At 39.2% G+C, this 50880-nt stretch overlaps 1 protein-coding gene and 2 non-coding genes across 4 annotated transcripts; all 3 read left to right on the plus strand.

Annotated features, from left to right (window-relative positions):
* The first annotated feature begins 20388 nt into the window (after window positions 1-20388).
* LOC123791104 (U6 spliceosomal RNA) lies at window positions 20389-20495 on the plus strand. Its single transcript, XR_006779287.2, has one exon. It is a non-coding gene; the product is annotated as a U6 spliceosomal RNA (small nuclear RNA).
* A 253-nt stretch (window positions 20496-20748) lies between these two features.
* On the plus strand, window positions 20749-20900 carry LOC123791105 (small nucleolar RNA SNORA62/SNORA6 family). Its single transcript, XR_006779288.2, has one exon. It is a non-coding gene; the product is annotated as a small nucleolar RNA SNORA62/SNORA6 family (small nucleolar RNA).
* A 2362-nt stretch (window positions 20901-23262) lies between these two features.
* On the plus strand, window positions 23263-26507 carry LOC148106918 (SH3 domain-binding glutamic acid-rich-like protein 3). Of its 2 annotated transcripts, none has more exons than XM_087859662.1 (3): window positions 23263-23310; window positions 25596-25769; window positions 26442-26507. In XM_087859662.1, exons 1-3 carry the CDS (start codon window positions 23263-23265, stop codon window positions 26505-26507), a joined length of 288 nt encoding a protein of 95 aa, XP_087715788.1. The 2 variants fall into 2 exon arrangements, with proteins under 2 accessions (XP_087715788.1, XP_087715789.1); XM_087859663.1 differs by having other exon boundaries at window positions 25596-25763.
* Window positions 26508-50880: the final 24373 nt, after the last annotated feature.

A 50880-nucleotide genomic window follows, 5' to 3' on the forward strand; every position in this document is an offset into this window, starting at 1 on the left:
ATTCCCCTGGAGATTCGGGGTCTTTTCTGGTTCCATACAAATTTTAGGATAGTTTGTTCCAACTCTGTGAAAAACGTTGATGGTACTTTGACAGGGGTTGCATTGAAAGTGTAGATTGCTCTGGGCCACGTAGATATTTTCACAATGTTTCTTCTTCTAATCCATGAGCATGGAATGTTTTTCCATCTCTTTGTGCCTTCCTTAATTTCTTTCATAAGTGATCTGTAGTTTCTATAGTATAGAATGTTTACCTATTTGGTTAGGTTTATTCCTAGGTATCTTATGTTTTTTGGTGCTATTGTAAATGGAATTGATTCCTTAATTTTTTCTTTCTATAATTACATTGTTTGTGTATAGAAATGCAACTGATTTCTGTGCATTGATTTTGCATCCTGCCACCCTGCTGAATTGCTCTATGAGTTCTAGTCACTTGGGGGGGTGGAGTCTTTTGGCTTTTCCACATAAAGTATCATGTCATCTGAGAAGAGGGAGCGTTTGACTTCTTTTTTGTTAACTTGAAGGCCATTTATTTCTTTTTGTTGTCTGATTGCTGAAGCTAGGACTTCTAGTACTATGTTGAAAAATAGTGGTTAGAGTGAGCATCCCTGTCCTGTTCCTGAACTTAAGGGAAAAACTCTCAGTTTTTCCCCATTGAGAATGATATTTGCTGTGGGCTTTTCATAGATGGCTTTTATGATATTGAGGAATGTTCCCTGTATCCCTACAATCTGGAGAGTTTTAATCAGGGAAGTCTGCTGTATTTTGCCAAATGTTTCTTCTGCATCAATTGAGAGGATCATATGATTTTTGTCTCCTCTTTTGTTAATGTGATTTATCTGTTGATTGATTTATGAATGTTGAATCACCCTTGTATCCCAGCAATAAATCCTACTTGATCATGGTGAATAATCATTTTAATGTACTACCGGATTCTATAGGCTTGGATGTTGTTGAGTATTTTGGCATTCATGTTCATCATGGATGTTGGACTGTAATTGTTTTTGGTGGGGTCTTTGTCTGGTTTTGGGATCAGGGTAATGCTGGCCTCATACAACAAGATTAGAAGTTTTCCTTTCATTTCTTTTTCTTTTTTTTGGGGGGGGGAACACCTTCAGTATAATAGGTATGATTTCTTCATTAAATGTTTGGTAAGATTTCCCTGGGAAGCTATCTGGCCCTGGACTCTTGTTTTTTGGGAGATTTTTGATTACTGTTTCAATTTCCTTGTTGGTTATCAATCTGTTCAGATTGTCTATTTCTTCCTTTTGTAGTCTTGGTAGTTTATAAGTATCCAGGAATGCATCCATTTCTTTCAGATTAGCTAGTTTGTTGGCATAAAGCTGCTGGTAAAACGTTTTAACAAGTGTCTCTATTTCCTTGTTATTAGTCGTGATCTATCCCCATTCATTTATGATTTTAATTTGGGTCATTCCTCTTTTCTTTTGGATAAGTCTGGCCAGAGTTTTATTGATCTTATTAATTCTTTCAAAGAACCAGCCCCTCGTTTTGTTGATCTGTTCTATTGTTCTTCTAGTTTCTATTTCATTGATATCTGCCCTAATCTTTATTATTTGTCTTCTCCTGCTTGTTTTATGTTTTATTTGCTGTTCTTTCTCCAGGTCTTTTAGGTGTAAGGTTAGCGTGTGCATTTGGGATTTTTCCAAATTTTTGAGAGAGGCTTACATGGCTATGTACTTTCCTCTTAGGACCACCTTTGCAGTATCCCGTAGGTTTTGAACTGATGTGTTTTCATTTTCATTGGTTTCAATGAATTGTTTAAGTTCTTTAATTTCCTCGTTGACCTATTCATTCTTTAACACGATTCTTTTTAACCTCCAAGTGTTTCAATTCTTTCTGAATTTTCCCCTGTGGTTGAGTTCCAGTTTCAAACCATTGTGGTTTGAAAATATGCACGGAATAATTTCAATCTTTTGATACTGCTTAAGACCTGATTTATGACCCAGTATGTGATCTATTCTGGAGAAAGTTCCATATGCACTCGAGAAGAAAGAGCATTGTGTTGTTTTAGGAGGGAATGTTCTGTATATATCTATGAAGTCCATCTGGTCCACTGTGTCATTCAAAGTCCATGCTTCTTTGTTGATGTTCTGCTTGGATGATCTGTCTATTGCTGTGAGAGAAGTGTTGACATCTCCTATTATTAATGTAGTACAAATATGTTTCTTTATTTTGGTTATTAGTTGGTTTATGTAATTGGCTGCTCCTATGTTGGGGGCATAGATATTATAATTTAGATTTTCTTATTGGATAGATGCTTCAAGTATGATATAGTGTCCTTCTACATATCTTATTACCATCTTTGGTTCAAAATATAATTTGTCTGATATAAGGATTGATACTCCAGCTGATTTTGAGGTTCTTTGACATGGTAAATGGTTCTCCACCCCCTCAGTTTAAATCTGGAGGTGTTTTTAGGTTCAAAATGAGTCCCTTATAGAGAACCATATGGATGGGTCCTGTTTTTTTTATCTAATCTGAAACCCTGTTTTATTTGATGGGGGCATTTATCCCATTCATATTGTTAGTAACTTTTGAAAGATATGAATTTAGTGTCATTGCATTGTCTGTAAAGTCCCCATTTCAGTAGATTGTTAATTTCTGGTCTATATGACTCTCTGGTTCTTTCTTCTTTTATAAAAGACCCCTGAGATTGGAAGGAGTTAAAATGGCGGAGGAGTAGGGGTCCCGCTTTTCAGCTGGTCCCCTGAGGTGAGCTGGATAGGTACCAGACTATCCTGAACACCCACAGAATCAGCCTGAGATGCAGGAGGATACATCTGGATCTCTACAAATGAACATCTTCAGCAAAGAGTATTGAGGTATGAAGTGGGGAGCCATTAAGCCACGCACAGATATCGGAAATTAAACAGAAGGGGAAGGGAGACACTGCGTCCAGGTGCCGGGAAGAGGTAGCCACCTGCACTGGGGAGCGGAATGACTCACGGACTGGCACCCGCGAGAGAGGAGACTGAGACCATGAGCCATGGGAACGGGCGTGACCGGTCAGAAAACCGGAGCTCCAGAGTGCACGAACCACACTGAAACAGAGCTCCGGAGTGTGTGGGGGCGGATGGCAGCTGGTGGTGTTAGAAACACAAAGGACAGACATGTGCCAGCACTGGAAGTGAGGGCTGGGACGCCAGCTGTGGGGCGCACATCACTGGACACTGCAGGTTTAGCAGCACCAACATGAACAGAGATAAAGTGGCCAGAGGGGCGCAGTGGAGAACGGTCTGCAATCCCTCTGTTCGGAGACAGAGGCTGGGATTCAGCTACTGTTGCTCAGACTCTCAGAAGAGGCACAGCAAACCACCAGGGAAAGATGCCAGAGAACAAAAGCCTGGAAATACCAGCTCACAGTGTGCCCACCCCCATTCCCCCTCACAAGGGACAGGGAGACTCTACCCAAACAGGGTTGCCTGAGTATCAGAACGGCAGGACCCTCCCCCAGAAGGCAGGCTGAAAAATCAAGAAGCCTACATCCCTAAGTTCCCTATAAAACAAGTGCGCACTGCCTGGGTCCTGGTCAATAATTTGGGCTCTGGGCAACCCCACAACCTCTCCTCATTAGAATGACGAGAAGGAGAAATCCCCCCCAGCAAAGACAAGACAATGAGTCTGTTGCTTCTGCCACAGAACTAATGGATATGGATATAACCAAATTAACAGAAATGGAGTTAGAGTAACAATGGTCAAGATGATGTGTAGACTTGAAAAAAATATTAACAGAAATATTAATGAAAATATAGAATCTCTAAGGGCGGAAATGAGAGAGAATCTGGCAGAAATTAAAAATGCAATGAATCAAATGCAGTCAAAACCTGATGCTCTGACGGCCAGGGTGAACAAGGCAGAAGAACGTATCGGCGAATTGGAGGATGGGTTAGTAGAAGAGAAAGCTAAAATAGAAACTTGGCTCAAAAAAATCCAATCTCAAGAATGTAGGTTATGGGAGATTACTGACTCAACAAAACATTCCAATGTCAGAATCATCGGCATCCCCGAGGGGGTGGAGAAAAACAGAGGTCTAGAAGACATATTTGAACAAATTATAGCTGAAAACTTCCCTAGTCTAGCACAGGAAGCAAGCATTCGTGTACAAGAAGCAAGGAGGACCCCTCCCAAGCTCAACCACGACAAACCTACGCCATGTCAGGTCATAGTGCAATTCAAAAATATTAGATCCAAGGAGAAAGTATTGAAAGCGGCCAGGGCAAAGAAATTTCTCACGTACCAAGACAAAGGTATCAGAATTACATCAGACCTGTCTACACAGACCTGGAATGAGAGAAAGGGTTGGGGGGGCATTTTTAAAGCTCTTGCAGAGAAAAACATGCAGCCAAGGATCCCTTATCCAGCAACGCTGTCATTCAGAATTAATGGAGAGATAAAGACCTTCCAGAATTGCCAGTCACTCACCAATTTCGTAACCATGAAACCAGCCCTACAGGAGATATTAAGGGTTTTCTATAAAAGTTAAAAGGCCCCAAGAGTGATACAGAATAGAAAGTCAAAATCTGTAGAAACAAAGACTTTACAGGCAACATGGCATCATTAAAATCATATCTCTCAATAATCAGTCTCAATGTGAATGGTCTAAATGCTCCCATAAAATTCCACAGGGTTGCAGATTGGATAAAAAGACATGACCCATCCATTTGCTGTCTATAAGAGACTCATTTTGAACCTAAAGATACATCCAGACTGAATGTAAAGGGATGGAATACCATCTTTCATGCCAATGGACCTCAAAAGAAAGCTGGGGTAGCAATTTTCATATCAGACAGATTGGATTTTAAACTAAAGACTATAGTTAGAGATACAGAAGGGCACTATATTATTCGTAAGGGAAGTATCCAACAAGTGTATATGAAAATTAAAAATATCTATGCCCCCAACAGTGGAGCAGCCAAGTACATAAACCAACTGCTAATTAGAATAAAGAAACATATAGATAATAATACGTTAATAGTAGGGGACCTCAATACTCCACTCTCAGCAATAGACAGATCACCTAAGCAGAAAATCAACAAACAAGAGCTTTGAATGCCATACTCGACGAGTTGGACCTCATAGATACATATAGAACACTACACCCAAGAAGCAAAGAATACTCATTCTATTCTAATGCCCATGGAACATTCTCAAGAATAGACCATGTTCTGGGTCACAAAACAGGTCTCATCCAATACCAAAAGCCTGAAATTATTCCCTGCATTTTCTCAGACCACAATGCTTTGAAATTGGAACTCAACTACAAGGAAAAATTTGGAAGAAACTCAAACACTTGGAGACTAAGAACCATCCTGCTCAAGAATGATTCGATAAACCAGGAAATCAAAAATCAATTTAAACAATTTATGGAGACCAACGAGAATGAAAACACAACAGTCCAAAACCTATGGGATACTGCAAAGGCAGTCCTAAGGGGAAAATACATAGCCATCCAAGCCTCACTCAAAACAACAGAAAACTCTAAACTTCAGTTTTTATATTCTCACCTCAAGAAGCTGGAACAGCAACAGAGGAACAGACCTAATCCATGCATGAGAAAGCAGTTGATCGAGATTAGAGCAGAGATCAATGAATCAGAAACCAGGAGCACAGTAGAGCAGATCAACAGAACTGGAAGCAGTTTCCTTGGAAGAATAATTAAAATAGATAAGCCACTGGCAAGACTTATCCAAAAGAATAGAGAAAGGACCCAAATTAATACAATTACGAATGAAAAGGGAGAGGTCACAACCAACACCAATGAAATAAGAAGGGTTATTAGAAACTTTTATCAACATCTTTATGCCAATAAATTAAGCAATTGGAAGAAATGGAGGCCCTCCTGGAAAACTATAAACTACCAAGAGTGAAAAAGGAGAAATTGATTTTTTTAAACAGACCAATTTATTATGAAGAGATTGAAACAGTGATTAAAAACCTTCCAAAAAACAAAACGCTGGGGCCTTATGGATTTCCCAGGGAATTCTACCAAACATTCAAAGAAGAAATAATACCTATTCTACTAAAGCTATTTCAAAAAATGGAAACAGAAGGAAAGCTACAAAACTCATTCTATGAGGCCAATATTACCTTGATCCCCAAATGAGGCAAAGACCCCATCAAAAAGGAGAATTACAGACCGATTTCCCTGATGAATATGGATGCCAAATTCTCAACAAGATCCTTGCTAATAGAATCCAACAGTACAGTAAAAGGATTATCCATCATGACCATGTGGGATTCATCCCTGGGATACAAGGGTGGTTCAACATTCGCAAATCTATCAGTGTGATAGATTTTATCAACAAGAAAAAAGCAAAAAATCATATGATCCTCTCAATAGATGTAGAAAAAGCATTTGACAAAATACAGCATCCTTTCCTGATTAAACTGTTCAGAGTGTAGGGATAGAGGGTCCATTCCTCAATCTCATAAAAACCATCTATGAAAAGCCTACAGCACATATTATTCTCAATGGGGAAAAGCTGGAAGCCTTTCCCTGAAGATCAGGAACACGACAAGGATGCCCACTCTCGCCATTATTATTCAACATAGTACTAGAAGTTCTTGCAACAGCAATCAGACAACAAAAAGGGATAAAAGGTATCCAAATTGGGAAAGAAGAAGTCAAACTATCTCTCTTCGCAGATGACATGATACTCTATATGGAAAACCCAAAAGAATCCACTCCCAAACCGGTAGAAGTTATAGAGCAATTCAGTAATGTGGCAGGATACAAAATCAATGCTCAGAAATCAGTTGCATTTCTATACACGAAAAATGAAACTGAAGAATGAGAAATTAGCAAATCCATCCCATTTACAATAGCATGAAAAATCATATGTTATCTTGGAATTAACTTAACCAGAGATGTAAAGGAGCTATATTCTAGAAACTACAAATCACTCTTGAAAGACATTAAAGAAGACACAAAAAGATGGAAAAATATTCCATGCTCATGGATCAGAAGAATTAACATAGTTAAAATGTCCATGCTACCCAGAGCAATCTACACTTTCAATGTTATCGCGATCAAAATACCAATGACATTTTTCAAAGAACTGGAACAAATAGCCCTTAAATTTCTGTGGAACCAGAAGAGACCCTGAATCACTAAGGAATTGTTGAAAAGTAAAAACAAAGCTGGGGGCATCACAATGCCAGATTTCAAGCTGTACTACAAAGCTGTGATAAAAAAGACAGCATGGTACTGGCACAAAAACAGACACAGAGACCAATGGAACAGAATAGAGAACCCAGAAACGGACCCTTGGCTCTTTGGGTAACTAATCTCTGATAAAGCAGGAAAAAACATCTGGTGGAAAAAAGACAGTCTCTTCAATAAATGGTGCTGGGAAAATTGGACAGCTACATGCAAGAGAATGAAACTTGACCACTCTCTCACACCATACACAAAGATAAACTCTAAATGCATGAAAGACCTTGATGTGAGACAGGAATCCATCACAATCCTAGAGGAGAACATAGGCAGCAACCTCTACGACATCAGCCACAGCAACCTTTTTCATGACACATCTCCAGAGGCAAGAGAAACAAAAGATAAAATGAACCTGTGGGACTTCATCAAGATCAAAAGTTTCTGCACAGCCAAAGAAACAGTCAAAAAAACTAAGAGGCAGCCCACGGAATGGGAGAATATATTTGCAAATGATACTACAAATAAAAGACTGGTATCCAAGATCTACAAAGAACTTGTCAAACTCAATACATGAGAAACAAATAAACAAATCATAAAATGGGCAGAAATATGAACACACAGTTTTCCAATGAAGACATACAAATGGCTAACAGACACATGCAACTATGTTCAAAATCATTAGCCATCAGGGAAATTCAAATCAAAACACACTGAGATACCACCTTATGCCAGTTAGAATGGCAAAAATGGACAAGGCAAGAAACAATAGTTTTTGGAGAGGATGTGGAGAAAGGGGATCCCTCCTACCTTGTTGGTGGGAATGCAAGTTCGTACAGCCACTCTGGAAAACAGTGTGGAGGTCCCATTAAAAAGTTAAAAATGGAGCTACCCTATGATCCAGCCATTGCACTACTGGCTATTTACCCCAAAGATACAGACATAGTGAAGAAAAAGGCCATATGCACCCCAATGTTCATAGCAGCACTTTCCACAATAGCTAAATCATGGAAGACGCTGAGATGCCCTTAAACAGATGACTGGATTAAGGTGTGGCCCATATATACAATGGAAAATTACTCAGCTATCAAAAAGAACGATTTCTCAATATTTGCTGCAACCTGGACGGCACTGGAGGAGATAATGCTATGTGAAATAAGTCAGGCAGAGAAAGACAATTATCATATGGTTTCTCTTATCTATGGAGCATAAGAACTAGGAAGATCAGTAGGAGAAGGAAGGGATAAAGAAAGGGGGGTAATAAGAAGGGGGAATGAAGCATGAGAGGCTATGGACTCTGAAAAACAAATTGAGGGCTCCAGATGGGAGGGGGTGGGGGAATGGGATAGGTGGCTGATGGGTAGTAAGGAGGGCACGTATTACATGGTGCACTGGGTATTATACGCAGCTAATGAATCATCGAACTTTACATCAAAAACCAGGGATGTAATGTATGGTGAGTAACATAATATAATAAAAATATTATTATGGGAAAAAAAATGAAATCCCTCTTAATATTTCTTGCAGGCTGGCTTGGTGATCACGTATTCTTTCAATTTCTGCTGCTCCTGAAAGCTCTTTATCTCCCCGTCCATTCTCAATTACAGCCTTGATGGGTAAAGTATTCTTGGCTGCCTGTTCTTCTCATTTAGTACCATGAATGTGTCTTTCTAGCCCTTTCTGGCTTGCCAGGTCTTTGTTCATAGGTCTGATGTTATTCTGATGTTTCTCCCTCTATAATTAAGAATTCTCTTCCCCCTAGCTGCTCTTAGGATAGCTTCCTTGGCTCCAAGATTTTCAAGCTTCACTATTATATGTTGGGGTGTTGATCTATTTTTATTGATCTTGGGAGAGGTCCTCTCTGCCTCTTGGACACGAATGCTTGTTTCCTTCCCAATTTAGGGAAGTTCTCAGCTATGATTTGCTCAAATATATCTTCTAGTCCTTTCTCCCCACCCCTTTGGGGATCCCAATAATTCTGACATTGGAGCTTTCCATGGCATCATTGATCGATCTTTCTAAGTCCATTTTCATGGGTTACTAGCTGCCTATACCTATTCTCCTCAGCTTCCTTCCTTTCTATCACTTATCTTCTAGATCTCTGATTTGTTTTTATGCCTCATTTACCCTGGCTGTTAGAGTATCCAGTTTAGACTGCATCTCATTCATGGCATTTTTAAGTAGGGCCTGACTCGATCACTTTTCTGCTCATAGAGATTCTATATTGTCACTAATGCTTTTTTCAAGCCTAGCTATTGACTTCATTATTGCTATCCTGAATTCTTTCTCTGACATAGTGCTTATATCCATATCCATTAGTTCTCTGTCAGGGAACATTGTCTCTGGTTCCTTTCTTTGTTGAGAGTTCCTCCTCCTAGTCATTCTATGGAGGGATGGTTGAGCGAATGAACAGATTCCAAAATATCACAACCCAAGCAAAATGCGCCCTAGAAAAAATCCGAAGTGGTCAAAAGCTATCACAGCTACACAACCAAAGCAAAGATGATCCAAAACAATAAAAAAGGGGGGGCACCTGGGTATTATATGTATTATTCTGGCTTCCTTGAAGCCCCCATCCTACCCAGGGAATAATGAGAGCATTTCAGATCCCCTGGTATCAGTGTCAGCTCCTACCGTATATATGAAGTTTTTCTTTAAGATCTTTTTTGTCTGATATTAATGTTGCTGCATATATTTTCATTTTTGAATAAACATTTCCTGTTTATTTTTTTCTATATTTTGAAACTTTTATTTGGAGTTTATCTCTTGTTAATAAACATATAGCTGGATTTAACAATTCCACTTTGAGGGGCTCCTGGGTGGCTCAGTTGGTTGGGCATCTGCCTTCAGCTCAGGTCATGACCCTGGAGTACCGGGATTGAGGCCTCCCCAATCAGGCTCTCTGTTCAGTGGGGAGTCTGCTTCTCCCTCTGCCCCTCACCCCACTCTTGTGCTCTTTCTCACTCTCTGTCTCTAATAAATAAATATAATCTTTAAAAAATAGAATTCCACGTGGAGAGCCTTTGTCATTTAATAATGGCATTTACATTGGCTATCATTGTGATTATATTTAGACATTCCTATATCTTTTTTTTTAGATTTTTATTTATTTATTTGACAGAGATAGAGACAGCCAGCGAGAGAGGGAACACGAGCAGGGGGAGTGGGAGAGGAAGAAGCAGGCTCATAGCGGAGGAGCCTGATGTGGGGCTCGATCCCATAACACCGGGATCACGCCCTGAGCCGAAGGCAGACGCTTAACCACTGTGCCACCCAGGTGCCCCATAGACATTCCTATATCTTATTTTGTGTTTTCTGATTTACCAGTTTCTAGGTCCCCCCCCCACTTTTCTTGATCTTTGTTAGGTTGACTATCTTTGTTAGATTGAGTGAGTTTTCTTTGAGCTACATTTTTTCTCTGCATTTTATTCCCATTACTACTTCTTACCTGAGCTCTGTAGAACGTCCATTTTCTGCTTATGGATTATATCTTAAGCAGATCTCATTGCTTTTATTGTCACTTTAAGGAATTAATAAACAGTCTAATTTTAGTTATTAAAAAGATCAACCAAGTCTATTATTATGTTTTTAATCTTTCATCACTCCAACCCATAATTAGAACCCTGGACTAAGAAGTGGTAATAAAGAGAAGGGTATGTGTGGATGGCTTCTTTCCTATTTCTTTACATTCTTCTTGCTACCTTACTTCCCTGATTATATGACTGCCTCTACCTCATGCAGGATGGTTCAAGCTTGGAGGGGAGGGGGAAGAAAGAAAAACATATCTTTACTTGACTGCTCCATTGTAATTTGGCACTTAATTCCCTCATGATGTGTAATGTCCCCAAATTCAAACTTTTCCCACATGGTTATTGACCTTTGTAAATTATTGGGAAAGCCCATAATGTTTACGATATTTCCATGCCTATCCACTTCCATGTCTGGGATATGCCCTTCTAGCTCACCACTTATCACTTCCTTTTCCTTTTCTGTTTCTGGCAGTGATGCCCCATCCCATTTTCTTTCCTGGAAGGAAAATCTCTTGGTATATCAAAAGGGCTCTGCAAAAGTACAGACAGGGGTTTTCTGATACTGATCTCTTCAATAAGGGAAATGTTATCAATAAAAAGGTGAAATATTGACCTCATACTCTAAACTCTAGAATAGTGATTCTGAGGTATGTGTGTGTGTGTGTGTGTGTGTAGGAGCATGCATCCAAACTGGATACTTAGTTCAAACTACAAATACCCTCTGAAATACCTGATATGTCCACCTCTACCCCTCTTTTTTTCAAATCATTGTTGTGGTAAGCCACACATTTTGACGGCATGTGTCATTTTCTTGACTGATTGGGTGCAGAAAGATTTCAGTGTATGTGTGGGTACACTCAAGCCTCTTCTATTCTGAAAAATGAAGAAATTGAAAACTCTCACTTCTTCCTTACATGTTCCTTCTTTTTTGGATGTCTTCTCTTTCCTTCTCTCTTTTCCCCTGTACTTCTCTTACATGCAGCTAAGGTAGTAATACAGTATTAGGACTGTGTGCCAGTCTTGGACCTATTTACTGTTGGATTCATTCCTTCTAAATTTTCTTGCTTTGCTGTGTTTGCAGAGGAGTTGACTCCATTGTGCTGTATTTCTCAGGCTCCTCTGTCAGCTGGCTTCCTGGTGGACTCATCCAATTGTAGGTACCAATAGGAGTTTGGATAGTGAGAATAAGGGAGAAGCCAGAGTATTTCTCTGCCTCTTATCTTCTTTGGTGGTATCTCTGGCAGTAGTTCTTCATGATGCTGGCTCCCACTGAAAGTGCCTGTTAATGTTCCAGTTTCTGCCTGGTGATCCTGACCACTGAGATAAGTCTCTAGTTACTCCTTTTTGTCCTCAGCCTAAGAGTAGTAGCAGTTTTTGTTTCTAATCTTTCTAATTTTTCTACTTTATGTTTCCATTTTAGTGTCTCTGTTTCAGGTTACCAACATATCCTAACGCGTCTCTTTGTCTCTATTCATGTCTCTCATTTACAATGCAGTCACACTTTTTTTTTTTAAGAATGGGAAAGGGGGAGAGGCAGAGGGAGAGACTATTAAGCAGACTCAACGCCCAGTGTGGAGCCTGAAGAGAAGCCAGATCACACAACCCTGAGATCATGATCTGAGCAACATCAAGAGTCAGATGGTTAACCAACTGAGTCATGCAGGCATCCCTCCTTTTCTTCACACTTTTTTTTAAATTCCTGGAATATCTTATGATCTTTCCCTAGTTGTTTATGTCTCTATTTTGCTTTGCCATTGACACTCATTACTTTTCATCAAACTATCTTCAAATTTTCTTCCTTTAGTTCTCAGCTCAGATTTTTTTTTCTAGGAAGTTTTCTTTCTCTTCTTTCTTTTCTTAGTCTGGTTTAAGTACCTTGATTCTGTGCTCCCTGGTGTCATGTACTTCCTCAATCACTAATCACAATACATTAGAATTGAGTTTTTCAAATTTGTATGTCCCGTTAGTTTGTACCACAAAGGCCAACCATATATTGGATGTGCCTAGCAGGAAACACAAAATAGACACTCAATAGTTAAATGTGCATTCTATACCTATTGTTGAATGAAACTCACTTATTATATTCTAAAGACGTTACTTGCCTGTATGATTGTTTTTCCCACTAAAGCACAAGCTCTGTGATAATAAGGAATCAGTATTACTCCTTACAACTGCAGCATCTAGTTCTATACTTGTATAGTATAACAAGTGTATATATACATGAATTTAACCTGAGATGCAAGAAGATTTATCTGGATCTCTACAAGTAGAAAAACAACTACTTATTGCAAGGTAGGAGGTGTGGAACCTTGAATCTTTGGGGGAAATATCAGAAGATAAAGGGAGCAGGGAGGGAGTCTCCATAAGCCATCCACCAGAAAGTGATATAGCACTGGAGGAAAAAATCAGGATCCTTGGAAATCTGCTCTAGTGAGAGACACCCCTTTCTGAAAAGGACACACGGAATGAATAGGGCAGAATTCTAGGTAGATCATTGCAGTCTCAGGATCTAGGAGACTCAGAAAGAATGAGAGAGCCAGAACCGATAGAGTGCCCAAGCAGTGGAGCAGGAAGACTGGTTATGGTGAGCCAGCACAGAAGGGATTCTCAGTTCCAGTCAACATAAAGCATGAGCCAAGCTGGTAGGGAGAACACTCTCTGCCTGACCACCCAGAAAAGGACTGGAAGGTGCAGGCTGTTTAACATCCTATGGGAGATATAAAATGGCTTACACCCACAACAGGACAACTCTCAGGGTGGTGTGGCCCATGAAAGGACACAGGGGCAGCACCCAGAGTGACCTGGGAGCTGAGGAAGAGGGTGCACACATGAGACTACGGCTGCTAGCAATTGCAAAGGCACAAAGTGCAGAGACTCTCTTGGTTCCCTGTTACTCCCCCCGGGAGAGGTGCAGTGGGTGGGACCCCCTGGGTTCAGCTGCTTGGTACACAGAGAGGCCACACCGATGACTAGGCAACTGCTCTCAGGGTGCTGTGACCACCAAAGGGACACTGGGACAGCACCCAGCCATGAACTGGGAGCTGCAGAAAAGGTTGCATGTGTGAGCCCATAGCTGCTAGCAATTGCAAAGTCAAAAAGCACAGAGATACTTGTGGGTCCCCATAACTCCCCTGGGAGAGGTTCAGCAGGCATGAATAGTGCAAGTCTGTGGAGTTTGGTACACACAGAAGTGGAGATGGTTTGACCCGGAGGATTTATTGAAGAAAGGGAGCTGTGAACTTTAAGCTCTGGGCCAGAGATTCTCTCATAGCCATATTTGCTCTGACCCTCTAAAGAGAAGCAGTAAGCCACCAGGGAACAAAAGCCACACAGCTCACCAGCTCATATAAAACCCATTCCCCTGACAAGGGGTTTGGCAACTCCACCCAGGCAAAGGCGCCTGAGAAGCCAAGCAGCAGGCCCCTCCCCCAGAAGGCAGGAAGAACAGGTGAATGACAAGCTTATTTCCCACAGGACTGTAAAACTGCAGCACCAGAGGAAAATAATATAGGGAGCTCCAGGTGTTCTCTTGCAACTCGTTTATACTTCAGCCTAAAATTTTACATTTCTTTTTTGTTTCTTTTCTTATTTTTTCTTTTTTTTTTTCTTATCTGGTTCCCATTTCAAATAGATTCTTATTTCCCAACTTAAGTTTTTAAGTCGTTTTTTTACTTTTATTTTTTTCACATCTACATTTTATAGATTTATGCCCCATACTCACCCATTTTTCATTGTATTCAATTTGTCTTGCTATATATACATAAGTTCTGATTTCTTTGCAATTTTGGGATATACTGTCTTCTAAGAGCAAAAATCAGTCAGGAAGACACATATCACCCTGCTTTGTCCACCATGAGAGATTATAATTTCTCTCCCTGCACCCCCTTTTTTATTGTTTTTTTTTTAAGATTTTACTTATTTATTTGACACAGAGAGAGAGACAACAATAGAGGGAACACAAGCAGGGGGAGTGGGAGAGGAAGCAGCAGTCCTTGGGTAAAAATTGGGTTGGAATACTCAACATCTGACAGAAACCTTATATTGTATCCCATTTCAATAAAAATGCAATACAGGAATTGGTGGTCTTTTTGAATATTGGAGGCCATACTGTCTTTACCCATTTATAAAGAGATTCAAAAGGCACAGTTTTTTAAAAAGCTTTATTTTAATTACAGTTAGTTAACATACCATGTTATATTCGTTCCAGGTGTAAAATATAGTGATTCAATACTTCCATATACCACCTGTTGCTCATCACAAGTGTGCTCCTTAATCCCCATCACCTGTTTAACCCATATCCCCACCCAATTCTGGTAACTATCAGTTTGTTCTCTATAGTCAAGAGTCTGTTTCTTGGTTTGCCTCTCTCTCTCCTTCTCTCTCTCTCTCTTTTTTTTTTGTCCTTTTGCTCATTTGGTTTCTTACATTCCACATATGAGTGAAATATATGCTGTTTGTCTTTCTCTGACTGACTTATTTCACTTAGCATAATACTGTCTTAGCTCCATCCATGTCATTACAAATGGCAAGATTTAATTCTTTTTTATGACTGAGTATATATACATGCCACATCTTCTTTATCCATTTATCTGTCAATGGACACTTGGGCTATTTGTATGATTTGGCTCTTGTAGATAATGCTGCTATAAACATCCAGGTGCATGTACCCCTTTGAACTAGTATTTCTGTGTTTTGGGGGTAAATAACTAGTAGTACGATTGTTGCACTATAAGGTAGTTCTACTTTTAACTTTTTGAGGGACCTCCATTCTGTTTTCCAGAGTGGCTGCACCAGTTTGCACTCCCCCCAACAGTGCAAGAGGGGTTCCCCTTTCTCCACAACCTCGTTAACATCTGCCGTTTCATGTGTTGTTGATTTTAGCCATTCTGACAGGCATGAGGTGATAGATATCTCATAGTAGTTTTGATTTGCATTTCCCTGGTGATCAGTGATGTTGAGCATCTATTCCTGTGCCAGCTGTCTGCATGTCTTCTTTGGAAAAAATGTATATTCATGTCTCCTGCCCATATTTTAATTGGATCATTCACTTTTGGGGGTGTTGAGTTTTATAAGCTCTTTATATATTTTGAATACTAATCCTTTATTGGAGATGTCATTTGCAAATATCTTCTCCCATTCAGTAGGTTACCCTTTAGTTTTGATGATCATTTCCTTCTCTCTGCAGATTCTTTTTATTTATTTGTTTGTTAATTTGTTTATTTATTTATATCATTTTTTAGAGAAGGGAGAGAGAAAGATGGGGGAAGGGGAGAGGGAGAGAGAGAATCTTAAGGAGGGCTCAATCTCATAACCCTGAGATCATGACCTGAGCTAAAATCAACAGAACACTTAACCCATGGAGCCCCCCAGCCACCCCAAAGATTTTATTTTGATGCGGTCTTAATAGTTAATTTTTAAATTTTGTTTCCCTTGTCTCAGGATACACATCTAGAAAGAAGTTGCTACAGCCAATGTCAAAGAGGTTGCTGCATGTATTCTCTTCTAGGATTTTTATGTTTTAGGTTTCATATTAGGTCTTTCATCCATTTTGAATTTCATTTTGTGTATGATGTAAGAAAGTGGTCCAGTTACATTCTTTTGCATGTAGCTGTCCAGTTTTTCCAACACCATTTGTAGAACAGACTGTTATTTTCCCACTGCATATTTTCCCCTGCTTTGTTGAAGATTAATTGACCTTATAGATGTGGGTTTGTTTCTAGGTGTTCTATTGTGTTCCTTTGATCCATGTGTCCATTTTTGTGCCAGTACTACACTGTTTTGGTCACTTTGTAATATAACTTGAAACCCAGAATTGTGATGCTTCCAGCTTTGCTTTTCTTTTTCAAGATTGCTTTGCCTATTTGCGGTCTTTTGTGGTTCCACACAAATTTTAGGATTGTTTGTTCTAACTCTGTGAAAAATGCTGGTGGTATTTTGATACGGAATGCATTACATGTATAGATTGCTTTAAGTATTATAGGCATTTTAACAGTATTTGTTCTCCAAGCCAATGTCTTTCTATTTCTTTGTGTCATCTTCAATTTCTTTTACAAGTGTTTTATAGTTTTTAGAGTAGAGGTCTTTCATCTCTTTGATTAGGTTTATTCTTAGGTAACTTATGGGTTTTGGTGCGATTGTAAATGGGGTTGTGTCCTTGATTTCTCTTTTTTTAAAATTAAATTAAATTTAATTTTTTTGATGTAAAGTTCAATGATCCATTAGTTGCGTATAACACCCAGTGCACCATGCAATACGTGCCCTCCTTACTATCCATCACCAGCCTATCCCATTCCCCCAGCACCCTCCCCTCAGAAGCTCTCAGTTTGTTTGAGTCCATAGTCTCTCATGCTTCATTCCCCCTTCTGATTACCCCCTTTCTTTATCCCTTTCTTCTCCTACTGATCCTCCTAGTTCTTATGTTCCATTGATGAGAGAAACCATATGATAATTGTTTTTCTCTGCTTGACTTATTTCACCTAGCATTATCACCTCCAGTGCCGTCCATGTTGCAGCAAAAGTTGAGAAATCGTTCTTTTTGATAGCTGAGTAATATTCCATTGTATATATGGACCACAGCTTCTTAATCCAGTCATCTGTTGAAGGGCATCTCGGCTCCTTCCACAATTTAGTTATTGTGGACAGTGCTGCTATGAACATTGGGGTTCATATGGCCCTTCTCTTCACTCCGTCTGTATCTTTGGGGTAAATACCCAGTAGTGCAATGGCTGGGTCATAGGGTAGCTCAATTTTTAACTGTTTAAGGGACCTCCACACTGTTTTCCAGAGTGGATGTACCAACTTGCATTCCCACCAACAATGTAGGAGGGATCCCCTTTCTCCACATCCTCTCCAACAACTATTGTTTCTTGCCTTCTCAATTTTTGCCATTCTAACTGCCATGAGGTGGTATCTCAGTGTGTTTTGATTTGAATTTCCCTGATGGCTAATGATTTTGAACATATTTGCATGTGTCTGTTAGCCATTTGTATGTCTTCATTGGGAAAGTGTGTGTTCATATCTTCTGCCCATTTTATGATTTGTTTATTTGTTTCTCATGTATTGAGTTTGACAAGTTCTTTGTAGATCTTGGATACCAGTCTTTTATTTGTAGTATCATTTGCAAATATATTCTCCCATTCCGTGGGCTGCCTCTTAGTTTTTCTGTTTCCTTGGCTGTGCAGAAACTTTTGATCTTGATGAAGTCCCACAGGTTCATTTTATCTTTTGTTTCTCTTGCCTTTGGAGATGTGTCATGAAAAAGGTTGCTGTGGCTGATGTCGTAGAGGTTGCTGCCTATGCTTTCCTCTAGGATTTTGATGGATTCCTGTCTCACATCAAGGTCTTTCATGCATTTAGAGTTTATCTTTGTGTATGGTGTGAGAGAGTGGTCAAGTTTCATTCTTTTGCATGTAGCTGTCCAATTTTCCCTGCACCATTTATTGAAGAGACTGTCTTTTTTCCACTGGATGTTTTTTCCTGCTTTATCAAAGTTTAGTTGCCCAAAGAGCCGAGGGTCCATTTCTGGGTTAGCTGTACTACAAAGCTGTGATCACAAAGGCAGCATGGTACTGGCACAAAAACAGACACATAGACCAATGGAACAGAATAGAGAACCCAGAAATGATTTCTCTTTCTGCTGCTTCATTATTGGTGTATAGAAATGCAATAGATTTCTGTATGTCGATTTTGTATCCTGTGATTTTACTGAATTCCTGTATTAGTTGTAGCAGTTTTTTGGTGGAATCTTTCAGGTTTTCTCTATATAGTATCATGTCATCTGCAAATAGTGAACGTTTGACTTCTTCCTTGCTGATTTGGATGTATTTTATTTCTTTTTGTTGTCTGATTGCTGAGGTTAGGACTTCCAGTACTATTTTAAATAATAATGATGAGAGTGGACATCCCTGTCTTTTTCCTGACCATAGAGGAGAAGCTCAGTTTTTCCCATTGAGGATGATGTTAGCTGTGGGTTTTTCATATATGGCATTTATGATGTTGAGGTATATTCGTTCTTAACCATTTTGTTGAGTTTTATTTATTTATTTATTTATTTTTATTCATGAGTGGATGTTGTACTTTGTGAAATGCTTTTTCTGCATCTATTGGAATGATCATATGGTTCTTATTCTTTCTTTAATTAATGTGGTGCATCACATTGATTGATTTGTGAATTTTGAACCACCCTTGCAACCCAGGAATATATCCCACTTGGTCATGGTGAACTACTTTTTAAAAATGTATTATTGGATTCATTTTGCTAGGATTTTATTGAGAATTTTTGCATCTGTGTTTCTCAGGGATATTGGTCTTTAGTTGTCTTTTTTTAGTGGTGTTTTAATTTGGTTTTGGGATCAGGATAATGCTTGCCTCATAGAATGATTTCGGAAGTTTTCCTTCCTTTTCTATTTCTTGGAATAGGTTGAGAAGAATAGGTATCGATTCTTCTTAACTACCATACTATCTAGCAATTGCACTGCTAGATATTTACCCCAAAGAATACAAAAATACTATTTCAATGGGATATGTACACACCAATGTTTATAGTAGCGTTATTTACAATAGCCAAATCATGAAAACAGCCCTAGTGTCCATGTACTGATGAATGTATAAAGAAGATATGATATCTAGGGACACCTGGGTGGCTCAGTCAGTTAAACATCTGCCTTCAGCTTAGGTCATGATCCCCAGGGTCCTGGGGTTGAGTCCCACATTGGGCTCCTTGCTCAGCGGGGAGCCTGCTTCTCCCTCTGCCTGCTGCTCCCTCTGCTTGTGCCCTTTCTCTGACAAATGAATAAATAAAATCTTTTTTTTAAAAAAACAGAAGATGTATTATCTATTTGTATATGTATGTGTATATGCAGACATAATGGAATGTTACTGAGCCATAAAAAAGAATTAAATCTTTCCTTTTGGAACAACATGGATGAAGTTAGAGAGTATTGTGCTAAGTGAAGTAAGTCAGAGAAAGACAAATACCATATGATTTCACAAATATGTGGAATTCAAGAAAAAAAAGAAGCAAAGGGATAAGAAAAGAGAGGCAAACCAAGAAACAGACACTTAACTATAGAGAACAAACTGATGGTTACCAGAATACAGGTGGAGGGAAGAATGTGTTAAATAGGTGATGGAGTTTAAGGAGTGCAGTTGTCATGAGCGCTGGATGTTGTATGGATGTTTTATTGTATATTGTACACCTGAAACTAATATTACACTGTATATTAACTAACTGGAATTCAAATAAAAACTTAAAAATATACATAAGCTATTATTTTCACTTTACAAAGGAAACAGAGACAGAAAAATATATACTTGTTGAAGTTCACAATTCTAGTAAATGGTGAAACTAGGATTTGCACCAGGCAATAGGATTTAGAACCCATGCTCTTAATCAGTACACTGTATTTCCTTTATCTATGCTAATGGAATGCAAGTTGCAGAACAATATATGCAGTATGATTCCATCATGTATTCACTGTATACTATGTGCCAGGCAATTTTCTAATACTTCACATACACTAATTTAACCAACATAGCATCTCTATAAAACAGATACTGTAGTTTCCGGTTCACCTATGATAAAACAGAGGCACAGAGAAGTTAGGTAGGATGCCCTATATTACACAGTTGTAAGTAGCGTCATCTGGGTTTGAACCCAAACAGTCTCGCTTCAAAGCATGTTTACTTGTGCTCACTTCAGCAACACATACACTAAAATTGAAATAATACAGAGAAGATTACCATGGCCCCTGTGCAAGGATGATATGCAAATTCATGAAGCATTCCATATTTTTTTTAAAAAGCAGCCATTGTACTTAACTTCCTATTACAAGTGACTTTTTCTCTTATAACTGACTTAATAAATGTCATCATGTTTGTGAAAAAATGATACAGGTCAAACTGTTAATAGCTGTTTCCTCTGGGAGGAGGGTTGCAGAGAGAAATTAAAGATGTAATTTTACTTTTTACTCTATATTTCTATATGGTTTGACTTCTATGATGTGCATGAATTAATGTATTATTTGCATGATCAAAAAATAAATAAGTCATGCACATTGTTAGAGTTTGGAGCTGAGGCCACTAGCTGGTTGATGAACTCACAAGTGTACATAGTGTGCTACATGAGGGGCAAGTCTTCACTAACACCACAAGGTCTCCGGCCCAATGAGTGGAGTTTGATAGTAATTCTTGCTACAAGTAAAAAGATAAAAATAAAATTAAATAAATAAAAAAATAAATTAGTCACATACATAGATTGCTACCTTCTTTAAAATATATTTTTCCCCAATCTTTTAAGTGTCTGGTCCATTTTTTAGAATGATTTTGAACTCAGATACAAACTGCCAAAGTAGACTTGGACGAGTAAACAAAAATCTACATAGTTGATACTTTCAGCTGTGATTATCAATAGAGTTGTTGTTGTTGTTTTACAAATAATTACTTCAAAATAATTATCACAAACATCCCATATAATAGGTTAATTCAAATTTTGTATGTCATTCCAACCAATTTCTTTTAGGTTGTCAAAGATATCCTCTTGTAAGAAATAGTGCTTGGCACCAAGGTAACAGCTCACAGCAAAATGAGGAAATAAGTCACAATCTCACACCAGAAAGATAATGAAAATAATTGTAAAAATTAGGTTTTCTACCACTGCTACAACAAACAAATATTAAAAGAAAATGGAAATTTTGAATTGTTTATAACCTAGACTTCTTCATTGGTTATATCCCATCTCCTTTGCTTCTCTCACTCTTATATACAAATTCTAGCAGTATCCTATCCTAAATATCTTCACCTTTCACTACTTCATTTCATTTTTGTATTGCTGCAGCTGCTTCCAATCTCGCCCCCTTTCAAATCCACTTGACATGCTTGATTGATCTACCTTTCACACCAATAGCTAAATCCTTCAGTGGTATTTAATCATCCATGGATTAATAATAAAAGATATAATTTATTGAGTGTCTCATAGATGAAAGATGCTCTTAGGCAACATCTGCACTCATTTAATCTTCACAGTAAATCTCCAATTTGTGATTTTCTACATTTTTATAAAACAAAAAAACAGCCTTGAAAAGACTAAAAGTCAAAATCTGACATGAAACCTGAAGGTCTATGTGTTTTCTTTCCTGTTTATTTCCTCAGTTTCTATTCCTCCAACTTGCTCCCAAAGCTCCAGTTACTACATTGCTTCATGACTGTTCCTTCCACCTAAAACTTCTTCATTCTTATAATTTCTTTGCATACTATTCACCTTTCAGGTTTCTGATTAGCTCTCACTTCTTCGGGGATACCTGCCTTGACCCATCCAGCCTGGTTTAGATTTCTCTACATTGCATTTACCTCACTTTATCAGTTATCACTCTGTGAGTAACTTGAAGGTAAATGCTCCGTCTTATCCATATTAATGTGCTTGTTCCCAAACATCATGCAAGCAGTTTGACACTTATTATCAATAATAATTATTATTTTCTAAACTACTGACATAGCAGATCATGTGCCAAATACTGTTACATACTCAGTTCATTTAGTCCTTACCATGACGCTGTCAGATAACCATCACCATTCACACTGTACTGATTGACAAAATGACATTCAGAAGGAAGTAACTTGCCAAAGATCCACAATTATTAAGTTGTAAAGCCATGGAATCCAAATTTGCCTAGCACAAAATCTGGTGCTGAGGTTCTTCAGTCCTTCACTCTCGATTTCTACTGCTCATTTTTGGCAAATCCAAAAAATCCTGTGAATATTATTGCTATCTTTAACTACTTGAAAATAAAGTCTAGAATAATGAACTATGGATGTGCTGAAGAGGAAATGGCCATTAAAGCACGAGGTCATCTTTTTACACGGGGTGGAGGGAGGAAGTGCTAGGAGAGTCAGCGTCTATTGCACCCACTATTACATAAACCTAAATGTCAACTCCCAGAAGGAAAGCCCGCTGTCCTCAAGAAGGGAGGGGCACCGGAGAGGGAAAGGAGGCACTTCTCTGGGCTAAAAAAAGACACTTGAAAGGTTGCTTTGGTGATCCCCTCCCGTCCAAGTAGGCATTGGCACCATTCACTGTCCTTACAAACTTAGGCAGTATAAGTTTTACTTTATCTGTTTCTTTACTCATCACGTTATATTTTGGTCATTTTGTTCCTCAGTGTCTCAGTCCTTCATTCGCAGCTGCTGTTGCCAGAAACAAAAGCTCACGCTTACCACCATTCCCAAGCAGGGAGATGGGAGAAGCAGTAAGGATATGGAGTCCATTCGTTCTTCCATCCAGTCCTTCCTTGCGCCTCACAGATGAGAGAAAAGAGGCCCTAACAGGAGTTTAACACCCCAGAGTTCTTCCCCTCCCCCCAGGCCGGCAGTCACCAGGCAGCGGCTTTCCTGCGCCACAAGGGCACTAGGTTCCCAGCCAATCCAGAGTGCTCAGGCGTTGGCCCTTAGCAACAGCCTTGGAAAAGGGCAGGGCCAGGCCTTAGGACTTTGCATAGCTCAGCCTGAAGCAGTGGTGAAGTGACTGACTCTGGGTTACTTCTCCAAAGTAGCCTTATAGTGGAAATAATGAGCTCCATTAAAATCTATTATACCAGCGTGTCAGGGTCCAGAGAGGTGAGTGGAAAGAAAAGGCCCTTTAGAGGGCAAAGAAAGACTAGAGTGAAGACACTCTAGTTGGGGACTTCAGGATTGTGCTAAGACATTACCATCCCCTTCTTACCTTTCATGCTTCAGCTCCCTCCTCTCTGGGTTTTCAGGGATGGGAGGTGAAGGGGAGAACTGAGAATGTGGTTATTGTCCTCACCCAGGTTGTGCTCTAAGAACTAATCGGTCTGGGAGGTTTCTGGGTCCTGACTCAACCAACTTAAGTATTTCCAATACATTTGTGGATGTTTCCAATGAAAGAGATAAAGAACCCTGTTCTTTAGGATGTTTCGGATGGGAGATAGAAGAGATAAAGAACACTGTTTAGGATAGGAGATGGAAAATGTCAGTGAGTAAATGGCCATGTTCTAAGAACATGTATTTGCATGTATTAGACATGTCTTAGATTACAGTTTAGATGAATTATTTTGACCACGTTGTAGGAAATATTGTACAACAGTGGTTTCCAACAGCAATATATTGTGAGCCACACGTGTAATCTTAAATTTTCTAGTGGTGACTTAAAAAAAGATGAGATTAATTTTAATATATTTTATTTGACACAAAATATATAAAATTTTATCATTGCAACATATAATCAATAGCTTAAAAGAGATGTTATGTATATTATTTTCATATTGAGTCTTCAAAACCCAGTATGTATATTGTACTTACAGAGAATTTTATTTTGGACTAGCCACACTTCAAGTGCTCGATAGTCACATGTGGGTAGCTAATCGTTATCACATTAGACAGCTTAGCTATAGAAGGGCCACTATATGCTAAGAACCTCATTCTTTTTTTTTTTAATTTTTATTATGTTATGTTAGTCACCATACAGTATATCCTTAGTTTTTGTTGTAATGTTCCATGATTCGCTGTTTGCGTATAACACCCAGTGCTCCGTGCAATATGTGCCCTCCTTAATACCCATCACCGGCCTATCCTAATTCCCGCCCCCCCCCCAACTCCCCTCTGAAGCCCTTAGTTTGTTTCCCAGAGTCCATAGTCTCTTGTGTAAGAACCTCATTCTGCAAAGGTTTTGGAGAAGCATGAAAACTGAAGAATTTGGAATTGATGATAAATGGTTAACATTCATCACACTCCTTCTATGTGTCAAGACACCATAATAGATGCGGGGAGCAGTGAAATTTGATCTCGGCCTAGAAAGAGTACATTGCTTTTGCAGAAAGCCTTATCAACTAGATTAGGGATTTCACCCAGATACTAAGAAACAACAATAACAAGAAGCAGTTTTAAAAAGAAAATTATGGGCCTTTTGACTATTTTTTTTTAACATTGTGATTTATGTTATCAGATATGGTACTAAGAGTCTGTAAGAGGGAATGATTTGGAATCAATAAGGACCACAATGGATGTGGCAGAAGACCTACCTGTTGGTCTGTGTTTCTCATACTGTAACATAAAAATCATCTGGAGGGCTTGTTAAAATAGTCCTAGGAGCCACTCCCAGATTCTGTAGTTTTGGGGTGGGATAAGGCTGATGCTGTTGGTCTTACGAACCACATTCAGACTAGAACTGATCTAAGCAACCGTTCTTCTCTTAATGAGGTTCCACTGAAAAAGTTTTGGAAAAACACTATAAAAATGTGACAAATTGAATGTAAAAACCTGGTATCATGTCCATTTCCTACAGAGAGCTACCATAGATATTTGTACAAATTAATGCAGTGATGAGTTGAAAAGTGTGCTTCAACTGTTAGAATGTTCATACCTCGGGGCACCTGGGTGGCACAGTGGTTAAGCGCCTGCCTTCGGCTCAGGGCGTGATCCTAGTGTTATGGGATCGAGCCCCGCATCAGGCTCTTCCACTATGAGCCTGCTTCTTCCTCTCCCACTCCCCCTGTTTGTGTTCCCTCTCTCGCTGGCTGTCTCTATGTCAAATAAATAAATAAAAATCTTTAAAAAAAAAAAAAAGAATGTTCATACCTCTTCATGTGCAGTATGAAATCAATATGGCAAATATTTATAGCCCATTAGAGATTTTTAGTTCCTACTGACACCTTACTGCATTTCTTTATATACATATTAAACATTTACATACTACCTGTATACCATGTATGTGTGTAATATGTTCATCACAAGAAAATTACCTAATTATTGCTCCTCAAATAAATATCACACCATTAAAAGCTATTCCTCTTCCATACCATAATGGATGGCAAAATAAACCATAAACCATTAGGGTCAGTTGATTAACATCATTCTATTTCTCTATATTTTTGTCTGTCTAGGTGAAGCAGAGACAGGAAGAAGTCACCCGAATTTTAGATATTTACAAAATAAAGTATGAATTAATAGATATTTCTGTCAGTTTGAAAGTACTTCAAGAAATGAGGATGAAAGTTTCCACCCCTAAGGCTCTGCCACCTCAGATATTCAACGGCCAAGAATATTGTGGAGTAAGAGTAAATGTCCATTTTTATTTTATTTTCATTTCATGTCTTTAGGTCATATACAAGAGGAAACAATACTTTTATGGGCTGTGAGGGCGAGGTTTCTTCATTTATACAATAACTTAATTATGTTCCTGAAGATAAGGCAACGTGCACTTCATTATGAAAAAAATATCTTAAAAGAAAAGTATATCATGCTGCTTGTTTTGAGATAACACAGTATTGTTCATCATACATTATAGTATGAAATGACTGATACCAGGGGGAATTTTTTTTTAATGATTTTTTATTATATTATGTTAGTCACCATACAGTACATCCCCGGTTTCTGATGTAAGGCTCGATGATTCATTAGTTGCATATAACACCCAGTGCACCATGCAATACGTGCCCTCCTTACTACCCATCACTGGTCTATCCCATTCCCCCACCCCCCTCCCCTCTGAGGCCCTCAGTTTGTTTCTCATAGTCCATAGTCTCTCATGTTTCATTCACCCTTCTGATTACCCCCCCTTTCTTTATCCCTTTCTAGGTGGAATTTTTTTTTAATCTAACTTAGCTAGCAAATGTTTGCAAAGACCCACACAAGATATTTAGCAAACTTACCTAGACACTTGAATTTAATGATTTCATAAGTGAAAATAATCAGCATTGATATTACAAGTTAATTTTAATTCCTTTTAGGATTTTGAAATGTTTCACAAGGCAAAGGAGAACAAAGAGATTCTGAAATTCCTGAAGATGGAATGAATGTGCAGTGATGATACAAAAGATGTTTACTGAGATGGAGCTGCATATACTTCCATATACATTGGTTACTTTTAATTACAACAATAAAAGTATTAAAGTTAATTGATATCCAGATTAATTTGTAATCATTAACATGGGGGCTTTTACAATTTCAATTTCGCATTAAAGTCATTTCTTTTTTACAGAGTGAACATTTTATAAAGCTGTGTAAAAAACATTATTAAATTTCTATCAAGATCAAACTTCTTTTAAGTCACTAGTAGCTGTCAATTTATAGGCATGAAATAGACTTTTAGTGCAATTTTCAATTAACTTTCAGCTTTATTTTTAAATGTTTCTCAGTACATTTTTAAAAAGTTTACATACTGTACTGGGGCTGTTTAAAGATTTTATTTATTTATTTTTAGAGAGAGAAGGAGGGAGCACCAACGGGCAGAGGCAGAGGGTGAGAGAATCTCAAACAGACCCCACCCTGAGTGTGGAGCCTGACACGGGGCTCAATCTCACAACCTTGAGATCATGACCTGAGCTGAAATCAACCTTCAGAAGCTTAACTGAGTGAGCCACCCAAGCACCTGTACTGGAGCTAGTTTAAAAAATAAGAGAAAAAAACAGATCACTGGGCCCCATTCCAAGTCTTCCTAAATGGAAATTGGAGAGGGAATAGGAATTTATATTTTAACAGACTTCTCAGTAATTTGTGTGTGTGTGTGTGTGTGCGTGTGTATACTAAAATCTGGGAAGTGATGTTGAAGAACAACGGTGCCACCCAGGCGCCCCCCAACCGTGGTTTCTATCTTGTTGCATTGTACCTCCATACACTCAAACCCCAATTCACAAACCTGAGTGTCATCCATACTATCACCCACTCCCTCACTCTCATATGCAATCAATCACCAAACCCTATGTGAGCTAGTCTTAATATCCCAGTTACCTCACAATTCTCTAGCTCTCTAGCTAGCTTTGTTCATGGCCTCATCACTCTTGCCTGTACTATTGCAGTAATATCTTAACTCCCTACTTCCAGTTTTACTATTCTAATATCTGCCCTCTGCTGCTCAATCAGTGCTTTTCAACCTTTACTGAACTTTGTAAGGATTTGAGGAACTTGAAAAACCATAATTTCTGGATCCTGTCTTTTTCTTTTCTTTCTTTCTTTCTTTCTTTCTTTCTTTCTTTCTTTCTTTCTTTCTTTCTTCTCTTTCTTTCTTACTATTTCATTTTTTATTTAAATTTTAATTAGCTAACATACAGTACAACATTGGTTTCTGGAGTAGAATTCTGTGATTCATCACTAACATACAATGACCAAAGCTGATTACAAAAAGTGCCTTCTTCAATACCCATCACCCATCTACCCCATTCCCCACCCACTTCCCTCTATCGACCTTGTTTTCTCTCTATTGTTAAGAGTCACTTATGGCTTGCTTCCCTCTTTTGTTTTCTTTTCCCCTTACCCATGTTTTCATTTGTCTTCTTACTTAAATTCCACATATGAGTGAGATCATATGATATTTGTCTTTCTCTGACTGATGTATTTCACTTAGCATTATACTCTAGCTCTGTACCTGTCTTTGTAAATGGCAAGATTTCATTCTTATTTGTGACTGAAAAATATTCCAGTATCTATCTATATCTATCTATATCTATATCTATATCTATATCTATATCTATATCTAATCTATCTATCTATCACATCTTCTTTATCCATTCATTAGTCAATGGACATTTGGGATCTTTCCATAATTTGACTATTAATAATGCTGCTATAAACCTCAGGGTGCATATGTAACCCTTTGAATTAGTATTTTTGTATCCTTTGGATAAATACATCGTAGTGCAATTGCTAGATCATAGGGTAGCTCTATTCTGTAATTTTTTAGGATCCTCCATACTGTTTTTCCAGAGTGGCTGCACCAGTTTACATTTCCACCAACAGTGCAGGAGGGCTCCATTTTCATCACATCCTCACCAAAATGTGTTGTTTCTTGTGTTGTTCATTATAGCCATTCTGACAGGTGGGAGATGATATCTCATCATGGTTTTGATTTGTATTTCCCTGATGATGAGCGATGCTGAGCATCTGGACATGTGTCCCTAAGCCATTTAGATGTCTTCTTTGGAGAAGTGTCTATTCATGTATTCTGTCCATTTCTTAACTGAATTATTTGTTTTTTGGGTGTTGAGTTTGATAAGTTCTTTATAGATTTTGGATACTAACCTTTTATCAGATAAGTCATTTTCAAATGTCTTGCTCTATTATGTAGGCTGCCTTTTAGTTTTGTTGATTGTTTCCTTCACTGTGCAGAAGCTTTTTATCTAGATGAAGTCCCAAATGTTCATTTTTGCTTTTGTTTCCCTTGCCTTGGGAGACAATCTAGTATGAAGTTGCTTTGGCCAATGTGAAAGAGGTTACAACCTGTGTTTTCCTCTAGGATTCTGATGGTTTCCTGTCTCACAATTAGGTCTTTAATCCATTTTGAATTTATTTTTTTTTATGGTGTAAGAAAGTGGTCCAGTTTAATTCTTTTGCATGTTGCTGTCCAGGTTTCCCAACACTATTTGTTGAATACACTGTCTTTTTTTCCATTAGATATTCATTCCTGCTTTGTTGAAGATTAGTTGACCAGATAGTTGTGGGTCCATTTCTGGGTTCTCTATTCTGTCCCATTCATCTATGTATCTGTTTTTATGCCACTACCATACTGTCTTGATAACTACAGCTTTGTAATATAGCTTGAAATCCAGAATTGTGTTGCTTCCGGTTTTGTTTTTCTTTTTCAGAATTGCTTTGGCTATTTGGGTTATTTTGTGGTTCCATGCAAATTTTAGGATTGTTCTAGCCCTTCGGAAAGTGCTGGTGGTATTTTGATAGGTATTGCATTGAATGTGTAGATTGCTTTGGGTAGTATAGACATTTTAACAATATTTGTTCTTCTAATCCATGAGCATGGAACCTTTCCCATTTCTTTTTGTCCTCTTCAGTTTCTTTCATAAGTGTTCTATAGTTCTCAGAGTACAGATCTTTTATTTCTTTAGTTAGGTTTATTCTTAGGTATCTTATGGTTTTTGGTGTAATTGCAAATGGGAACAATTTCTTGATATTTTTTCTGCTGCTTCATTATCGGTGTATAGAAATGCACTGGATTTCTGCACATTGATTTTATATCCTACAACTTTTATCTATTTCAGTCCTTTCTCTCTCTTTTTTTTTTCATAAGTGTGGCTAGGAGTATATCAATTTTTTTTTAATTCTTTCAAGGAACCAGCTCTTAGTTTCATTAATCCATTCTACTGTTTTTTGTTTGTTTGTTTGTTTCTACATCATTGATTTCCACTCTAATCTTTGTTATTTCCCTTCTTTTGCTGCCTTTAGGCTTTATTTGCAGTTTCTTTTCTAGCTCCTTTAGGTGTAAGGTTAGGTTGTGTATTTGAGAATTGTTTGCTTCTTGAGATAGGCCTGTATTGCAATATACTTCCCTCTTAGGACTACCTTTGCTGCTTCCCAAAGGTTTTGGACTATCATGTTTTCATTTTCATTTGCTTTCATCTATTTTTTAATTTCTTCTTTATTTCTTGGTTAATCCATTCATTCTTTAGTAAGATGTTCTTTAACCTCTGCATATTTGTGGTCTTTCCAGAGTTCTTGTGTTTGACTTCAAGTTTTGAATCATTGTGGTCTGAAAATATGTATGATATGATCTCAGTCTTTTTGTACTTTTTGAGGCCTGATTTTGGGCATAGTATGTGATCTATTCTGGAGAATGTTCCATGTGCATGTGGGAAGAATGTGTATTCTGCTGCTTTGGATGAAATGCTCTGAAAACATCTGTTAAGTCTATCTAGTCCAGTGTGTCATTCAAAACCATTGCTTCCTTGTTGATTTTCTGCTTAGATGATCTGTCCAATCCTGTAAGTGGGGTATTAAAGTCCCCTACTATTACTGTATTATTATCAATGAGTTTCTTTATGTTTATTATTAATTGATTTATATATTTGGGTGCTCCCAAGTTGGGAGCATAAATATTTACAATTGTTAGATCTTCTTGATGGATAGACCCCTTAACTATGATACAATATCCTTCTTAATCTCTTGTTACAGACTTTGTTTTAAAATCTAGCTTGTCTGATATAAATATGGCTACTCCAGCTTTATTTTGAGGTCCATTAGCATGATGAGTGGTTCTCCATCCTCTCACTTTCAATCTATAGGTGTCTTTAGGTCTAAAATGAGTCTCTTGTAGGCAGCATATAGATAGGTTCTGTGTTTTTGTTTTGTTTTGTTTTTTATCTAGTTAGTCACCCTATGTCTTTTGAATGGAACATTTAGTTCATTTATGTTTGGAGTGATTATTGAAAGATATGAATTTAGTGCCCTTGTGTTTCCTATAGAGCTGGTGTTTCTGATGATGTTCTCTGTTCTTTTAGACTCCTTTCTTTTCCATTCAAAGAATCCTTCTTAAAATTTCTTGCATGGCTGGTTTAGTGGTCATGGACTTCTTTATTTTTTGTTTGTCTGGAAAACTATCTCTCCTTCTAGTCTGAGTGACAGCTTTGCTGGATAAAGAATTTTTGGCTGCATATTTTACCCATTCAGCATGTTGAATATTTCCTTACACTCCTTTCTGGCCTGCCATGTTTCTGTGAATAAATCTGCTATGAACTTGATCTGTCTACCTTGCAGATTAAGGACTTTTTTCCCCTTGTTGCTTTTAAGACTCTTCCCTTGTCTGTGTATTTGGTGAATTTGACTCTGATATGTCTTGGTGATAGTCCATTTTTGTTGAATTTAATGGGAATTTTCTGTTCTTCTTGGATTTTTATATCTGTGTCCGAGATTAAGGAGGTTTGTAGCTATAATTTGTCTGAATAAACCTTCTGCTCTTTTTTCTCTCTCACCATTTTCTGGGACTCCTATAATTCAATTGTTATTATGTTCTAACAAGTCACTGGGTTCCTTAAGTCTGCCTTCATGGTCCATTACCTTTCTTTCCCTCTTCTTTTCAACTTCATTATTTTCCATAAATTTATTTTCTATATCACTGAGTTGCTCCTCTGCCTCATCCATCCCTGGTTTTATGGCCTCCACTTGGGATTCCATCTTGGTTATAGCATTTTTCATTTAGGCCTGAAGAGATTTTAGTTCTTTTGTCTTTGCAGTAGGGGTTCTCTAGTGTGTTCTATGCTTTTTTCAAGCCTAACTAGTATCCTTAAATTGTTGTTTTAAATTCTAGTTCAGATATCTTACTTATATCTGTAATGATTAAATCCCTGGCTGTGAGTACTGCTTCTTATTCTTTCTTTTGGGGTGAATTTCTCCATCTCGTCATTTTATCCAGAAAATAAAAGACAAAAGAGAAAGAAAAAGAACACACACACACACACAAAACTAGATCCTTGGTGTGTTTTGGCCCCCTCATTAAAAGACTCAAGATCCATAAATAAATAAATAAATAAATAAAATAAAATTAAAATGAGGGTAAAAAAATTTAAATACATAAATTACATATATAAATAAAAATTTTAAAAATAATAAATATTTCTTAAAAAATTGAAAAAATAAGAAAATAAATGAAATATTTTTAAAAAGATATTTATTTATTTATTTGTTTATTTATTTATTCTTTTAAGAGAAACAGAGAGAGAGAGAGAGTAGCAGACTCCCTGCTGAGCAGAGAGTCAGACATGGGACTCCATCCAAGGACCCTGAAATCATGACCTGAGTGAAGGCAGATGATTAACTGACTGAGCTGCCCAGGTGCCCTAAGGAAGAAATAATTTTAAAAAATAAAGAATAAAAGTAAAAAGTAAGCCAGATCCTTTTTCCCCCCTAGAGCTAAAGCTTTGCAGAACTCCATGATCCATAAACTTTGTGGGAGCAAGTTGTTTGTGCTGATCTTCTGGAGGATGGGCCTGCTGGGCTGATTCTCAGTTGGACTTGCCCTTATAGAAATGTGTCCCCGGGCTCAGGGAAGCAGGGCTTGATGTAATTGACTCTGTTTTCCACATGGTGGAGATGCTTTCCTCCCTGAAGTCTTGCAGCACTGATGGGTGTGATAAATCTGTTGGCATCCAGGCTCTCTAGCCCCAGTGGGTTGAAAGTTTGCAACCCCCATTCTTAAATGAGCCGTCACAGAAGAGCAGTCAATCTCTCTTGTGTCCATGGTTTCCCTCAGAGCCCTGCATTCACCCTGCCTGTGTCCGAGTTTTTTTGTTTTTTAATCTCAGGTGTGCGACTGAGTTCCAAAACCTCAAATTTTAGTGACTCCTGGGGTGGGGGCAGACCCTTGCTATTCCTCGGAGGGAGAATCTCAACTTATTTTTGCCCTTTGCCAGCTGGTCCCAGAAAAGCAGTTGCACGACCGTGCAGCAGTTCACAGTCTATGCAAAACTGAGCAGAAAGCAGGCACCTAGACTTGCTGTACTCAGCTGGCTTCCTCACTCTTATACCTGGGAACTGTGTAGCACTTAGGGCCACCATTCTTGTTGGGACCCAGGGGATCATCAGACCACCGTGTCACACCTGGGATTCCACCCCACTTTGCCACTTGAGTGCCTTTAAGCCAGGCATGTCCCCCACTGTAGCAGACTTCTAAAAGTTCAGATTTTGCACTTCACTGCTTATAATACTTGCAGTAGTCTCCATAAGCAGGTTCCCTCTCTGCTGCCATATCCACAGCTATATCTCCCTCAATTCATCTCTGCACACCCTACCTTACAAAAGGTGGTTGTTTTCCGAATTGTAGACTTGCAGTTTATGTTCTCTCAGATCTCCAACTGATTTCTTGGGTGTTCAGCATGATTTGAAAATTTCTCACTGTATTTGAGGGATCGGACAAGCTTAGGGTCCCCTTAATCCTTCACCATGTTAACTCCTCCTTGGATCCCATATTTAATGATTCTAATGTGCAGCCAAAGTTGAGAACAATAGCATTAGAGGAATTTTTCTAAAGTGTAAATTTAATCAAGTGTATGTAGCATGCAACAGAAAGTTTCTCACAGTGTGGTGTAGGAAAACCACATTCTGGAAAACTTAAGAAGTATTCAGATTTCTGAACCCTCCCCCAGACCTCTAAAGCTGGAGCAAAGATATTTGAATTTTGAATGAGTAGTTCCAGATGATACACTAATTTTAGGGAATGTATAGGTAAAAATCTAAAGTCTATATTTGTTCTCTGAAACAAGCTTCTGTAGATCATTCCTTTCCCACCTTTTACTTATATCCCCCTTTCTCCCTCATTTACCCTACTTACATATTTGTAATTTCCTAAATGTATCAGCTTTGCATATTCTTGTTTTTCTGCACACATTTGTGGGCCTACTCTGTCCTGCCAATTGCTTGACAATTACTGATATTTCAAGTAAAACTCCCCTAGGATGCCTTTTGTGACCTCTTCCTCCATAATAGAATGAGACACTATTTTTCTTTACAACCTAGATGATACCGAGTACCTACTTCTATCACAACATTGGCAAGAGTCAAGAACTGTTGCCTCCTTTGAAAGTCACAATAGCCAATACTTCTTCAGTGCTCACTTATGTTCCAGGATGTTCTAAAATAAATAAATAAATAAATAAATAAAATTACTTTAAATGAGTTTACCTCATTTAAACCTGACAACACTATGGGGTAAGTGTTATTATCATCCTCATTCTATGGATGAGGAAAATGAGTTGTGAAGTAGTAATTTTCACCAGTATTTTCACCAGCATTTTCATCTAATAAGTGATAAACCCCTTACACAAAGTAAGAGGACTTTTCTAGACATAGGGGAGGAGAATCTGAAAGGAGAGAAGACAGGAACAAAATGAGTCAGTGGTGTGGGTCCTTATAAAACTACTCTCATGTTGGCCCTCCTTATGGTCAGAACCCGCAAAGAGATGTGGGAATAGAGTCCTTAAAATCCCAGATAGTTTTAGGGGGACCAGAAAACAGAAAAGACTGGTACCTCTAATTTCCAAAGTCTACCCAAAGAAGTCCTACAGACTCTCATTGTACCAAAACTGTAGAGTTGCAATTCTTAAGTGAAGGTATAGGATGATTGGACTGAGGGCAGCCTTGTAGAGCCCTATATCTCCATTGCACTGAGATAGCATTTCAAACATTCCCCCAACTCCTGTGGAAATAAATGAAGACCAACCAAATGAGAACAATTAAAAGTTATTTATTGAGGGATTGTTATAACAAGGAGGCAGCCACCATCACCTGGAATTTCTCAGATTCAACAGCAGGCAAAAGAGTAGAAAAGCTTTATGGTGGATGAAAAGAAAAGCTTCAGATATGCCCTGATTGGAGGTGGTTGGCATTGGGAAGCTGGAGGCAGGGGAACTAAAAGCAGGGCATCCTACATTGATGCTAAGGGAACATATTTGGTTTTCTCCAGTTAGTCCTAAATTGGAAGCGGGGCTAAAAATTAGGAAAACTGAAAATTACTAATCAAGTCCTGGGTATTTTGGACTGATAGCTGCAGAGATTGTCTGGCTTCCTGGATGGTTTATTTCAGATGTGGTTTGTCTTCCTGGGCTTGCTGTTGCAGGTTAGAGTTCTATTTTTATATAGAAACTGGCTTTTGTATATTCGGTCTCACAGTCTTCTCCAAGAGAATATCAAAGGTGACTGAGTGTGAGCTAGCAGTTATGGAAGCCCTCCAAAGTCAGGAAATGAATGAGAAACTTTTTTAACATGGTGACTAGAGAGTAGAAGGATTTAGACATACCAGTAACAGTTTAAATTCAGTTTATCTTTCAAAATAGATGAAACAACTACCATGTGTATTTTCCCATTTAACACCTTATTTGTCTAGTTTTCAGGCAGAGACTAAGAAAACTGAGGAGGATTGTCACACAACATAATAACATTAACTGGAGATGCCTATGAGACTGTTAATCATAGTAGTATAAAAAGTCTGCTGATTTGCAGATAATGCAGTCTAACAGCCATCTACTGAGAAGGTCCTTTTCTCATTTCCCCTTCTAAATCCCCTGTAATGAATTGAATGGTAGCCCCTGAGACTATACATCCACACCTGGGGCACCTGGGTAGTGCAGTCAGTTGAGCATCCTACTCTTGGTTTTGGCTCAGGTCATCATCTTAGGGTTGTGAGATTGAGCCCTACATTGGACTCCATACTCAGCACAGAGAGAGATTCTCTCTCTTCCATCTTCCCTTGCTACTCATGCTGTCTCTCTCTCTCTCAAATGGATAAATAAAATCTTTTTTTAAAGATAAGTCTACATCCTAATCCCTGGCATCTATGAATCTTACCTTATTTGGACAAAGAGGTTTTACAAATGTAATTAAGGATCTTGAGATGAGAAGATCCTTCTAGATTTTCCAGATAAGTTCTAGATGTAATGAGAAGGATACCTATAAGTGTGAGGCAGAAGGATAGTAAATAGAAGAAGAAGTACTGTGGACACTAAAGCAAAGATTGGAATGATGTTAGCATACACTAAGAAATTCTTGGAACCAAAAGCAGCTGAAAGAAGCAAAGAATAGATTATCCCCTAGAGCCTCCAGAAGGAATACAGAACTACTGACACCTTAATTTCAAACATTTGGCCTCCAGGACTGTGAAAGAGTATATGGTTGTTATTTTAAGCTACCCAGTTCATGGTAATTTGTTATGAGAACCACGGGAATCTAATATGCCCCTTGTACAATTCCCCAAATTTAAGACAAAAGAAAGAGAGAGAAAAAAAAACCTGGGGTCATGGGTGAGGTCAGAATATGTTTCCTTTTATACTGTTGAAGAAGGGACACAAGGATGTTCCTAAGGTCATACTATAATAGAGAAAGCTAGTGGAATAACACAAGAATAACTCCAAGTCCCAAGTAGTTTTTTAATAAATTTAGTAATGCAGAGATTTTGAAAAAGCAGGTGGCTACGCAATAAAAATAATAGAGTTGTATGCTATGATCTTTTTTGAAAAATGAAATGAAACAGTGGAAAATAATACATTATATGGCACATAATTTTATTGTTTTGTATTCAATTTAAATTTATTATTTGTGATAATAATAATTAACATTGACGTCAATATATTGATCAGTTAATGTGCCAGCCAAGTGTTATCTCATAAGTGAATGGGTCTACATGTCATAGCTGATGAAAAGAAAGATTAGAGGATTAAATAACTTAACAAAAGTCTAGAACTAGTAAGTGATACAATAATCAGAATTTGCAAAGACATGGATGAAACTAGAGAGGATTATGCTAAGTGAAATAAGTCCATCAGAGAAAGACAATCATCATATGATATCACTTATATGTGGAATTTAAGAAACAAAACAGGAGAGCATAAAGGAAGGGAGGGAAAAAGAAAACAAGACAAAATCAGAGAGGGAGACAAAGCAAAACAGACTCTTAACCACAGGAAACAAACTTAGGATTATTGAAGGGGAAGCAGGTGGGAAGATGAGGTAACTGGATGATGGGCATTAAGGAGGGCACATGATATAATGATGTAATATAGCACTATATGTTATATACAACAGAAGAATCACTGAACTCTACCTCTGAAACTAATAATACACTCTATGTTAATTGATTGAACATAAATAAATAAAATTCAATTTAAAAAAAGGAAAAAGAAAAAAAAAAGCCTGGAAAATTTTTACAGGCCTAATGCCCAGTGGTGAGAGTTTAGAAAGACAGGCGCAGAGGAGAAAAAAGATGGTGGAGGAGTAGGGAATGCTATTGCAACCAGTTACCTGAATTGAGCTGGATGTCTACCAAACCATTCTCAACACCTACAGAATCAGTCCGAGATGTAAGAAGATATATGTGGATCTCTACAAACAGAATACCTCTGGCAGTTGGTCTCGAGGTATGAAGTGGGAAGCCATGATTCTGTGGGCAGATATTGGAAGATAAACAAAAGGGGGAGGGAGCCTCTGTGATCTTCCACCAAGAAAGCAAAAGCCTCCCACACTGGGGACCGCGCACAGACTTTCAGACCTGTAGCTGTGGGGAAAAGACTTTAGGCAGCCCCCAAGACTGAAACCTGGAGCTACGGGGGCACACATGTGAACAGGGGGTGGCTTGAGGTTTTGGAAGCACAAAGAACAGAGATGTGTCCAGCCCTGGGAGTGAGGACTAGGAGTGCTGGTGTGGGCTGCACAACCCAGGACGCTGCAGTACTTTTAGGAGCACAGGAAGAAATGGAGACAGTGTGGCCTGGAGAGCTCAGTGAAGAGCAGACTGTGATCTCTCTGATCTGAGACAGAAGTTTGGCTATGGTCACTTCTGCTGTGACTCTAGGAAGAGACAAGGAAAGCTGTCAGGAAAAGCCTCTAGAGAACAAAAGTCCCCCAAAAAACCAGTTTTCACTGACCCCATTTCCCCTACAAGAGGGGGCCCCAGGGCAACTCTGCCCAAACAAGGTTGCCTGAGTAACAGCACAGTAGGTCCCTCCCAAAGAAGGCAGGCTGGAAGAACAAGTGGCCAACAACCCTAAGGCCCCTATAAAACAGGTGAATCTTGTTTGGGTTGTGGTCAATAATTTGAACTATGTACATTCCTTCAACCACCTCTCAACAGAATGACTAAGAGGAGGAATCCCCAAAAAAGGAAGGAATCAGAGACTGTGGCCTCTGCCACAGAACTAACAGATATGAATATTGCCAAGATGTCAGAGATAGATTTCAGAGTAAAAATTATCAAGGCAATATCTAGGCTTGAGAAAAATATTAACTAAAATATAGAATCTCTAAGGGCTGAAATGAGATCTAATCTTGCAGAACTTAAAAATGCTATGAATGAAATGCAGCCTAAACTGGATACTCTGACTGCCAGGGTAAAAAGACAGAGGAACAAATTAGTGAATTAAAGGATAAGATGATGGAAAAGAAGGAAGCCAAGGTGGCATGGGAAAAACAAATGAAACCCAAGGAATCAAACAGAGAGAGATTAGTGGCTCAAAGTAGCATTCCAATATCAGAATTATTGGGATCCCTGAAGGGGTGGAGAGAGAGTCTAGAATATATATTTAACCAAATTGTAGATGGGTACTGCCTAATCTGGGGAATGAAACAAGCATTTGTGTCCAAGAGGCAGAGAGGACCTCTCCCAAGATCAAGAACAGACCAATGCCCCAGCTTATAATAGTAAAACTCACAAATCTTAAAACCAAGGAAGTCACCCTGAGAGCAGCTGTGGGGTGGGGAAGAGATTACTTAGGTACAGAGGGAGGAACATCAGAATAACGTCAGACGTGTCCACAGAGACCTGGCAAGACAGAAAGAGCTGGCAAGACATATTAAATGTACTAAATGAGAAGAATATGCACCCAAAGATACTGCATCCAGCAAGGCTGTCATTCAGAATTGGTGGAGAGATGAGGAGCTTCCAAGACTGGCAGAAATTGAAAGAACATGTGATCACCAAGCCAGCCCTGCAAGAAATATTAAGGGGGGTTCTATAAAAGGAGAAAGACTCCGAGAGTGATACAGAACAGAAATGTACAGAGACAACCTATAGAAACAAGGACTTCACAGGCAACATGATGACATTAAAATCATACCTCTCCATAATCACTCTCAACATGAACGGCCTACATGCTCCCATAAAATGCCACAAGGTTGCAGATTGGATAAAAAGACATGACCCATCCCTATGCTGTCTACAAGAGACTCATTTTGAACCTAAATATACATCCAGACTGAAAGTGAAGGGATGGAGAACAATTTCTCACGACAATGGACCTCATAAGAAAGGGGTAGCGATTCTCATGCAAAAAAAAAAAAAAAAAAGATTTTAAGCTAAAGTCTGTAGTTAGAGATACAGAAGGACACTATATCATTCCTAAAGGGTTGATCCAACAAGAGGATCTAACAATTATAACTGTCTATGCCCCAACATGTGAACAGCCAAATACATAAGCCAACTGGTAACCAATATTAAGAGACATATTGATAATATTTTAATATTAGGGGACTTCATCACTCCACTATCAGACAGATCATCTAAGCAGAAAATCAATAAAGAAACAAGAGCTTTGAATGACACACTGGACTAGATGGACCTCATAGATATATACAGAAGAATGTACCCCACAACAGCAGAAAACTCATTCTTCTTGAATGCACATGGAACTTTCTCCAGAATAGACCACATACTGGGTCACAGATCACGTCTCAAGTGCTACCAAAAGATTGAGATTACTCCCTGCATATTCTCAGACCACAATACTTTGGAATTCAGTCATGAGAAAAAAATTGAAAGGATTTCAAACACTTAGAAGCTAAAGACCATCCCGCTTAAGAATGTTTGGGTCAACCAGGAAATTAAAGAAAAACTTAAACAATTTATATAAAATAATCAGAATGAAAACACATCGGTCCAAAACCTATGGGATACTGCAAAGGTGGTCCTAAGGGGGAAATACATAGCCATCCAAGCCTCATTCAAAGAAAATAGAAAAATCCAGAATACACAAACTATTTCTACATCTTAAAGAACTGGAGAAGGAACAACAAATAAAGCCTAAGCCACACATGAGAAAAGAAATAATTAAGATTACAGCAGAGATCAATGAATTAAAAACCAGAAATACAATGGAAGAGATCAACAAAACTAGAAGCTGGTTCTTTGAAAGAATTAATAAGATCAATGAACCACTGGCCATACTTATCCAAAAGAAAAGATAAAGCTCCCAAATTAATAAAATTATGAATGAAAGAAGAGAGATCATGACTAACACCAAGGAAATAGAAAAAAATTTTAGAAATTATCAACAACTATATGCCAATAAGTTAAGTAACCTGGAAGAAATGGATGCCTTCCTGGAAACCTGTAAACTACCAAGACTGAAACAGGAAGAGACTGACAACCTGAATAGACCAACAACCAGTAATGAGATAGAAGCAGTGATCATAGGGGCGCCTGGGTGGCGTAGTCGTTGGGCGTCTGCCTTCGGCTCAGGGCGTGATCCCGGCATTCTGGGATTGAGCCCCACATCAGGCTCCTCCGCTGGGAGCCTGCTTCTTCCTCTCCCACTCCCTCTGCTTGTGTTCCCTCTCTCACTGGCTGTCTCCCTCTGTCAAATAAATAAATAAAATCTTAAAAAAAAAAAAAAAGCAGGAGTTAAGATGGCGGAGGAATAGGGGACCCCTTTTTCAGCCGGTCCCCTGAGTCGAGCTGGATAGGTACCAGACCAGCCTATATAACCACGGAATCAGCCTGAGACGCAGGATGATGCATCTGGATCTCTACAAATGAACATCTCCAGCGCTGAGTATTGAGGTACCAAGAGGGGAGCTGTAAACCGTGCACGGATATCGGAAGATAAACGGAAGGGGGAGGGAGCCGCCGCGTTTGGGCGCCGGGAAGCGGCAGCCACCTGCACGGGGGAGCGGGCGGACACACAGAGGGCACCCGCGAGAGAGCGGACTGAGACCGGTGAGCCGTGAACGCGCGCGCCACCAGGCATCTCCCGGAACACCGGAATCCCGGTGTGCTCACGGGATCCAGACTGAGACCGGGAACTCCCGGAGCGCGCGCGGGGCGGCTGGCGGCTGGCGGGCCACCTGCACCGGGGAGCGGGCGGACTCGCGGTCGGCACCCGCGAAACAGCAGACTGAGACCCTGAACCGGGTGCGCGTGCCACCAGGCTTCTCACGAAACTCCGGAATCGAGGTGTGCTCACCGGGCATAGACTGAGACCGGGAGACCCGGGAGCGCGCGGGGCGGCCGGTGGCTGGCGGCATTAGAAACACAAAGGACAGAGACGCAGCCGGTGGCTGGCGGCATTAGAAACACAAAGGACAGAGACGCGCCGGCCCTGGAAGTGAGGGCAGGGTCGCCGAGTTGGTGCGCACATCCCGGGACGGCCGCAGGGTTGAGCAGCACCAACAGTAACAGAGTTAAAGTGGCCAGAACATCAGTGGAGAACGGGCCACAATCCCTCTGTTCTGTGACAATGCAGCCTCTGCTGCTCTGACCCTCAGAAGAGGCATAGCCGGCCGCCAGGGAAAGCCGCCAGAGAACAAAAGCCTGGAAATACCGGCTCAGAGAGTGCCCATCCCCATCCTCCCTCGCAGGGGACACAGAGACTCTAACCAAACAGGGTTGCCTGAGTATCGGCGCGGCAGGCCCCTCCCCCAGAACACAGAAGGCAGGCTGAAAAATCAAGAAGCCCACAACCCGAGGCGCCTGGGTGGCGCAGTCATTGAGCTCCTGTCTCCGGCTTAGGGCGTGATCCCGGCGTTCCGGAAAGGAGTCCCTCATCGGGCTCCTCCGCTGGGAGCCTGCTTCTTCCTCTCCCACTCCCCTGCTTCTGTTCCCGTTCTTGCTGACTGTCTGTTTCCCTCTCTCAGATAAGTAAATAAATAAAATCTTTAAAGAAGAAGCCCACATCTCTAAGATCCCTATAAAACAAGGGGCACGGCCTGGGACCCAGTCAATAATTTTGGGCTCTGGAAAGCCCGCAACCTCTCTTCATCAGAATGACAAGAAGGAGAAGCCCCCCCCAGCAAAGAAAAGACAGTGAATCAGTGGCCTCTGCCACAGAAGTAACGGATATGGATGTAACCAAATTATCAGAAATGGAATTCAGAGTAACAATGGTCAAGATAATGAGTAGACTTGAAAAAAGTATTCAGGAAAATATTACTGAGAATATACAATCCCTAAGGGCGGAAATGAGAGCGAATTTGACAGAAATTAAAAATTCTATGAGCCAAATGCAGGCAAAACTAGAGGCTCTGACGGCCAGGGTCACGGAAGCGGAGGAAAGGGTTAGTGAATTGGAGGATGGGTTAATAGAGGAAAAAATAAAAATAGAAGATGGTCTTAAAAAAATCCACGCCCACGAATGTTGGCTACGGGAGATTACTGACTCAACGAAACGATCCAATGTTAGAATCATCGGCATCCCCGAGGGGGTGGAGAAAAACAGAGGTCTAGAAGAGATATTTGAACAAATTGTAGCTGAAAACTTCCCTAATCTAGCAAGGGAAACAAACATTCGTGTCCAAGAGGCAGAGAGGACCCCTCCCAAGCTCAACCATGACAGACCTACACCACGTCACGTCATAGTGCAATTCGCAAATATGAGATCCAAGGAAACAGTATTGAAAGCGGCCAGGGCAAAGAAATTTCTCACGTACCAAGGCAAAGGCATCAGAATTACATCAGACCTGTCTACACAGACCTGGAATGAGAGAAAGGGTTGGGGGAGCATTTTTAAAGCTCTTTCAGAGAAAAACATGCAGCCAAGGATCCTTTATCCAGCAAGGCTGTCATTCAGAATTGATGGAGAAATAAAGACATTTCAGAATCGACAGTCACTAGCCAATTTCGTAACCACGAAACCAGCCCTACAGGAGGTATTACGGGGGGTTCTATAAAAGTAAAAAGGCCCCAAGAGTAATACAAAACAGAAAGTCACAGCCAATACAAACAAAGACTTTACTGACAACATGGCAGAATTAAAAGCATATCTCTCAGTACTCAGCCTGAACATTAATGGTTTAAATTCTGGTTTCAAACGCCACAGGGTTGCAGATTGGATAAAAAGAAATGACCCATCCATTTGCTGTCTACAAGAGACTCATTTTGAACCCAAAGATGCATTCAGACTGAGAGTAAGGGGATGGAGTACCATCTTTCACGCAAATGGACCTCAAAAGAAAGCTGGGGTAGCAATTCTCATATCAGATAAATTGGATTTTAAACTACAGACTATAGTTAGAGATGCAGAAGGGCACTATATTATTCTTAAAGGAAGTATTCAACAAGTGGATATGACAATTATAAATATATATGCCCCCAACAGGGGAGCAGCAAGATACACAAGCCAACTCTTAACCAGAATAAAGAAACATATAAATAAAAATACATTAATTTAGGGGACCTCAACACTCCACTATCAGAAATAGACAGAACAAACCTGGCAAAGACTAAGCAAAGAATCAAAGGCTTTGAATGCCATACTTGATGAGTTGGACCTCATAGATATATATAGAACACTACACCCCAGAACCAAAGAATACTCATTCTATTCTAATGCCCATGGAACATTTTCAAGAATAGACCATGTTCTGGGACACAAAACAGGTCTCAGCCGATACCAAAAGATTGAAATTATCCCCTGCATATTCTCAGACCACAACGCTCTGAAATTGGAACTCAACCACAAGGAAAAATTTGGAAGAAACTCAAACACTTGGAGACTAAGAACCATCCTGCTCAGGAATGACTCGATAAACCAGGAAATCAAAAATCAAATTAAACAATTTATGGAGACCAATGAGAATGAAAATACAACAGTCCAAAACCTATGGGATACTGCAAAGGCAGTCCTAAGGGGGAAATACATAGCCATCCAAGCCTCACTCAAAAGAATAGAAAAATCTAAAATGCAGTTTTTATATTCTCACCTCAAGAAGCTGGAACAGCAACAGAGGGACAGGCCTAATCCACGCACAAGGAAGCAGTTGACCAAAATTAGAGCTGAAATCAATCAAGCAGAAACCAGAAGTACAGTAGAGCAGATCAACAGGACTAGAAGCTGGTTCTTGGAGAGAATCAATAAAATTGACAGACCACTGGCAAGACTTATCCAAAAGAAAAAAGAAAGGACCCAGATTATTAAAATTATGAATGAAAAAGGAGAGGTCACGACGAACACCATTGAAATTGGAAGGATTATTAGAAATTTTTATCAACAGCTATATGCCAATAAACTAAGCAATCTGGAAGAGATGGAATCCTTCCTCGAAACCTATAAACTACCAAGATTGAAAAAGGAAGAAATTGATTTCTTAAACAGGCCAATTAATTATGAAGAAATTGAGTCAGTGATAAACAACCTTCCAAATAACAAAACTCCAGGCCCGGACGGTTTTCCTGGGGAATTCTACCAAACATTCAAAGAAGAAATAATACCTATTCTCCTAAAGCTATTTCAAAAAATAGAAACAGAAGGAAAGCTACCAAACTCATTCTATGAGGCCAATATTACCTTGATCCCCAAACCAGGCAAAGACCCCCTCAAAAAGGAGAATTACAGACCGATTTCCCTAATGAATATGGACGCCAAAATCCTCAACAAGATACTTGCTAATAGAATCCAACAGTTCATTAAAAGGATTATCCACCACGATCAAGTGGGATTCATACCTGGGATGCAAGCGTGGTTCAATATTTGCAAATCAATCAGCGTGATACATCATATCAACAAGAAAAGACTCAAGAACCATATGATCCTCTCAACTGATGCCGAAAAAGCATTTGACAAAATACAGCATCCTTTCCTGATTAAAACCCTTCAGAGTGTAGGAATAGAAGGTACATTTCTCAATCTCATAAAAGCCATCTATGAAAAGCCTACTGCAAATATTATTCTCAATGGGGAAAAGCTGGAAGCCTTTCCCTTAAGATCAGGAACACGACAAGGATGCCCACTCTCGCCACTATTATTCAACATAGTACTAGAAGTCCTTGCAACAGCAATCAGACAACAAAAAGGGATCAAAGGTATTCAAATCGGCAAAGAAGAAGTCAAAATGTCTCTCTTCGCAGACGACATGATACTCTATATGGAAAACCCAAAAGAAGCCACTCCCAAACTATTAGAAGTTATAGAGCAATTCAGTAACGTGGCGGGATACAAAATCAATGCTCAGAAATCAGTCGCATTTCTGTACACGAATAACGAGAACGAAGAAAGAGAAATCAGGGAATCCATCCCATTTACAATAGCACCAAAAACCATACGTTACCTTGGAATTAACTTAACCAGAGACGTAAAGGACCTTTATTCTAGAAACTATAAATCACTCTTAAAAGACATTGAGGAAGACATAAAAAGATGGAAAGATATTCCATGCTCATGGATCGGAAGAATTAACATAGTTAAAATGTCCATGCTACCCAGAGCAATCTACACTTTCAATGCTATCCCGATCAAAATACCGAGAACGTTTTTCAAAGAACTGGAACAAATAGTCCTTAAATTTGTATGGAACCAGAAAAGACCCCGAATCTCCAAGGAACTGTTGAAAAGGAAAAACAAAGCTGGGGGCATCACAATGCCGGATTTCGAGCTGTACTACAAAGCTGTGATCACAAAGACAGCATGGTACTGGCACAAAAACAGACACATAGACCAATGGAACAGAATAGAGAGCCCAGAAATGGACCCTCAGCTCTTTGGGCAACTAATATTTGATAAAGCAGGAAAAAACATCCGGTGGGAAAAAGACAGTCTCTTCAATAAATGGTGCTGGGAAAATTGGACAGCTACATGCAAAAGAATGAAACTTGATCACTATCTCACACCATACACAAAAATAAACTCCAAATGGATGAAAGACCTCGATGTGAGACAGGAATCCATCAAAATTCTAGAGGAGAACATAGGCAGCAACCTCTACGACATCGGCCAAAGCAACCTTTTTCATGACACATCCCCAAAGGCAAGAGAAACAAAAGATAAAATGAATTTATGGGACTTCATCAAGATTAAAAGTTTCTGCACATCCAAGGAAACAGTCAGAAAAACTAAGAGGCAGCCCACGGAATGGGAGAATATATTTGCAAATGACACTACAGATAAAGGACTGGTATCCAAGATCTACAAAGAACTTCTCAAACTCAATACACGAGAAACAAATAAACAAATCAAAAAATGGGCAGAAGATATGAACAGACACTTTTCCAATGAAGACATACAAATGGCTAACAGACACATGAAAAAATGTTCAAAATCATTAGCCATCAAGGAAATTCAAATCAAAACCACACTGAGATACCACCTTACGCCAGTTAGAATGGCAAAAATAGACAAGGCAAGAAACAACAATTGTTGGAGAGGATGTGGAGAAAGGGGATCCCTCCTACATTGTTGGTGGGAATGCAAGTTGGTACAGCCACTCTGGAAGACCGTGTGGAGGTCCCTTAAAAAGTTAAAAATTGAGCTACCCTATGATCCAGCCATTGCACTACTGGGTGTTTACCCCAAAGATACAGACGTAGTGAAGAGAAGGGCCATATGCACCCCAATGTTCATAGCAGCAATGTCCACAATAGCTAAATCGTGGAAGGAGCCGAGATGCCCTGCAACAGATGACTGGATTAAGAAGTTGTGGTCCATATATACAATGGAATATTACTCAGCAATCAGAAAGAATGAGTTCTCAACATTTGCTACAACATGGACAGCACTGGAGGAGATAATGCTTAGTGAAATAAGTCAAGCAGAGAAAGACAACTATCATATGATTTCTCTCATCTATGGAACATAAGAACTAGAATGATCAGTAGGGGAAGAAAGGGATAAAGAAAGGGGGGGTAATCAGAAGGGGGAATGAAACATGAGAGACTATGGACTATGAGAAACAAACTGAGGGCTACAGAGGGGAGGGGGGTGGGGGAATGGGATAGACCGGTGATGGGTAGTAAGGAGGGCACATATTGCATGGTGCACTGGGTGTTATACACAACTAATGAATCATCGAGCCTTACATCGAAAACCGGGGATGTACTGTATGGTGACTAACATAATATAATAAAAAATCGTTATTAAAAAAAAAAAAAAAAAAAAAAAGCAGTGATCATTAACCTCCCAAAAACAAGAGTCCAGGGCCTGATGAATTCCCTGGGGAATTCTACCAAACATTCAAAGAAGAAATAATACCTATTCTATTGAAGCTGTTTCAAAAAATAGAAACAGAAGGAAAATTTCCAAACTCATTCCATGAAGCCAGCATTAACTTGATCCCAAAACCCGGCGAAGACTCCATCGAAAAGGAGAATTACAGACCAATATCCCTGGTGAATATGGACGCCAAAGTTCTCAAGATCCTAGCTAATAGGACCGAACAGTACATTAAAAGGTTATCCATCATGACCAAGTGGGATTCATCCATGGAATGCAAGGTGGTTCAACATTCGCAAATCAATCAGTGTGATAGAGCACATTAATAAGAGAAGAGACAAGAACCATATGGTCCTCTCAGTTGATGCAGAAAAAGCATATGAGAGAATACAGCATCCTTTCCTGATTAAAACACTTCAGAGTATAGGGATAAAGGATACATTCCTCAATTTCATAAAAACCATCTATGGAAAGTCCACAGCAAATATCACTCTCAATGGGGAAAACCTGAGAGCCTTTCCCTTAAGATCAGGAACACAACAAGGATGCCCACTCTCACCATTATTGTTCAACATTGTACTAGAAGTCCTAGCAACAGAAATCAAACAACAAGAACAAAAATTAAAAGGTATTATTCAGATTGGCAAAGAAGTTGAACTCTCTCTCTCTTTGCAGATGACATGATAATTTATGAGGAAATCCAAAAGACTCCACCCCCAAAATTACTAGAATTCATACAGCAAATCAATAATGTGGAAGGATACAAAATCAATGCCCAGAATATAGTTACATTTCTATACATTAACAATGAGACTGAAGAAGGAGAAATAAAAGATCAATTCCATTTACAATAGCACCAAAAACCATGATATCTCGGAATAAACCTAACCAAAGAGGTAAAGGATCCATACTCTAGAAACTACAGAACACTGAGGAAAGACATTGAAGAAGACACAAAAACATGGAAAAACATTCCATGCTCATGGATCAGAAGAATAAATGAAGTTAAAATATCTATGCTACCCAGAGCACTCTATACTTTCAATGCCATCCCAATAAAAATACCAATGCCCCTTTTCAAAGTGCTGGAACAAGCAATCCTAAAATTCGTGTGGAACCAGAAAAGACCTGGACCCCAATGTTCATAGCAGCATTATCCACAATAGCTAAATCATGGAAGGAACTGAGATGCCCTTCAACAGATGACTGGATTAAGAAGCTGTGGTCCATATATACAATGGAATATTACTAGGCTATCAGAAAGAACGAGTTCTCAACATTTGCTGCAACATGGATGGCACTGGAGGAGATAATGCTAAGTGAAATAAGTCAAGCAGAGAAAGACAATTATCATATGATTTCTCTTATCTATGGAACATAAGAACTAGGAAGATCGGTAGGGGAAGAAAGGGATAAAGAAAGGGAGGTAATCAGAAGGGGGAGTGAAGCATGGGAGACTATGGACTCTGAGAAACAAACTGAGGGCTTCAGAGGGGAGGGGAATGGGATAGACTGGTAATGGGTAGTAAGGAGGGCACGTATTGCATGGTGCACTGGGTGTTATACGCAACTAATGAATCATCAAACCTTGCATCAGAAACTAGGGATGTACTGTATGGTGACTAACATAATGTAATAAAAAAATTAAAAAAAAGGAAAAAGACCTGGAATCGCCAAGGAAATGTTGAAAAAGAAAAGGCTGGGAGCATCATGTTGTCTGATTTCAAGTTGTGCAACAAAGCTGTGATCACCAAGACAGCATGGTACTGGCACAAAAACAGACACATAGATCAATGGAACAGAATACAGACTCCAGAAATGGACCCTCAACTCTATGGCCAACTAATCTTTGACAAAATAGGAAAAAACATCCTGTGGAAAAAGGACAGTCTCTTCAGGAAATGGTGATGGGAAAATTGGACAGCTATATACAGAAAAATGAAACTCAACCATTCTCTCACACCATACCCAAAAATAAACTCTAAACGGATGAAAGACCTCAATGTGAAACAGGAATCCATCAAAATCATAGAGGAGAACATAGGCAGTAACCTTCTTCCATAGGCAGAAATTCCACAGCAATTTCTTTCAAGACACATCCCCCAAAGGCAAGGGAAACAAAAGCAAAAATGAACTTTGGGGACATCATCAAGATAAAAAGCTTCTGCACAGGAAAGGAAACAGTCAACAAAACAAAGAGGCAACCCATGGAGTGGGAGAAGACATTTGCAAATGGCACTATAGATAAAGGGCTTGTATCCAAGGTCTATATAGATCTTCTCAAACTCAATACCCTGGCTTTCTTTTGAGGTCCTTGAGCATGATAAATGTTTCTCTACCCCATCACTTTCAATCTGGAGGTGCCTTTAGTTCTAAAATGAGTTTCTTGAAGACAGCATATAGTTGGATCTTGCTTTTTTATCCAATCGAATATCCCGTGCCATTTGATTGGAGCATTTAGCCCATTTCCATTCAGAGTAACCATTGAAAAATATGAATTTGGTTCCATTGCACTACCTGTAAAGTCCCTGTTTCTGTAGATATTCTCTGTTTCTTTCAGTTCTATGTTAGTTTTGTGCTGTCCATTTAGATGATCCCCTTTCATATTTCCTGCATGGCTGATTAAAGGTCATATATTCTTTTAGTTTCTGTTTCTCATGGAAGCTCTTTATCTCTCCTTCCATTCTGAATGACAGCCTTGTCGGATTAAGGATTCTTGGATGCATATATTTTTCACTTAGTACACTGAATATATCATGCTAGCACTTTCTGGGCTGCCAGGTCTTTGTGAATAGGTCTGCTGCCAGTCTAATATTCCAACCCTTGTAGGTTAAGGACCTCTTTTCTGGAGCTGCTTTCAGAATTTTCTTTGTCTCTGAAATTTGCAAGCTTCTCTATTATATGTTGGGGTATTGATCTATTGTTTTGTTTTTGGTTTTTGGGGGGGTTGGGGGGGTTTGTTTTGTTTTTTTGAGAGGGTCCTTTCTACCTCTTGGACTTTGATGCCTGTTTCCTTCCCCAGATTAGGGAAGTCCTCAGCTAGGGTTTGCTCAAATATACCTTCTGTCCCTCTCTCTTTCTTCTTTCTCTGGGACCCCAATAATTCTAATATTGTTTCATTTTATGGCATTGCTGATTTCTTGAAGTCTCCTGTTGTGGTCCACTAGTTGTTTTTCTCTCTTTTCTCAGCTTTCTTCCTTTCCATCAACTTGTCTTTTATGCCACTTACTCTCTCTTCTGCTTCATTGATCTTATCTGTTAGAGTATCCAATTTAGACTGCATCTCAGTTAGAGCATTTTTAGTTTTGGCCTGATTGGATTTTGTTTCTGCACTAAGAGATACTCTGGTGTCTTTTATGTTTTTTTCAACCCGAGCTACTAGCTTTATAATTGTTATCCTGAATTGCAGCTTTGACATTTTACTTAGATCCATTATGATTAGATCTGTGGTAGAGAGTATTACCTCTAGTTCTTTCTTTTGTTGTGAATTCCTCCTTCTAGTCATTTTGCCCAGAAAGGAATGGATGAACTAGTGAACAATATTAAAACCACAATCCAAGCAAAACACACACTAGATAAATCTGAAGAGGTCAGAAACAAAAACAACAACAAACATGCAAAATGTTTCGTTGTTTGTGTATAACACCCAGTGCTCATTGCAATATGTGCCCTCCTTAATACCCGTCACCATGCTAACCCATCGACCCACCCCCCTTCCCTCTGAAACCCTCAGTTTGTTTCCTGGAGTCCATAGTCTCTCATGGTTTGT

This window comes from Ursus americanus, chromosome X, assembly GCF_024610735.1.
Source record: "Ursus americanus isolate L20-20 chromosome X, mUrsAme1.1.p, whole genome shotgun sequence".
In the NCBI taxonomy this organism is placed as follows: Eukaryota; Metazoa; Chordata; class Mammalia; order Carnivora; family Ursidae; genus Ursus; species Ursus americanus.

Excerpts from the sequence above, each read along its gene's own strand:
- LOC148106918 (XM_087859662.1), top strand. The coding sequence starts at position 23,263 with ATGAGCTCCATTAAAATCTATTATACCAGCGTGTCAGGGTCCAGAGAG. Across the intron at positions 23,311-25,595 it reads GCGTGTCAGGGTCCAGAGAG|GTGAAGCAGAGACAGGAAGA; the intron begins GTGAGTGGAAAG and ends TTGTCTGTCTAG. Across the intron at positions 25,770-26,441 it reads AAGAATATTGTGGAGTAAGA|GATTTTGAAATGTTTCACAA; the intron begins GTAAATGTCCAT and ends AATTCCTTTTAG.